General features: G+C 43.8%; 1 long non-coding RNA gene across 1 annotated transcript; it reads left to right on the top strand.

Annotated features, from left to right (window-relative positions):
• Positions 1 to 32,875: 32,875 nt before the first annotated feature.
• Positions 32,876 to 35,792, top strand: LOC120917847. The gene is made up of 4 exons (XR_005744242.1): positions 32,876 to 33,126; positions 33,280 to 33,369; positions 35,015 to 35,101; positions 35,265 to 35,792. It is a non-coding gene; the product is annotated as an uncharacterized LOC120917847 (long non-coding RNA).
• Positions 35,793 to 72,089: the final 36,297 nt, after the last annotated feature.

Raw genomic sequence — 72,089 nt, 5'->3', positions numbered from 1 at the left:
CGGCGTAACTCCTCATTTGCATATTCGTCGCGTAATAATACGGAAGCGCCACCTAGCAGCCGGCCTGGAATTGCTGCCTAAGATCTGACGGTGTAAGACACTTACACCTGTCGGATCTTAGGGATATCTATGCGTAACCTGATTCTATGAATCAGGCGCATAGATACGACCGTCGGGGTGGCAAACAATTCTCCCGGCGTCAGGCGGTAGCTTCACCCTGCATCTTCTCGTCTTCGTGGTGGCTTCCCCTGCGTCTCCTCCCTCCTCCTCGGCGGCCAATAGGATCACTTCTCCTCTCGGCCAATCGGGTGACGGGCTTCAGGACACGCTTCCTGAATCAGGAATCAGTGAATATTAATTTATTAATGTCAGCCAACTGGGTGGACTCGGGGCGCAGTGCTCTGCGCCCCAAGCCCACCCTTTGTTTAAGCCAATTAGATCCTCTAGCTCTGATCATGTGCTTCTAAAAAAATAAAAACCCCATTGGAATCCATGCGTCCGGCGCCCTGCATGTAGATTAGGGGGTGGGTGGATTAGGGGGATAGCGCTCCTGCACCCTTATGGACATGCCGCCTCTGATAAAAATAATAATAATACAGAACTAATCTTTAAAACTCCTAATACACATTTTTTTGGGGTGTTTTAGGATGGCCATAGATGCCTTGTTTTTTTTTTTGATCCGTGATCGAAAGAGCTGAAATCCAAAGAAGGAAAAGGGGTGGTCCAAGAACAGCCAGCCTGAGCAGGAAAGGCCTAGATCATGGGTGCTCAATTTGTGGCCCTCCAGCTGTTGCGAAACTACAAATCCTATGAGGCATTGCAAGGCTGACAGTTACAAGCATGACTCCCATAGGCAGAGGCATGATGGGACTTGTAGTTCACAACAGCTGAAGGGCCACAGGTTGAGAACCCATGGCGATAATGCTGGGTGTACTCCAGCCAGGAAATGAGGTGGAGCTCTATCTGACTTGCTGCAGCTTCTAATGCACATTGTGAGAAGCTCACAGTGTGCGGTGAAATCAGAGGAAGCCGTTTCAGTCCGGGAGAGGAGCCGGTACAACTGTGGAAGACTGAAGGGAAGGCCAAAGGTCAGAATTAAATGAAGAAATAATGTTTTTTTTCCGTGCTGTTTTGCATAATCTTTGGAAATTGTTTTTAGGAGCGCACAGCAGAGACGATGGCGTGCATCACATTAGCGGCTCAGAGTGTAATTAGCGTTCATTAAGTCATTATCTCAGGCAATTACTGTATCGAAGGCAATTAATTCTAATGAATTCTAGATTTATAATTATATAAAGGAGAATCATGTTTGTGTATGAGAAGAACATAACAGTTCTTTATAATTACCTGGAAATGACTCTGCGTCCCCGATACCATATACAGTATGACGCGGGTCCTATATACGGGATAATCGGATTATCACTCCCTATGTGAAATGGTGAACGTGGGCTCCAATCACAAAGCAATATTTTCCTCTTTTAACCACTTGCCCTCTGGAAGATTTTCCCCTCTTCATGACCAGGCCATTTTTTGCGATTCTGCATTGCCTTACTTTAACCACTTGCAGACCGGCCGCCGCAGTTTTACATGTCTCGGCTGGGCGAAACAACGTTATGTTACGTCGCTTCACCCTGTGGCCACTAGGGGCGCGCCCCTGGAGCCGATGCGAGTGCCCGGCGGCCGCAATGACCGCCCGGCACCAGCGATCACTTGTGACACAGCGAGAACCGGGAACTGTGGGGCAGATCCACAGAGATCTGCACCCGCGCAGCGTATCAGAGATACGCTACGCCGCCGTACCTTACCTGGCTTTAGTTCGAATCCTTAAAGATTTTGCGCCATAAGTTACGGTGGCGTAGTCTATCTCTGGCGGCGTAACGGCGCGTAATTCAAATCGGCGATTAGGGGACGTGTTTCATTTAAATGAAGCGCGTCCCCGCGCCGAATGAACTGCGCATGCGCCGTCCCTAAATTTCCCGCCGTCTCGCAAGGACGTAATTTTTTTTAACATAGACGTGAATTACGTCCATCCCGATTCACGGACGACTTACGCAAAAAAAAAAAAAATTTCAAATGAAACGCGGGAACGACGGCCATACTTAACATGGCAAGTCTAACTATACGCCGCAAAACAGCAGCTTTAACTATACGCCGCAAAAAGCCGTCTAGAGACGACGTAAGAGAATGCGACGGCCGTGCGTACGTTCGTGGATCGTCGGAAATACCTAATTTGCATACTCGACGCGGAAAACGACGAGAACTCCACGCAGCGGAGGCCGAAGTATTGCATCTAAGATCCGAAGGCGTACGAAGCCATACGCCTGTCGGATCTAACCCAGAAGCCGTCGTATCTTGATTTGAGGATTCAAACCAAAGATACGACGCGGGAAATTTGAAAGTACGCCGACGTATCAGTAGATACACCGGCGTACTCTCTTTGTGGATCTGCCCCTGTGTGTGTAAACACACAGCTCCCGGTTCTCTTAGGGGAGAAATTACTGATCGTTGTTAATACAAAGCATGATCTGTCATTTCCCCTAGTAAGTCCCATCCCCCCTTCAGTTAGAATATGCAGAGGGAAGGCAGTTAACCCCTTGATCGCCCCAGTGTTAACCCCTTCCCTGCCAGTGACATTTTTACAGTAATCAGTGCATTTTTATAGCACTAATTGCTGTAAAATTGCCAACGGTCCCAAAAATGTGCCAAAAGCGTCTGATGTTTCCGTCATAATGTCGCAGTCCCGATAAAAATCGCAGATCACCGCCATTACTGGTAAAAAAAATAATAATAATATTAAAAATGCCATAAATCTGCAACTGAGCAAATTTCAGTGTTTTTGATTTGATTACATTATTGAATAATTTTTATTATAATTACATTATTATTTGTTATAATTATTTATAGTTATTTATTATATTATAATTTATGATTTTGTGTTTCACACTTTATCATACCCGGGACGTCTACTAGACTCTTGTTTGGACAGATTTAAGTGAGTTATTCCTAAGAATTGCAGGCCTACAGTATAAAACGCCAAATTTCCATGCAAAATATTTGTACCGCTTTTGGTAAAAAAATTCCAGACATAATCATACCGCCAGGGAGGTTAAAAAGATATTAAAACGTAAAGGCTCCCAGCACTGAACCTTGGGGAACACCACTGATAACCATAGACGTGCGCAAGGGGTGTGCCAGGTGTGCCTGGGCACACCCTAATCCTGGGATTGGCAACCTGTCAATGGTGGGCAGGTGACAGGTAAACCGCAATCCTTCCTTGCCAACCCTCAGAACCTGGACAGGGGAGGTGGCGGGGGATAGAATTTCGTGGAACCGATTTGTATTTTCTGCCTGCAGCAGCTGAAAGTAGGCTTCTCCTCCTCCTCCCTTTTTGTCAACATTCAGCTGCTACAGGAGGAAAATATAGGGGATCGGTACCAATATATGTCACCCCTCCTTTCCCTGTTACTCCTCCGTCTGTTGCCCGGGTCCCCATGTGCTCCCTTGCTCCCCCCTTCATCCCATTGTTTCAGGATGGAGAGTGGGAAAGAGGCCGGTAAATATTTCAAATGCATATGTGTTGGAGCTTTGGGGTGCACACCCTAATGCAATAGGCTGCGCACACCTATGCTGAAAACCTTAGACCATTCAGAGTAAGTAGGTTAGTGGAGGAGGGAAGGGAGATCTTCTTCCAATGCATGGTCATTGACTGTCTACTGTAAAATCCAACAAGCCCGACAAGTCCAACAAGCCTAAAAAGCCCAAAAAGCCCAACAAGTCCAACAAGCCCAACAAGCCCGACAAGCATACTCTTGGCATTGGAGTATGTTGGGTGACCATATTTCGAGAAGCCAGAACTCGGAGATAAAGGGACATATCCAAAAGATGTGGAAAGACAAGCGTCATTTTTACCAATTTGCCGCCCCCGATATCTGGTCCCGTCTGGATTCTCGTCTTCTGGGAAGTTCCTCTTCTTCCTGTGTTGCGGATTTGAAGGGAATTTCCCTCTCCCGAGGTGACACGCCGTCTCCTGTACCAGTGAAGTCTCATCTCTGACGCCTGATGTCTGTTCTCATGTAAGGGACGCCGGCAGCGTTTTGGAGACAGGAATAAAGTTAATATCACAGAATAGCGATGTACCGACCTGTTCTCCCGGAAATCAGAAATCAGTCAACCGGTAAAAAGACTTAACTGAATAACTTCCTTCCAGAAAAAAATAAAAGTTTAACATTGTCCAAGATTAATGATATATGTCAGTTTAACCCTTCCAGGTATTTATTGACTCTCACAGAGATTACAGTAGTCCTCTGGCAATGCTTTCATCTTCTTTTCTGTCCAGAAGGATGGCGCCATCTTTGTTCAGCTTGAATTGAAAGGAAAGTTGGGACTTTGTATGAAACATACACCTAAATGAGTGATACCGGACAATGGGTGTCTGACCAGTAGAATGCATATTAAAGCTGTACTAGCTGAATCTCTATACTCAGCATACAGGGATGGAGACACGGGACCTACAAGTCCTAAGCCTTATTTAAAGTCCCCAAATTCCTTATCCCCCCTCCTGTCATATCTTTGTTCAGGTATAATCCAGGGTCACCATCTACGTCTGAGACCGGTGAGGAAACCTTTCTGAGCCTGAGTGCCCAAACTGCAACACAAAACCAACTTATTTATTTCAAAGTGCCAACACTGCAATTATTGAGAGAGGGGGGCTTAGAGAGGGGACTGAGAGAGAGAGAGAGAGAGAGAGAGAGAGAGGGGGGGGCTCAGAGAGAGAGAGAGGGGACTGAGAGAGAGAGAGAGGGGGGCTTAGAGAGAGAGAGAGGGGGCTGAGAGGGAGGGGGGTTGAGAGAGAAAGAGAGGGGAGGTGAGAGAGAGAGAAGAGTAAGAGAGCGAGGGTGTGTGTGTGTGTGTGTAAAAGAGAAGGGGGAGTGAGAGAGAAAGAGGGGACTGAGAGAGAGAGAGGGGGGGACTGGTAGAGAGAGAGGGGACTAAGAGAGAGGGGGACTGAGAGAGAGAGAGAGGGGAGGGGATGCTAAGTGAGAGAGGGGGGCTGAGAGAGAGGGGAACTGAGAGAGAGAGAGGGGGACTGAGACATAGGTGACTGAAAAAGAGAGGGGGACTGAGAGCGAGAGAGGGGGGGGGGACTGAGAAAGACAGAGAGGGGGACTGAGAGAGAAAGATAGAGAGGGGGAACTGAGAGAGAAAGGGGGTGAGAGAGAGGGGGGACTGAGAGAGAGAGCTGAGAGAGGGGGGCAGAGAGAGAGAGGGGGAACTGAGAGAAAGAGAGGATGGACTGAGAGAGAGAGAGAGAGAGAGAGAGAGAGAGAGAGAGAAAGGGGACTAAGAGAGAGAGGGGGGAAGAGAGAGAGAAAACTGAGAGAGAGAGTGGGGACTGAGAGAGAGAGAAAGGGGACTAAGAGAGAGAGGGGGAAGAGAGAGAGAGGAAACTGAGAGAGAGAGAGAGAGGGGGGATGAGAGAGAGGGGTATTAAGAGAGAGGGGACTGTGAGAGAACGATTGGGCTGAGAGAGAGAGGGGTGCTGAGAAAAAAAGAGGACAGAGAGAGGGGGGCAGAGAGAGAGAGGGAACTGAGAGAGGGGGACTGAGAGAGAGAGGGACTGAGAAAGAGAGAGGGAACTAAACGAGAGAGAGAGAGGGGGCACTGAGAGAGAGAGAGAGAGAGAGGGGCCTGAGAGAGGGGGGACTGAAAGAGAGGGGGAGACTGAGAGAGATAGGGAACTGATAGAATCAGAGAGGGAGACTGAGAGAGACATAGATAGGGGGCTGACAGAGAGAGAGGGAGAGGGGGGACTGAGTGAAAGAGGGGGGACTGAGAGAGACAGAGAGAGAAAGAACGGAGAGAGGGGGGCTGAAAGAGAGAGAGAGGGGGGGACTGAGAAAGAGGGGAGAGAGAGGGAGAAAAGATAGAGGGAACTGAGAGAGAGAGAGAGAGGGGGACAGAGAGAGAGAAAACACTGAGAGAGAGGACTTAGAGAAAGGGAGAAAAGCGACTGAGAAAGAGCGAGGGAACTGAGAGAGAGAGAACTGAGAGGAAGAAAGAGGGGGCTGATAGAGAGATAGAGAATGGGGAGACAAAGCGAGAGGGGACTGAGAGAGAGGTGGGACTGAGAGAGAGAGAGAGAGTGGGGAGACTAAGAGAGAGAGAAGGGGACTGAGAGAGAGGGGGGACAGAGAGAGAGAGAGAGAGAGAGAGAGAGAGATGGGGACAGAGAGAGATAGATGGGGACTGAGAGAAAGAGGGGGGCTGAGAGAGAGATAGAGGGGGACTGAAACAGAGAGCGAGGGAGGGGTGAGAGAGTGGGGGAGGGCTGAGAGAGAGAGGGGTGTGACAGAGAAACAGGGGTGAGAGAGAGAGAGGCTGACTGGTCAAGACATTAGATAGAGCCAACCTCATTTGCAGGCTGAAGGATGTCCAACATCATCCAGCCCTCCCCAGACCCCGCCCACCTCCCTCCCATCCCCACCAAAGCCCCACTGTCCCTGGCCCGCCCCTTTCATTCATTGGATTTCACTTTTTCCAATCATGGAGCCTCAGCATCACATGTGGGCAGTCAGCCTGCCTAGGAACTCCTCCAGACTGACATCCAACCCGTCAAGACAGCGGGTTGATTTACTAAAACTGGAGAGTGCAAAATCTGATGCAGCTGTGCATGGTAGCCAATCAGCTTCCAGATTTTATTGTCAAAGCTTAACTGAACAAGCTGAAGTTAGAAACTGATTGGCTCCCATGCACCAGATTGTGCACTCTCCTGTTTTAGTAAATTAACCCCATTGTTTTTTTGTGCATCCTCCCAAGAGCCAACCTACTGAGGCCGGGGGCCGGGGACTAAAGCCGGGGGCTGTGATGTTTTCCGAAAGCTATGTACAGCACCCTGTTGGCCCCTCCCACCAGCCATGATCTGCTTACATTGCATAGAGAATCAAACAGACCCAGTGATGACCTCACTGAGTCTAAATGAAGGTGTTTGATGAAAATAGAAAGGTTTTATTTAAAAATGTCATTAGCATGTTGATGGGGGGGGGGGGGGCAGGGAAGACAAAATATAAGCAGATTAAACTTCAGCTGTAAGCACGCAGGCCTCTTTTTCAGGGAGGTCTGGTAGGACTGCCGATGTGTGTTGTTCTTTGGTGACCTGCAGGATTCCTGAGCAGAGGAGAATGCAGTTGGGCACAGATCCACAAGCAGATGCATTAGGGCCCCGGGTCCCCGAGCGACCCGCAGCCAGGAAGACGGAGCAGGAAAGGTTCCGGGTCTTTCTGTAGACAATGGCCCCCTTTCTCAGATCCCCTCCGCATCTCTGGCCACCTGCACCTCCGCGGGCAGTGCCGCGGGGCCCCAGAGAGAGACACGCTGCGCTAATCTCGTTACAGCCGTGTTGTTCCAATCAAACTCGCACTGGTCGGAGTTCAATTTTTGGGAAGGTGGAAATTTTTTTTTTTTATTTAAGGCAGACGGGCTAAAAAAATAAAAAAAATCACAGAAAGAGAGAAATCGTCCTTTATATATATATATAAAAAAAGATGAAGGCCGCCAGTCGCTTTTAGGCCCAGATTCAGAGAGCAAATGCGTCTGCGTAACCATAGTTACGCAGCGCAATTGCTTACTTGCCCCGGCGTAACGAGTTCTGATTCAGAGAGCTTGTTATGCCGACTACAGCCTAAGATATGCGTGGCATAAGGCTCTTATGCCCGCATATCTTGGGCTGCATTCTTACGTTGGCCGCTAGGTGGCGTTCCCGTTGTAGTCAGCGTATAGTATGCAAATTGCATACTAACGCCGATTCACAACGTTACGCGAGCCCTGCGTACGCAGTTTACGTCGTTTGCGTACGTCGGGTTTCGCGTAAGGCTGCACATACTAAAAGCAGGGGCAGCCAATGCTAAGGATACCCGTCGTTCCCGCGTCGCGAGGTTTGAAATTTACGTAGTTTGCGTAAGTGAATCGTGAATGGCGCTGGACGCCATTCACTTTGAAGCAAATGACGTCCTTGCGACGTCATTTACCGCAATGCACGTCGGGAAAGTTTCCCGACGGAGCATGCGCTCTACGCTCGGTGCGGGAACGCGCCTAATTTAAATGATTCCCGCCCCCTACGGGATCATTTACATTAGGCGCCCTTACGCAGGGCATTTTTGAAGAGCGCCCACGCAAATTACGTGGCTATTGCTTCATGAATGAGGCTTAGCGCAAATAATTTGCGTAGGCGCAGGGTAAAAAGGGTACACTGCGCCTCCGTAAGGAGCGCGCAGCTGTACCTGAATCTACCCCTTAGTCTTTACATTTAAGGCTCCAATCACACTTCACCATTTGGAATCACAGGCAGAATCGTCTGGACAGGGTGTGACAGGGTGACAATGCAGGAGCACAATTGGGAGACAGATACAAGAGATACAAGAGATACATTAGATACAAGAGATACAAGAGATACACGAGAAGATACAAGAGATACATTAGATACAGGAGATACAAGAGATAGGGATTTACTAAAACTGGAGAGTGTGAAATCTGGAGCGGCTCTGCATAGAAACCAATCAGCTTCCAGGTTTTATTGTCAAAGCTACACCACTTAAGACCCGGACCTTTAGGCAGCTAAAGGACCCGGCCAGTTTTTGCGATTCGGCACTGCGTCGCTTTAACTGACAATTGCGCGGTCGTGCGACGTGGCTCCCAAACACAATTGGCGTCCTTTTTTCCCCACAAATAGAGCTTTCTTTTGGTGGTATTTGATCATCTCTGCGGTTTTTAGTTTTTGCACTATAAACAAAAATAGAGCGACAATTTTGAAAAAAATTCAGTATTTTTTACTTTTTGCTATAATAAATAATAAATATCCCCCAAAAAGATATAAACATTTTTTTTCCCTCAGTTTAGGCCGATACATATTCTTCTACCTATTTTTGGTAGAAAAAATCGCAATAAGCGTTTATCGGTTGTTTTGAGCAAGCAGTGATTTTTTTCATGACTGCGACATTATGGCGGACACTTCGGACAATTTTGACACATTTTTGGGACCATTGTCATTTTTACAGCAAAAAATGCATTTAAAATGCATTGTTTACTGTGAAAACGACAATTGCAGTTTGGGAGTTAACCACAACGGGGCGCTGAAGGGGTTATGTGTGACCTCATTTGTGTTTCTAACTGTAGGGGGGTGTGGCTTTAGGTGTGACATCATCGATTGTGGTTCCCTATAAAAGGGATCACACAATCGATGACGGCGCCACAGTGAAGAACGGGGAAGCTGTGTTTACACACAGCTCTCCCCGTTCTTCAGCTCCGGGGACCGATCGCGGGACTGCAGCGGCGATCTGGTCCGCGGGTCCCGCGGTCACGGTCACGGAGCTTCGGACCAGGTCTGGTCGGACCACGGCTGGGCACTTAAAGAGGACGTACATGTACGTGCTTGTGCCCAGCCGTGCCATTCTGCCGACATAAATGTGCAGGAGGCGGTCCTTAAGTGGTTAATGGAACAAGCTAGAGTTAGAAGCTGATTGGCTCCCGTGGGGAAAAAAATAATAATACATTTTGTTTGGGTACAGCGTCGCACGACCGCACAATTGTCATTCAAAATGAGCAGTTAAAGATATTAGATATATAATATATAAGATATTTAATAATCTGTTTGTACCTCCAGCATTATACAATGTATAGGACTACAATGTGATGATAATGTCACCTCTACCCTAAGATAGGGTGACCAGACATCCCCGGTTTCAGGGGACAGTCCCCTGATTGAGGACACTGTCCCCGGACAAAGTCTGTCCCCGGTTTTGTCCCCAGATTGGATTTGAACAGGGGCTGGGGCAATTTCAAAGACAGTCAGTGCAAAATTTTAAAAAAAATTACACACCCCCGCTCCGCCACTAGCTTAGGGGGTGTATTTTTTTCATTATCTGTGCCCCTTTCTGATGATCATGTGCTGGTCGGAGCGGAGGGAATATTTCTTCAGTTTCGGGTGCATGCCCATCCAGCTCCGCTCACATGTTCTTCTGCCTTGGCTCAAGTCCAAACGCCTGCCTGCTTATCTCCTTGGTTTTCCTTTGTGATCTTCTTCCGCTCCCCATCCAGTAGTACCCGGGGGCCCGGAGAGTAAGACTTGACAGGCTGTAAGGTGGTGCAGCAGTGGCGACGGGGATTGAGTCGCTTATTGCCGCCATTACTAGTTTTCATAGGTGTGCGCACAGGGTGTGCCAGGTGTGCCTGGGCACACCCTAATCATCCTGTGTGGTGCAGATTGCACCAAAATATACGGCGTTAAATGTGCACTAATGCACAGAAAAATACAGCATTAAATAGCACATAACACACTAAAATATACAACGTTAAACATGCAGTAACGCACAGAAATATACTGCATTAAACGTGCAGCACAGAAATAGACCCCTGATATTTCACCAAAGTCCCTAATGTGGCTCCTAAAATAATAAAATATAATAAAAATAAAAACTTCTGACACTGTCCACTGCTCTGCTGACACCATCAGTATACTGTATATGCACATGCAGACACATGCAAATATGTTTGAGCTTTGGGGTGCACACCCTAATGCAATAGGCTGCGCACGCCTATGCTAGTTTTCATTTTAAAAATCTGGTCACCTTACCCTAAGAAGATTGCTGGAGTGTCAGATCATGCGTGCCCAGACCGACCCCACAGCTTTAGAGAGGAACTGAAGCCAGTGACCCACAGAGCTTGCAATCTATAACAAACAGTGCGGAGAGCGCCTTTGCTCCTGGAGGGTGGTGAGTGACACACAGCTGTGTGGGACTATCGGCCGTCCTGGACCCATAAAGAGGGGATTACAGGCGGGGGATTAAATGCACTGACAGCTCAAGTGTTACACTGATCACAGATTAGCCCAGGAATGTTAAATACACAAACATTGGCTGTTAACAAGGAAATATTGTCAGTGACAGACCCCCCAGAAACGGAGCCCCCCTGCCGCTATGAGACGGAGCACCCCCACACGTCCCCGATGAAGCGTCCCATTATCAATAAGTGCAAAAATGGGACTAAATACAAAGCGATCAAGTAAAGCATTCCCAGAGCTGTCACACACAATGCAATTCTATCTAGCAAGTACCCCCCCCCCCCCTCACCTTCAATTAGAGACTCATTTCACAATCAAAAAATAAAGAGAAAAACATACCCTGATTCTACTGATATTACTCCTACTTTTACTATTACTACTACTACTACAACTACTACTAATAATTGGATATTAATACTAATAAAAATTAAAACAATAACCTAATTTTACTACTACTACTATTACTACTACTACAAATACTGCTAATAACCGGATACCAATACTACTAAAAATAATAACCTAATTTTACTAATACTACTATTACAACTACTACTTATAACTGGATACTAATACTAATATATATATGTTTTATATAATAACCAGGGGTGTTGCTAGGTCTACAAAAGATCTGATTATTTTTTATTATTAATATGTATTTCCAGTTATTAGTAGTAGTTGTAGAAGTAGTAATAGTAGTAGTAAAATGTAGTTGTTATTTTTATTTTTTATTACTATTGGTATCCAGTTATTAGTACTAGTAGTAATAGTAGTAGTATTTGTAAAGTTAGGGTGGGGGGGGGGGCTCTCTGGGGACCCTGATGTAAAAGATCTGGGGCTAAAGCCCATAGCCGCAAAATAAAGTCATACAAATGGCCACCTTCACAAGGGGATTAGCAGCAAAATCCAGCAGGAGCTCCAGAGTATAAAAGAGAAGAGAGGCGCCTCTAAGTGTAGCAATATGGTTACATTTAATTAACTGCTTGCCGACCATCGCATGACGATATACGTCGGTAGAATGGCACAGGCAGGCAGATGGACGTATATATACGTCCCCTTTAAGAAGTGGCATTGTGGGCGCACGTGCGCTGGCCGCGAGCTCCGTGACTCTGACTGTGGGTCCCGCGGATTCGATGTCCGTGGGCATACCTGCGATCGTCTCACGGTGAGGAAGAACAGGAAAATGCTGATGTAAACAAGCATTTCCCTAGTCTACCTAGGGACAGGACACTGATCACAGCTTCTTGTAATCGTAAGCGGTGATCAGTGTTGTGTCACACACAGCCCACCCCCCCTATAGTTAGAATCACTCCCTAGGACACACGTAACCCCTTCAGCTCCACCTAGTGGTTAACCCCTTCCCTGCCAGTGTAATTTTCACAGTAATCAGTGCATTTTTATAGCACTGATCGCTGTAAAAATTACAATGGTCCCAAAAAAGTGTCCGATGTGTCCGCCATAATGTCACAGTCACGATGAAAAATTGCAGATCGCCGCCATTACTAGTAAAAAAATAATAATAATGAAAATGCGATAAAACTATCCCCTATTTTGTAGACGCTATAACTTTTGCGCAAACCAATCAATATACACTTATTGCGTTTTTTTTTACCAAAAATATGTAGAAGAATACATATCGGCCTAAACTGAGGAAAAATTTTGTATTTTTTTATAGATTTTTGGGTGATATTTATTGTAGCAAAAATGTAACTTTTTTTTTCGAAATTGTCGCTCTATTTTTGTTTATAGCGCAAAATCTCTCAAACCCAGTTACTCTCTAACCAAGGTTTTACTGTATTAACATTTCTAGGTAATATCACAAGAGATTGTTGATCCAGGGAATAGCCAATTGCCTTCTGGGAAGGTACTTATTCTTCCTCCATTGGAGCACATTAGGCCATGCTTCATTTTTTTTTCTTTCTTTTTTTTTTTTGTCTTCCTCTGGGTATTGAATTGATAATATTGAGGTTTTATGTTTTTTTTTTTTTATATTGGTTGAACTAGATTGACTTGTGTTTTATTTTTAACTTAAAACAAGTAATCTTAACAAAATGTAAAATACATTTTTTATCAAACAATTTCTTTTTACTTTTTTCTTTATTTTTTAACTTTATTGCTATCACAAGAAAACTTATAAGCCCCAGATGTGATAGCTTTGTGCAGGTGACAGGTTATTTTTAAGGAGACATCAGGGGTCTATTCAGGGGTGGACTGACAACCCATGGGGCCCCTGGGCGATAGAAGATTATGGGGCCCCCGGGTTTACAGATGGCCACCACGCCAGGAGGCATTGCATAGGCAGAGGCAGCTAAAATCTCAGGATTTTCACATCAAAAGCATGTCGGTTTTGGACATATCGGGGACAGATGTAAAAAAACCACAGATTTTTACATACTGTCCCTGGTTTTACTGAGCCTGGCAACCCTGATGGGACCCCCTAGTGGCACGGGGCCCTCGGGCAGTGCCCAAGAGTGCCAATGGTCAGTCCGCCCCTGGGTCTATTAGACGCACAAATCGTAATTTGCCTGCAGAGCCCATTGTTTCAAAGTGTGATGTCTGATATTATTCATGTTGATTTCTTATTTCAGTAATTGCAAAGACGTTCTTCGGGTGGGATTAGGATTATCTCTGCTGTGCGCCGGCCTGCAGTGTAATCCAATTATCCGGAAATGCGCAGGCCATTTTCAGCCCATCTCAGTGACATCTGTTTCCGCGGTTCAGCGACACTGGACAGTTTCAGAATTGTCTAGGATGGACCCGATGGGAACATTCTGAACTCCCGGCTATTCGGCCTTTTCACAAGTCTGACTATAAAAGAAGCCAGCCGGGTTTATGGGCCGCGTTCATATGGAGCGCAGTAAAATCCCGCGCTCGGCGGTGGGGAGCTCCGAGAGGGACAATTTGTCAGAAATAATAAGAGAGCGCAAAAACAGGATGTGCGGCCGTGTGTGGGGCCTAATCCAAACCACATGGAGATCCGAGATCCCCGGATCATGGAACAAAATATCTCTTCCAATCATCTGACCGGAATCAGCATCAAATTTTATCTATCTATCTATCTATCTATCTATCTATCTATCTATCTATCTATCTATCTATCTATTATCTATCTGTCTGTCTATCTATCTATCTATCTATCTATCTATCTATCTATCTATCTATCTATCTTATATCTATCTATCATCTATCTATCTACCTATCTATCTATCTATCTATCTATCTATCTATCTATCTATCTATCTATCTATCTATCTATCTATCTATCTATCATCTATCTATCTATCTATCTATCTATCTATCTATCTTATATCTATCTATCATCTATCTATCTACCTATCTATCTATCTATCTATCTATATATCTATCTATCTATCTATCTATCTATCTATTATCTATCTATCTATCTATCTATCTATCTATCTATCTATCTATCTATCTATCTTATATCTATCTATCATCTATCTATCTACCTATCTATCTATCTATCTATCTATAATCTATCTATCTATCTATCTATCTATCTATCTATCTATCTATCTATCTATCTATCTATCTATCTTATATCTATCTATCATCTATCTATCTACCTATCTATCTATCTATCTACCTATCTATCTATCTATCTATCTATAATCTATCTATCTATCTATCTATCTATCTATCTATCTATCTATCTATCTATCTATCTATCATCTATCTATCTATCTATCTATCTATCTATCTGTCTGTCTGTCTGTCTGTCTGTCTGTCTGTCTATCTATCTATCTATCTATCTATCTATCTATTCTTTATCTTAGGTGTTTTTTTGGATTTGCCATTTAATGACAGTGGCTCATCCTCAGCCATTGTCCCTGGAAATGACTGTGGCCGGTTTATGTGAATAGGGATCTCATTGTGCGGTGTGTTGGCCCGTCTCATGCTGGGTGGCTTGTGCTGACTCGGCCTCGGCGGACATCAGGCAGACATAACACCGGGGCCTCCTTGGGAAGACGGGCTGAAGAGCTGACATTTGCTCTCCTCTTCTCCCTGGTGGGGGTCTGAGAATGTGTAGGGGGCAGGGGGAGGGGCTAACCAAGGACTGGTTCCCCCCTGTTCACACAGCAGCAGACAGGGGGGGATCTCAGGGGACAGCTTGCAGCATCTTGCAGGAGGTCGGCTGGTGGGAATTGTAGGCCGCAGGCTGGACAGGCAGCCCGTAAAATGGCCTCACGCTGGGGGCGATATGGATCATTAATACAGAGCTATGTGCCAATTATTGCCACTATAGGGAGCTTATAAACTGAGCTTTATCACCAACTGCAATGTCACAGCACTGTGCAAAAATCACTGCAATGGCATAGCTCCCAACTGTCCCTGATTTGGAGCAATGTCCCTCTGTCCCTCATTCTCCTCATTTGTCCCTCATTTTGGTCTGATCTATATAGCTGTATATAAAATGCACTTTTTATCTTTCAAAAAGTGTTTTCCAGTACTAAATCTTTCATCTGATCTCTAAATTGCTGCATGTCTAAATTCCAAAAGCCAATATAAAGGAATAATAGTGGTAAAAAAGCACTTGTGGGTTTAATCAATCTTATTTTTTTGTATAATTCTCCTTTAAGGGGAGTGACAGGGGGTGTGTCCTATGCCTGCATAATTTTGCTGATAGGTGTCCCTCATTCCCATCTCAAAAAGTTGGGAGGTATGTAATGGATATTTTCTATCTATCTATCTATCTATCTATCTATCTATCTATCTATCTATCTATCTATCTATCTATCTATCTATCTATTGATCTCTATTAGGTAGATTCACAAAGAGTTAGGCCGGCTTATCTACAGATAAGCTGACCTAACTCTGAATCTACGCCGACCTATGTTTAAGTGTATTCTCAAACAGAGATACACTTAAACATATCTAAGATAGGACGGCTTGCGCCGTCCTATCTTAGATTGCAATGTTTTGGCTGACCGCTAGGTGGCGCTTCCATTGCGGCCGGCATAGATTATGTAAATGAGGGGAATACGCCGATTCACGAACGTACGCCAGGCCTACGCCGTCGAATTACGTCGTTTCCGTAAGGGATAGGCCGCCTAAAGTTAGAGCTATGCTCTAGTGGACTAGCCAATGTTAAGTATGGCCGCTGTTCGCGAATGCGCAGTAAAAAAAACGTCAAAAAACGTGAGGTCAAGCCTCATTAGCATTAAACACGCCCCCTCCCAACCCATTTGAATTAGGCGCCCTTACGCCCGCCGTGTTTACACTACGCCGCCCTAAGTAAGGAGGTAAGTGCTTTCTGAATCATGTACTTTCCTCTCTTACTTAAGGCGGCGTAGTGTAAACACGCTAGGCTACGCCGACCTTGACTTTAGGCGCCCCTACGTGAATCTACCTATATCTATCTATCTATCTATCTATCTATCTATCATATATCTATCTATCTATCTATCTATCTATCTATCTATCATATATCTATCTATCTATCTATCTATCTATCTATCTATTGTCGCATACACATGATTGGAAATTCCGACCAGAAAACCGTGGATTTTTTCTGATGGAATGTTGGCTCAAACCTGTGTTGCATACACACGGTCACACAAATCTTGTCGGAAATTCCGACCGTCAGGAACGCGGTGACGTACAACACGTACGACGAGCCAAAATCAATGAAGTTCAATAGGCAGTTCGGCTCTTCTGCTTGATTTTGAGCGTGCGTGTTTTTTTTGTACGTCGGAAAAATAGAGAACCAGCTCTCGATCTCTTGTTGGCGGAAATTCCAACAGCAAAAGTCCGATGGAGCCTACACATGGTTGGAATTTCCGTCCAAAAGCTCACATTGGACTTTTCTTGTCGGAATTTCCGATCGTGTGTACGCAGCATATTGATCCATATCTATCTATCTATCTATCTATCTATCTATCTATCTATCTATCTATCTATCTATCTATCTATCTATCTATCATCTATCTATCCATAATCAATCTATCTACAGTGGGTAAAATAAGTATTGAACACGTCATAATTTTCGGGCACTGCGTCGCTTTAACTGACAATTGCGCAGTCGTGCGACGTGGCTCCCAAACAAAATTTACGTCCCTTTTTTCCCACAAATAGAGCTTTCTTTTGGTGGTATTTGATCACCTCTGTGGTTTTTATTTTTTGCGCTATAAACAAAAATAGAGCGACAATTTTGAAAAAAAAGCAATATTTTTTACTTTTTGCTATAATAAATACCCCCCAAAAATATATAAAAATATTTTTTTTCCTTAGTTTAGGCCGATACGTATTCTTCTACTTATTTTTGGTAGAAAAAAATCACAATAAGCGTATATTGATTGGTTTGCGCAAAAGTTATAGCGCCTACAAAATAGGGGATAGTTTTATGGCCGCATACTAGCTCATTATGAAATACTTACCTTAAAACGAGGTGTAGAGAACTTACCTGGTCCACGCCGAGCGAGATGTCATCTTGCTCTGGCGTGTCTTCCGGGTATCGCCGCTCCAGTGCTGTGATTGGCTGGAGCGGCGGTGACGTCACTCCTGCGCATGCGCGCGGGACACTTCAAACCGGCAAGGTCCCAGGCAGCTGCCGGCCCTTTAGCCGAGGATCCCCGCTGCGCATGCGCCGCTGCAATCAGCGGCGCATTGCGGGGGGAATATTTTCTAAACCGTACAGGTTAAGGAGATATTCTTTACACCTACAGGTACAACTTATTATAGGCTTACCTGTAGGTAAAAGTAAAAAAGTGGGGTATACAACCACTTTAAGTAATGTATTTATAAAAATTATTATTTGTAAAATTACCACTGTGGTCAGAGCAACAACATGTATCAGTAAGCGCAGTTTATTATGCATTATATTGATCAGATCATTGATTATTGATCATATGCATAATTTTTTTTTGCAAAAATACTGTAAAGCCCGGGGGTGACACCGGGGGGAGGCATAAGACAAGAAAAGGAAAGGATGCGAGAAGAGATGAGGGGGGGGGGGGTGGCCCCGTGGCCCCATGTAATTACTGTCCCATTACCACTTTGCATGGTTTTCTGTTATCTGTCCGGCAATCAGCAGCCACACAGCCCAATCCTCCTGAATGGACAGGATTACAGGACAATACAGAGGTGGTGGTGGTGGTGGGGTGGGGGAGGGGTGGGGGGGTTATAGGTAATGAGGGCTTATCATCAGCAATAGCAGAGGTTAATGCCTGTGTTTATTTTCACTGATAACTCGACTAATTGTAGCAAGTGCCCCCCCAGGCTCCCGATTGGTTAATGGGCTGCGGGGGGGAGATAAGGCGAAGCATTTAAGAAGTGTTACAACTTGTAACTGTTTTGTTCCTAAGTGAGTCTTTTAGTGAATGCGGCCCCTGGCTACGAAGTGTGGACAGCTATCCGCGGCGTGTGAAAAAAAAAGTTTTCTTTGGCTTAGAAAGGTGACTTTGGTGCGAGGCGCGCTCTGGTAAAAGATGGAAATATTCGAGGACGCGCCGAGTGACCCAACTTTTTGGGGTGAAGACGATCGTTCGGGTAACTCAATCGCCGTGACTTTCGGGAAAGGGCATTCAGCTCAGGATCACACTGATGCGATGCGGGAAACGCAGCGAATCCTATTAGTCTCCCGCACCGCAATGCAATGGCATGGCGTCCACGCGATCTGCTGCGGGTGTCAATGTTAGATTAACGACACCCCAAAACAGCTCACAAAATGCAGCGCAACTGCCAGAATCTCAATGCGTGGGCGTGAACACCTGTGCGATGCGATTCAGGTGCGAAAAAAAAAAGGTTCCTGCACCATTTCGGTGTGGATGCAATTTGATCCATACAAAATGTATAACTCAAATCACACTGCACTGGCATCGCATGTGATGTGGTGCGATTGCTGTGCGAATCACATGCGGTGTCCCGTAACGCACAGGTGTGAACCCAGGCTCAGTGTCAGTGGCGGCTGGTGGTTTTTATTTTTTGGTGGGGGTGGCAAACATCCACCAGGCCCCCTCCTGGTCGGTCAGTTGGCAACCCCCCCTGGAGGGCATTCAGGACATCAAAGTCCCGCACTTACCCCATCTATGAAGTGTTCTTCCTCCTCCCGTGGTGTGGATCACGGAGGCTTCCGCCATGCATCCCCCTTCTCCTCCTCCTAGTCATCCAATAGGATCGCCTGACCTTTCAGCCTATTAAGGAAACAGATATCAGACCCGCGCTTCCTGATTGGCGGAAAGGCGATTCAGTATTAGAAAAGCGAATATTAATTTGCTTTTCTAACACACCTGGGCAGGCTCCGAGCGCAATGCTCTGTGCCATGAGTCCACCCTATTTTGAAGCCTATTAGAGTCTATGGCCCTAATCAGGTGCTTAAAAAAAAAAAACACCCCCGCCACTGTACTTCATGCGCCCAGTGTCCTGAAAGGGGACGGACACAAGAATAAGGGGGCGGCGACCGTGAATAGATTCATGCTATGCATGAATCTACCTATTAATCATAAAAAGGGTGGAGTAGACAGATGGGGTGGCGCCCGTGCGCCCTTAATAGAAGGGCCGCCCCTGCGCTGTGTGTTCCCACGTTCCAGCTCCGCCCGCCACTTGAATTCTCTCTCCTATGGAATCATGTAGCAAAAAGCTGCAATTCCAGTTGAAAGCCCTGCGAGAGCCCTGCTTAAAGGGGTTGTAAAGGAAATTGTTTTATTTCATAATAAGCATCCTTTACCTGCAGACATTCCGTACAGGCGCACTGAGAATAGCCGGTCTAAATTCGGCAATGCCGAATTTGATGGCTCCCACGCGCATTCGGTGAGTGACGTCATCGCCTCTCCGGCCAATCACAGAGCCGGAGCGGCGATACCCAGTAGTCACCTCCGGGTATCATGGATGCCATGGAGGGGCACATGAGGACGGCTTCTGGTGCTTCGTTCGAAGGTAAGTACATGCATAATGAGCTAGTATTCTAGTCATAATAGCTCATTATGGCTTTGTCTTGCAGGGTTTTTTTTTCCAGGGTTTACGTCCACTTTAAGGCTACTTTTAAACTGCATAATTGTAAGTGCAATACTCTATGTTTTTAATAAAAACAATTATATGTTAATGCACTGTATGGAGCGTTTATATCTTTTATGTATCGCGTGCATCTGCTAATGGTTCTTTGGTTGAGAGTACCCACTAATTATTCAATATACCGAATCTTGATAAGTATCTACTAGTTACTTTCCCATTAAAACAATATACCCTTCATCATGTATCTATTTATATTCCTATTATCTTCCATATCCATTCGTCCTCACATCCATTCATCCAAAAAAAAAAAAAAAAACACATCTCCTACTTGTTTCTCTCCCATTTTGCGCTTCCTTTAAGTTTCCCCTTCGTATTTCTCCTTATATCCCATTTATATATATTACTTCATTCCTTCCGAGAGCCAAAATTCGTCCCCTTTTTGCCATATTTCTGGCATTTGACTAGTTATATATCCTTCTTCTCTTATCTGTTTTTCCATATATTGTATTTTGTTCATTTCACATATCCAATCTGCTATGTTTGGGCTTTTATTTACTCTCCAATTAAGAGCAATTAGGCCTCATACACACGATAGGTTAACCAATGAAGTTGACTGATGGTCCGTCACACCTACACACCATCGGTTAAATAACCGATCGTGTCAGAACGCGGTGACGTAAAACACAACGACGTGCTAAAAAAAACGAAGTTCAATGCTTCCAAGCATGCGTCGACTTGATTTTGAGCATGCGTGGATTTTTAACCGATGGTCGTGCCTATTAACGATCGGTTTTGACCTATCGGTTACCAATCCATAGGTTAATTTTAAAGCAAGTTTGCTTTTTTTTAACCTATGGTTAAATAACCTATGGGGCCCACACACGATCGGTTTTGACCGATGAAAACGGTCCTTCAGACCGTTGTCCTCTGGTTAACCGATCGTGTGTACGAGGCCTTATTGTTCTAGCTACCGTTGTCATATGATGAAAAATATCATTCTAAATGCTCTTTATTGAGTCTGGAATCAAAGATAGCAATGAAATATCTATATTTAAATTCCTCTCTACTCCCGACACTTTCCAGTATATCTCGTGAACTTTTTCCCAGAAATTTCTCACCAAATGCCAACTATACCAAATGGGACGCATAGTCCCCCTTTCAAACTTGCATCTCCAACAAATATCTGTTTGTCTCTAATTTATTTTGTTTAACGCTACTTCAATTCAATATTGAATGGTCACAGGGTAAGCGCGATTTACTTTTTCTTCCACAGTTTTGCTCTTGTGTATATGTGTACATGATAATTGCAGCTCCCAAGAGAATAACTGTGAAACATTTTTTTCAGTTATTTGTTTAGTGTTTTTAGCGCAGTTTCTTCTCTCCATTTTCCATCCCAATACTTTTGACAATATAGTGATCTAGATTATTAATCCAAGGTGTGGTCAGAACTATCCCTTTGGCTGAACCAAAAGACCCGTAATAAGTCAAAATCCCCATTAAAGACCAACTTAAGCCAAGATAGAATAAATCAGTTATAGGTTTGAGGCACCGTCAGGTTCTTGTTGCTTTTGTGTGCCCGCATTCTCCATCACTTTCTTTTAGGACAGGAAGTGATGGGAAATCTTTCTAATGTGAATACAAACAAAAGCAAAAACATTTTTTCATAGATCTGGGAAGGGTTAGAATGTTAATGCTCAATTCTTTGCTTTCCTCCTTCTTCTGGAGGGGGGGGGGGTTCCCATCTTGTAGGGTTCTGCTGGACCAGAGCTAGTGAGCCCTAGTGATAATTCCATTGACCCATTGAATATCTGTATCAATTTTTTCCCCTTTTTATGTTTTAATGAAGGTTTTATAGTAGATAACCAGTGACTCTTTATATCATTTTTATTCCTACCTGGACGCCCTAAAATTATGATACCAAGATTGCCCTTCTGCCAGCGTTGTATGGGTTAAAGGCCAACAAGCCTGAAACCCCTCCGAAAACTCTCCAAATGTGTTTTTACTTTCTCGGCTATTGGATTACAGGACTGCCTCCCGTTTATTTCACTTTGCACATGATTCCGCCAGTTAAATTTTCCTACGCTTTTCCTTTTTTTTTTCCTAGGTTTTATTAGCTTAATAAAATTTGGGTTTTCGGAGCGCCAGGTATCTCAAGGGTGCAATTAGGCTTCACGTCAGACGAAGAGCCTCCGAGTGCCTCTTCAGGCTCGCCTTCTCCGAGGAGTTCCATAAATCTAAAAAATATTACCGCCGCTCCCGTTGTCACTGATCTGCCCAGATAACCCCCCTCCCCCCCACCTTATTAAATAAGACCCCGTAATCAACACAGCAAACTGAATATTAGCTGCACCTAATTACCACCCTATAAAAACGGATCTGCTACAGTTTGGTCCTTTTATGAGCCACATTAAAGTGTCACTGCAGTTACAGAGTCATTTTGTGCTAAGACGAGTTTTATGAGCGTTTCAAGTCGCCGAGGTTTCCATTTTTCCAGCCTTTCCACATGCGTTTTTTTTTCTTCTCTCTTTTGAAGGACATGCCCTGTTAGTTTGGCATTTCTCGGTAAACTGCCAGTCCCGGCGAAGGAAATGTTTTTGGCGGGGGCTGAGGAGGGCGAACAGGACGGTGATTGTGTTGGACGGGCGACTCCGCGAAGAGCGGGAACTGAGAAAAAAAAAAATTAATGAACTAATTGTAACTCGATCTAATTGATACTATTTACGACCCTGGCACAATAATCCTAAACCTAACAGGCCTTAAAATAGCTTGAATTTTTTTTTTTTTTGGAAAGCTTTCTCAGGAATAAAGGCAGATGTCATTTTCACCAAATTAAAGTAGAACTTTGGCCTCCCGGTGTAAAAATAATATATGTGCTGCACAGGGCTTAGGTGCAGGTACTCCCCCTCCTTCTGGGTCACCCCTTGTCTCCGCCCCCTGTTCACCTCCTAGCAACGTCTCTTGGTTCCACCTCTTACCCACCGCCCAGTACTGCCCCTTTTAAAGAATACAGAACCAAGTATTTTTTGGTACTAAGTAGTTTGGGGCAGATCCACAAAGAGAGTACGCCGGCGTATCTACTGATACACCGGCGTACTTTCAAATTTCCCGCGTCGTATCTTTGGTTTGAATCCTCAAACCAAGATACAACTGTAATCTGGGTTAGATCCGACAGGCGTACCCCCCAGCAACAATACTTTAGATCCACTCTTTACCGCAGTTATAGCAACGGGGTGTTTTTAATTAACCCTCTCATGGCCGAATAAAGGGTTAAAGGCACTCGCAATGTGCCGCTGCAGAATCGCTTGGGAGTATATTTAGCTTAGTAGGTTGATTTCCTATGATTGTCAACTTCACCTAGTGGCCATATTATGGTATTTTTCCTGATTAATGTATTGCTAGAAAAATACTGCAGTATGGCCATTAGATGGAGCTGTTGATCATAGGAAATCAAAGTATTAAGCAAAAAAAACTGTCAGAATTTGTAAGGGGTGGGCAAATGCTTGTGACAATCCTCCAACAATTTTTTGTTAAATAGATCCCTTAGGGACACCATTGGCATGTGATTCTTCCTTTTTTGTATTCGAAAAGTTGAAAATTCATGATCGCTGACACAGTTGTTAGCCTTATCTTGCAACAGAACAAGTACACTTTAAGAAGATAGTGATACATTTAGACTTTTTAATACTTGAAACCAAAGGCGTTGGGTGGAGTTGGCGAATGGTAACTTGTGAACTCTCCCACCGAGGACACCGCGGGGAGAAAATTTTTATCATGCCACGAAAACGATGAGACCCTCCAGAGGGTCGGGGCAGGGATGTGTTGTAAGTGGCACCGATTCCAGAGGAGGTCTGACCTCTCCAGCATACACATTGTCGAAATAACAAACTGCGTTTGTTATGCCGCGCATACATCAACACCGGGCCCCGGCCGTCCTGAGGAGCGCCGCTCGGCATGAGGTAGAACTATCACTGTTAATCTTCTATCGCCTATTTATTCAGTCAGCTCGTCGGCCCATGCACTAATCCAGCCGGTTCATCATTTCAGATCCTTTGTTTGAAAATAAATGCTGAATCGCATTGCGTAAACAGCTGATCGGGAACGCCCAGAGATTAGCCTATCGTGACAGGGAGGGTACCCTACGCCTAAATGCTTCTGAAACCGGTTCTTGGAGTAATTCGAAGGGTCTTTGATGGTTTGGAAATTGGAAATGCAAGAGTTCGTAGTCGTACTCATATCCCAAAAATTTTAGGAATACACGGAAGAGACAGGAGTTATTCAAGATCAACAAGCCCTTTGCACTTCTTTGTGGTGCGTTAATGCTCGCTACAGTAGGAGACCGCAAGATTGTGCAAAAATACGGCTCTGTATCAGCGATATTGACCCCCTGCAAGCTCCGTCGCACGAGTCAGTGCCGAGCTTTGTCGCTCATTCCCCCCCCCTCTGGATTCCGCGCCCGTTGGCTTTGTACAGGCTTGCAGTGCCGAGCACCAGCGCGATGGGATCGCACTGAAAATACAATCTCGCGGTCACCTACTGTATCTCACGCAATGACGTATGTTGCCTTAAGAAGGTTCATAGAAATGAACAGTTGGAGTAGAAGGTTGGAGCTCGACACCCAAATATTGAAATCCCCAAAAAAGCGTTTGTTCCAAACATGTAGTGAGCGTAGTCATGGGCATCCGCTGAAATTTCTTCCGAGGGGGGCCCTTCGGCACCGGCGATAAACTGTCGCATTTTACCCTTTCTTCCACCACTAGCGGGGGTTAAAAGCGCCCCCCCCACGTTAAAATGTAAAAACACCCCACTGTGCCCCCTGCATCTTTCAATATCTCTCTGTCACTACTGTGTACCCCCTCTCCACAACTGCACCTCTGGACCCCTTTACATTACACAGCACCTCACAGCTCTGGACCCCTTTACATTACACAGCACCCCACAGCTCTGGATCCCTTTACATTACACAGCACCTCACAGCGCTGGACCCCTTTACATTACACAGCAACCCACAGCTCTGGACCCCTTTACATTACACAGCACCCCACAGCTCTGGACCCCTTTACATTACACAGCACCTTGCATCACTGGTCCCCTTTACATTACACAGCACCTTGCATCACTGGCCCCCTTTACATTGTACAGCACCCTGCATCACTGGACCCCTTTACATTACACAGCACCCCTTTCCCTTGACTGAAACACTACACTATATTGACAGTATATTTATTTCAGGTCTAAAAGAGGAACCTTTTGGAATGAGTTACAACTGGATTTGATTCCAGAAGAGGGACAGGCTCTCTAAATAAGGGACAACTAGAGGAGAGGTGGAGCGCTGCAGTCACTGCTTAAATCGGCCCCAGGGCCAGTTCAGCCCTGCTCCTGGCTCTCCCTTGCAATTCCAGGGGGGGGGCAAACGACCCCCCTTGCCCTATGGAGCGAACGCTCATGAGCGTAGTATCCAACGTGTTTTGAGGGCCACACTAGCAAAAGAAGCTTGCTTGGAATTGCATACCAGCTGCTGAAAGGGGCCAAGCTTCTTTTGATATCTACCCAGATAAAGCGTGGCCCCCCGAAATGCGTTGGATTTAATGTTCCCTACATGTTTCAAATAAAAGCTTTTTTTTAGGATTTCAATATTGTGGTGTAGTGTCCCAATTTTACGGTCCAACTATGAGATCTACATCCCAAGGGTTCCATGAGAGTTCCTCAGTGTATGGAAGCAGCCCATAAAACACCCAGATGTCCTATTGGGACATTATCAGTATAGATTTGACAAAACCTACTGCATGTACCAAGTAACATCTACCCAGGGCCGTCTTAATATCATCATGGGCCCCCTGGGCAGAGTATTACACTGGGGTCCCTACCAGCCTGCCCGAATTTATACACCTGCTCTCAAGAATTAAAGTATAAATAATTGATAGATTTAAACATATATTTATTCGTACTTTCTCATTTTTAATAATAAGAAAACATGTCATAAATCAAGGATTAAGCATCACAAAGGGCACAATACAGGGGGAGGCAGAAAGACACAATACGGGGGGGGGGGGCATTTGGGCACAGTGCAGGTTTCGGGATGCTGCCCTGGACACTGCCATTCTGGGACAGCTTAGGAAAAGCATGACTATCCCAGCAAATCCAGGACAGTTGGCAAGTATGATGTAATGCAAGATTATCATGGGGCTCTTCATGCTCTGGGGGCCCCTGGGCAGTGCCCATGCATTAAGACATCCCTGTATCTACCTAAGGTTCCAGTGCCATCAATTCACTACCTCACTGAAGTGAATAGGCTGCCATTGACCTTTTTTTTTTTATATATATAATGCACTGTAAAGTTGCCATGCATTGTGGTGTGCTGCAACACAGGCACATTGTGCAGGGGTCTCCAAACTTTCTAAACAAAGAGGCCGATTTTATGTCCTTCAGACTTTAGGGGGTTGGAGTGGCCTCTGCAAGTAGAAAATGCCCCTAGCATAGTGCCTGTAGTCAATAGAAGGAGGAATAGTGCCCCATTATTGGTATTAATGAGTGGAATAGTGCCAAATTGTTTATATTAGGGGGAGGTATTATGCTACATTGCTGGTTTCAGTGGGAGGAATTATGCTACATTGCTGGTTTCAGTGGGGGGAATTATGCTACATTGCTGGTTTCAGTGGGAGGAATTATGCTACATTGCTGGTTTCAGTGGGAGGAATTATGCTACATTGCTGGTTTCAGTGGGAGGAATTATGCTACATTGCTGGTTTCAGTGGGAGGAATTATGCTACATTGCTGGTTTCAGTGGGAGGAATTATGCTGCATTGCTGGTTTCAGTGGGAGGAATTTTGCTACATTGCTGGTTTCAGTGGAAGAAAAATTCCCCTATCGTTGGTGTTAGTGGAAGGAAAAAATGCCCCATTACTGGTTCCCCACTGTTGGTGTCAGTGGAGGGAATGGGACCTTCTTGCTGGTGTCAGTGGGAGGAATAGTGCCCTGATGCTGGTGTCAGTGGGAGGAATAGTGCCCCATCATTGGTGTCAGTGAAAGGAAAAAAATACCCCATTATTGGTGTATTTTTCCCCAATGTTGGTGTCAGTGGAGGGAATGGTACCTTCTTGCTGGTGTCAGTGGGGAAAAAATGCCAGAGGGCCGGATAAAGGCAATTGAAAGGCCACAGTTTGGAGACCACTGGTCTTATGCAATGGTTCCCAATCTCAGTCCTCAAGTATCTCCAATGGGTAATGTTTTCAGGGTTTAAATAAAATCCAATGGCTTGGCTTTTATGGCAGCTATTGTATCTAAGAGAAATTCCCAAATCGTGGCCTGCTGGGGGGACTTGAGGACTGAGGCTGGAAACCACTACCTTAGTGAGCTTGGCTGCCATTCAAACTGCAACACAGTAACTCATGTTAGCAGTACCGGCCCAAGACATTGTGCTGCCTGGTACCAAGAATGAAATGCTGCCCCCCCCCAAAAAAAATTACGCCCACCAAAATGCCCCCACATCCATTATTTTATATCATGATAACTAAAGTGGACCTATCCTGGCTCTATACATGTATATAGGAGTATAAAAAGGACCTGTTATGGCTCTATTCATGCAATTAACCCCACAGTGGAGCGGAGAGCGGAACGGGAGGAGCGGTCGGGCGGCAATTAGCCCCGCAGTGGAGTGGAGAGTGGAGCTGGCGGAATGGGATGGTGTGCAGGCAGGAAATTCGCTGCCCCCCTGAAAGTGCTGCCTGGTACAATGGTACCATCGGGTCCCATGGTAGGGCCGGCCCTGCATGTTAGTATAAATGGGACCTCAAACATATGTTGGCTTCCTTGCATGAATGACCATCAAGGTAAAAACACAAGATAAGCCATATGTAGACTGTATTGGGTAGGTAGATACTGTATAGGCTAATTACTGCCCTTTCTGGAAAAAACAAACGGGGCATCTGCCCTTTCATCCAGTCTATTGGTCCTTTATTGTGATGAACTGACCAATAAGAAACCTTGTTCACTAGATAGGGAGTAGGAGTGGGTACAGGAAAATTTGGAATTCATATATAACTTCAGCTGGCTATATCTTCAGATCTGCTAATTATTTCATAAGCAGGTTTTGATCTTTGTTGCTCATGTTGCCTTTGCTCCAGGGGAGGAACACGCAGCTGGAAAAACGCTCCTAAAGCCACGTTTTGCATGTGTGTTGCATGTTCATGCGCTTTTGCCTTTAATGCATTCTTTTGCTAGAATATTCATTTATTCTGGCCATTAGACTACATTAACGTGCAAACACAAGAACGTGCCTAAACATGCTTTAATTAATGCGCACTAATGCACTTCTAGGCATTTTTTACATTCAAACAATCCTCTCTCCTAAATGTTCTAGTGGTGCGTTTCCTTTTCTGCCTCTAAACACTCCTACCTATAAATGCCTATATGTGCATGGAAACGTAGAATACCATAGAGAGGAGTTTAGGGACACATAAAAAAAGCAAATGCCTTTCAAAAGCGACATTTTTGATGCCTGAGGCCTAAAGGGAAACTTTACTGTGCAGGCTGCCATTACTGAACATGTCATTTTTCGAATGCTGGTTTGCCTGGCTGGCATGCTGATCCTTCAGATCCTCCAAAGCTTTGAAAGATGTACCAAAAACAAATACATTATATTACCAAAAGTATTGGGACACACATAAACTTTAATGGCATCCCAGTCTTAGTCCGTAGGGTTCAATATTGAGTTGGCCCACCCTTTGCAGCTATAACAGCTTCAACTCTTCTTAGAAGGCCGTCCACAAGGTTTAGGAGTGTGTCTATGGGAATGTTTAACCATTCTTCCAAAAGTGCATTTGAGAGGTCAGGCACTGATGTTTAATGAGAAGGCCTGGCTTGCAGTCTCCGCTCTAATTCATCCCAAAGGTGTTCTATTGGGTTGAGGTCAGGACTTTGTGCAGGCCAGTTAAGTTCCTAAACCCAAAACTTAATCATCCATGTCTTTATGGACCTTGCTTTGTGCACTGGTGCACAGTCATGTTGGAACAGAAGGGAGCCATCCCTGAACTGTTCCCACAAAGTTGGGAGCATGAAATTGTGCAAAACGTCTTGGCATGCTGACGCCTTAAGAGTTCCCTTCACTGGAACTAAGGGGCCAAGGCCAACCCCTGAAAAACAACCCCACACCATAATCCCCCCTCCACCAAATGATTTGGACCAGTGCACAAAGCAAGGTCCATAAAGACGAGGAAGAGTGAGTTTGTGGTGGTGGAACTTGACTTGAACTTCATCTCAAACCGATAGAACACCTTTGGGATGAGTTAGAGTGGCGAATGCGGGCAAGGCCATCAGGGTCTGACTTCACAAATTTTTCTGGAAGAATGGTCAAACCTTCCCATAGACACACTCCTAAACCATGTGGACAGCCTTCCCAGAAGAGTTGAAGCTGTTATAGCTGTAAAGGGTGGGCCAACTCAATATTGAACCCTACGGACTAAGACTGGGATTCCATTAAAGTTCACGTGCGTGTAAAGGCAGGCGGCCCAATACTTTTGGTAATATAATGTGTGTTAATAATGGTTTCTGCATTGTCCATCTTTTGGGTAGGTAACCCAGAAAGTAATAAACCTAAAGGCTCAATATCAAAGCCAGGCCAGTCTGAAGAATGACAAAGGTTTTCATAAAGCGTAGTCCAAAGTAGTGCCCTTCAGAAACCACCTTGAGGTGCAGGTTTAAGATCGATCGCATTGCAAAGAATGACTAGAAAGAGGCTGAGGTCGCACTCAGAGGCACTATGAAAAGCCTGCAAGGAATCCTGACAGAATCCTCTAAACCTTAGATTTAACACAAATTAGAATTTATGGTTATATTTCCTGACGTACATTAGGAATTTATTTATTGGTTTTACTTGCTACTGGGAATTATCTCATGGAAAAATGAAAAAAAAAAAAGCCTAATTTCCAACTTTCCTTTTTTAATTTAAATTCATACCGATTGGTTGGGAAATTCAATTATATACCAGTGAATCAAAAATGTTCCTTTATAATTGAGAGTTTTTCTGAACATTATGTGATTATGTGGTCGTTTTATGTTGCTCCCTTGAAAACCGCGACATTTAGCTGAAGAACAGCACAGGATGTGCAAAGATTTTTGGAGACGATAACTATCAGACCCAGCTTGTGATAGGTTTAGGGCTGATTTGGGGTGACAGTTTTTTTGCATGCTGTTTTATACGGTTGTCACAAATTTCTGGCATGTCAGAATGATATTGGAAGTATTTTTATACCTTTTTTTTTACAGTTTGTTAGATTGTGTTAACTTAAAGTAACAACACATAGGTGGGTATTAGGTTACAAACCAATGAAAAAATTACAAGACCAGATATTCACCTCCGCTGTGGCCAATTTGGACTTAATGTGGCCCTGTGTGGTCACGCACAAATATTCGGAGCGCTAAAAACAGCATTAGTGCCACCATGTTAAAGTAACACTTTTTGTGCGACGTCTGTTCAAGCAATTTGTTGTGTCTGGAGGGGAAAAACTTTTTGTTACATGTTTGATCACAGTAAACAGGAGATCTGGGAAGCATGATCTGTAGGGTAAAGGGTATGTCATTTTATTTGTTGCTATTTACTAACCTTATTACAAAAACAATACTAAATATTATTTTTTACAGAATAATTATTCTGGCCTATTGATTTTTTACAATCATGTCCACTTATTAGATATTAAATATTATTTTTACAGAATAATTGTTCTGCTGTGTTGATTTGATACAATCATGTCCACTTATTAAATATTAAATATTCGTTTTACAGAGTCATTGTTCTGGCCTATTGATTTTATAAAATCATATTCACTTACTAAATATTATTTTTACAGAGTAATTGTTCCTGCCTATTGATTTTATAAAATCATATTCACTTATTAAATATTAAATATTATTTTTACAGAATAATTGTTCTGGTGTGTTGATTTGATACAATCATGTCCACTTATTAAATATTAAATATTATTTTTTCAGAGTAATTGTTCCTGCCTATTAATTAAAAAAATCATATTCACTTATTAAATATTAAATATTATTTTACAGAAGAATTATTCTGGCTTATTGATTTTATAAAATCATGTTCACTTATTAGATATTAAATATTATCTTTACAAAATAATTGTTTTGGCCTATTGATTTTTATACAATCTTGTTCAAGTATGCAATTTCACAATGTCTATTTAAAAACTGAATAGCTTTTCTCCTACAAAAAAAAAAAAAAGATAAGTCTGCATAACAATAAGGTTTTTGTGGACCAGGTAGGTACAACAGTTTAATCTTTTTTTTTTTTACTTTTTTTTAACCCAGGTTGAAACTAAATAAAAAAAAGTTTATCCTGCTAAAAGCTATAACATGTCTTGAATGTTGGGTTTGGGGAAGAGTAAATGTTTTTTTAGGCCAATATTGATATGGCTGTTTTTTTTTTATTATTTATTATTTAAATCTCTGCTGCAATTTCAGAGTTGTAAAAAATTAGCAACTTTGATGACTTTTATTTCAATTTTGGATAAAGGGTTTGTTTGCCCCAAAAATGACCAGAGGGTGGAGTTGGCAGAGGACCCCATGTGAGAAAGGAGATGCTTAAGAACTTTATCTTCAGAAAGTGGATATTTAATGGTCATAGAAACATTTGATAGAAACCATCCAATTATTTGTGTTAATTATTTTCATTATTATTTCAATTTTTGTCTCTTTAAAAAAAAAAAAAGTTGCTTGGAGTCAGGAACTTAAGACACTCTTTTGTCTTTGGACACTGCAATGCATAAAATTATTCAACGATTCCTGAGAACTTCATCTTCAGACAGTGGATATTTATTAGTCAAGGAAACATTTAATAGACACCATTCAATTATTAATGATAAATAATTAGGAAATAAAGGGACACCAGGAATAGAGGGGTAGTGGCTGCTAGTATCACAGACTCATACAAACTATTACCTAGTAAGGATGTGTATCAATGGACTTTCTCGGTACTGATAACATGAGTCGGTATAGTAAAAAATTACATTTATTATACATAAAAACATACAATGTTCCATATATAAAACAAGGCTAGGACTAACAACCCCACATAGAGATACAAAGATGTTATTTCAAACGGAAGAAGCCGTGAGGTTGTGTGGGGGAGTCCTAGAAGAACCTCTACCGGTTTCGCGGCAAACCGCTTCTTCAGGAGGTATAGTCTGTGCAATAAACAATACATTTTTCAAAACTAGCAACACATAAAACATCGAAACAACAGTTAAAACATTAGGGAAATCAAAAAGTGACACATTAAACCATAGGGCCGTAATGATAAATAATATTATTATTTCAATTTTTGTCTCTTAAAAAAAAAAGCTGCTTGGAGTCAGAAACTGTAGACACTCTTCAATCTTTGGACACTGCAATGCGTAAAATTATTCAACGATTTCTGAGAACTTCATCTTCAGATGTTGGGTGTTTATTGGCCATGGAAACATTTAATGGACACCCTTCCAATTGTTATTAATAGTTATTATTATTCACATTTTTGTCCCTATAAAAAAAGCCGCTTGAAGTTGGAAACTGTAGACACTTTTCAATCTTTGAACACTGCAGTGCTATAAATTATTCAACGTGGCTGCACCCATAAAATATTTTGGGTGACATCATGTTGCAACATTATTCCAAATATTAATATATTCAAAGGAAACCTGTAAGATTTCCTAATTAGTGACCTGCAATCTCAAGTTTTTTTTTTTTTTTTGGTGAAAGTATCCAAATAAACTGATTCATAGAAAGGTTTTAAGCTTCCCTGGGTCATTGAAATTTTTTATTTTTTTTATTTAGAGATAAAACATTTCCGTTTGTGCATAGATTACGATGTGAGTGTGGCCTTGTGTATTAGGGGGTTAATGTATTTTCCTAGTAAACTGGAAAAGTTTTTCTTTTTTTTTTTTTTTTTACTGCTTTCACAACCCAACTGTTTACATTGTAAATAATAAAACTGCAAAAATAACACCATCTGAGAAATAAAAATACACAACTTCCATATTTAGGCAAAGTGTGTTTTTGTTACCCAATTATTTAATTTCATCAACAAGGCTCTCCTATAAAAAGGCAGATTTATAGAGGCTGTGTTTTCATAGAAGGGATTTGTTAAGTACTAGAAACGCAGCCTGCCTGCTGCAGGGTGAAAAAAAAAATAGGCGATTGAAATGTGTCTATTTGTGTTTGCGTTGTGTTAGTCTAAGAGAGCGGTTTTGACAAATTCCAAACTTTAATTTCTGATTCTGAAAACACATTTCCTTGAGTGTGTGGAGGCTGACAGACAAGGGAGAGCAATGGGAACGTTCATTGTAAGTACAGTTTTAAATATTTCTTAAACTTCACTTTTTGTTTTATTACTTTTTTTAAAAAAACAGTTAGGTTGCCTTAATGTCTTATGATTGGCAAATATTTTTTTTAATTTTACTGTGGGTTTTAACCTTTTTTTTTTTTTAATCCCCTAGTAAATGATTATCACCAGTCTTACAAATATGATAAATATACTTGGGTGACAGTGTATCAGAAGACATTAAACATAGAAGAGTATCCAAGAAGTGAGTCTACAATCGTTAACTGATTTTGTAATAAAAGAAATGCAATACTGATAAAAATGGTTGTTATAGGTTGTTTTTTTGTTTTTTTTACATTTGCATTTAAATGCAGTTTTTCTCTTTATTCAGTTTTACAGTAAATGAAATATTTCTGAGGTTAGAACTAATAAAACAGATTCCCATAATGATGCAAACACATGTTTAAAAGTTGACTTTTTATGCAGACCATTTATTCTTTTGATTAAAAAAATATATATATTAAAAAAAAAAATACGTGTAACCTGTTACTTCAGGAAACTTATATATGACAAAATAATTATTTTTACAGTTGGTGATGTTCTAAAACATAAAAAATATAATATACTTTAAAATGTATCTTATAATATTATCTAAGTGAAAATGTTTTAAGTACTTTAATGAATGACAACTTTGTACCCTCAAATGTAGTGCAGAAGATATATTGCATTTATTATCACAGATAATAATGATATTATAAATAGTATTTTAACAGTATATACATCTATTTATTGTATCCTACATTTATACATTTAGATCTAACGTATTTTTCAATGCTATCTATTTATTCATTTTTAAAGAACCCAATGATCAATGCTTTTGCATTACAAAATATTATTATTAATTTATTTTATTTTATTTTATTTATTTCAGGTACTTATATAGCGCCATCAATTTACACAGTGCTTTACATATACATTGTACATTCACATCAGTCCCTACCCTGAAGGAGCTTACACTCTAAAGTCCCCAACTCACATTCATACTTACTAGGGATAGTTTAGCCAATTAACCTCCTGTCATGTCTTTGGAGTATGTATTGTATATATGGTAAAAGAGGTAAAACAAATCAAAGCATTTTATTACTATATATGATAAATAAGGTAAAACAATACAAGCATTTTATTACTATATATGATAAATAAGGTAAAACAATACAAGCATTTTATTACTATATATGATAAAAGAGGGAAAACAATACAAGCATTTTATGACTTATTTTAAATAGCAATACAAACACATTGGTGATATTAAAGTCACATTATAAACCAAAATCTTTTGTATTTATTATTATTATTTATTATATTTTATTACAATATTGACATTATTGACATTACAGAACATTTAAAAGAAATGAAAAGCTGTAAGAAAAAAGCAAACAGCAATAGACACACAACAAAGCTTTTTCATTTTAACAATTTCATATATATCACTTTTTAATGCATCAAAATGTTGGTTTTTATCATCACCCTTAAATGAAAATGATACTTTTTATGGTTTGAAATTGAAATAAAATTCTATGAATATTCAGAATTGTAAGGAAATTTATTTTTTTTCTGAAATCTTTTACATTCTTTGTTTTACTTTATTAGTTAGCCATCAGATGATCTAATTAAAAACTGCATTGTTTATCCCGTCATATTGTACAACTTCTAAAATATATAAAGTATATTTCTTGTGATATTTTAATCCTCAAATATAGAATTGTGAAAAATGACACTCAATATATTTAAAAAAAAAAATGAACTTGCAATGTTAAGTAAAAATTGTTTATACATGGCTTGGTGGCTTTCATCTTTAATGTGTTTAATATGAATAACAAAATCTTTTGAAATATTTTGCCTCTACTTAGAGCTATCACGGCTGACCTCCTTCATACTGTAATATTGGCTCGTCATCAGAAAACATTTAATGAGTTGGACTGATTACAGAACATAAGGTACCAAAAAGGGCAAGTTATTGCATACAGGAAGACAAAATATTGCAGTTTTCTCTACCAAAACTGCTTTCATGTAACTGTCAGGATATGACACATGTTTACTAATCTGGGTGGCTCTGACATTCTTGACTTGAGGTTTTTAAAGAAGATTTTTTTTTTGCAGCACAGATATGTCAGAACTGAACAGAAGATGGCGCTCTAGCTTCTACGATGGGAGTAAATACACATATTGCTTCATACATAAATCTTCCTCTATGATTACAAGACTGTATACCACATATAAAACCTTAATTGGTAAAATAAAATAAAAAAAGAAATGTAAACTATAGATTTCATTTAAAACAATACTGGTATTTAAACAATACTGGTTACTGTCTATATTTTATAAGAATACAAAATGTTTATATGTGTTAAAAATGTAGATCTATTTTAAAAATATTTGTTTCAATTTTTTTTTTGAATTTATTTTATTTAAGATTTTATTATCAGGAGTTACTTGGGTTTCAGGGCATGTTAGGATGTTAGAACAATGCTAAAAGCCAGCTATTAGTCTAAAGTTTAGGACTGCCTTCCAGAAATGTAGTCTGATGATGATTGGCAATAATAGTAGTAATAATAATAAGAAAAAGAAAAAGAAGAATTAAAACTGTGAATCAATTTGTTTTAATCTGATATTTTATTATAAGGATGTTATTATTTAAAATAATAATAAACGTTAAATAATTAATACCAACCATTACATTTTATCAACCAAGTAAAAAAAAAAATAATGAAATTCAGATATTAAGACTTTTTTGGTTTATGTTTATAAATAAATCACATGATCCCTATTAAAAATGAGACACACTCAGAAGACATTAAACATGGAAGAGTATCCAAGAAGCGAGTCTATGATCGTCAACTGATTTTGTAATAAAAGAAATGCAATAGTGATAAAAATGGTTGTTTCAACTTGATTTCTTTTTTTGTTTTTTATATTTGCATTTAAATGCAGTTTTTTTCTTTATTAAGTTCTATAGTAAATTCAATCCGTGGGATACATGAAGAAAAAAAATGGCTGCACATCCAAAGACTCCAAATGCTTTTATTGAGATAACCGTGATGACACCAAGGACACCAGAAAACAGTCACGTAGACGCGTTTCACCCATACATCATTAACCTGATGTGCAGCCATTTTTTCTTTTAGTTAATTAATTAAAGTGATAACATTTATTGGCTAACTAAATAGACTAAAAAATATAAGGCAAATTTGTCTTCAGAAAGATAAAATACTAAATCAGAACATTATATGATATTATTACAAACATTATTATTATTATTATTATTATTATTATTATTATTATTATTATTATTAATAATATTAACTATTACTTCTACCACTACTACTACTAATAACTGAATGCAAATACTAACACAAAATATATAATTTCATATTAATACTACTTTTACTACTACAACAACTACTACTACTTCTACTACTAATACTACTACTAATAATAATAATAATATTATTAATAATAATGTTGTTATTATTATTTCTATTATGTATTATATTTTTATTCTTTCCATTATTTATGGTATTATTATTATTATTATTATTATTATTATTATTCACCAACATAACAAATCAGAATACATTCGTTTTAACTATATTGTAAAAAGGGGCAGCTTATTTTTTTTAGAACATTTTAATTTCCTGAAACTGTTACCATTAACTAAAATTCACTTCATGCCTTTCAGCACTCCCATTCCTTTTGTCATCCTTTTCATATAGTCCCAAGTGATCAAATTCCATCATGTTTGTAAATAAAAAATAAATAAATTAAATATTGATTTGACTGGCTGCTATGACATCACTATTTTCTGTTATCAAGTATTTGCACTTAATAAATACGCATCATTATTGTTTACAGGGTGTGATCAAGCAATACATACTCAATTAAACAATGTAATAGTGTATTTATTTGTTATATCCTAATCAGGGCAAAAAAGAGGGACAGCTGTAAAGGGAAGAAGGATGTTGGGATTTGTTTTCAATAGAGGTTAGACGTGTGTGTATACATAATTCAATGTTTGCTTAACATTGTATTGCATTGTGTATCTGTGTGTTTTAGTGTTTTAACATGTTGCAGTGTTTGTGGATGCCTCTGCATACATTGGTGTGTTTTGTTACATTTGTGTGTTTTGTTACATTGCTGTGTTTTGTTACATAGTGTGTTGGTCCCTTTAAAAGGGTATAGAGTGTGTGTGTTTGTTTGTACATATAGCAGTGTGTGTATGTTTGTACAATGTACATATAGCAGCGTGTGTGTGTTTGTTTGTACATATAGCAGTGTGTGTGTGTTTGTTTGTACACATAGCCGTGTGTGTGTGTGTTGGCACAAGGTTGGCTGTCTCTGCCTTGGATCAAGTTTCTGTTCATTGTACATATTGCTGTGTGTTCCTGGAGAGGGACTCATAGACAAGGCAGAGGACCTTCCTTAGCAAATCCACAACCAAAATACCTCCCCATAGTCACACACACACACACACACACACACACACACACACACACACACACACACACACACATATTTCACTAGTCTGTCTGTGTATATAAGCCCCCCATGAATCCCCAGTGGCAGAGTTAATGCTACTCAGAATTAATGAACAATAGGCTTTCTGCCAAAAAAAATTCCCATTTGGCTGCAACCAAGTATGGCAATACGATTTAACCTTCCACTAATGGCAGAGAGACCTTCTCATCCAGGTGATTACCTTTACACAGCCAGTTTGGCAAGTCTAATATTAAAAGATCAAATGCAGTGTGTTATGTGTTTAGTGTGTTGTTATACCATATTGTACGGGCACAGGGTCCCCCATACTGGCATTAACACTCACAGTGGCCTTAATCTGCAAGAACATGGCACCATACTTCTAGAGCCTGACCACAAAAGTGTGATGACCAATCACTGGCAGGAGAAGCTCGATTTTTAAAAAATTCCCCTCCACATGATTGTTTATGTTCACTTCACTCCATTTCACTGCTTCTCACCTCACTTCACATGACAGAATATCAGACCAACGGAGAGAGAGGCGAGAAAGAGGGACACAATTGTGATATTCAGGAGAGAGAGAGAAGAGAGAGAAAAAGAAGAAAGAAAAAAAGAGAGAGAAAGAAGGAGAGAGAGAGAAGAGAGAGAAAAAAAGAAGAGGGAGAACAAAAGAAAGAAAGATGTATCAAGAGAAGAGAGAGAGAAAGACATAGAGAGAGAGAGAGAGAGAGGAGAAAAAGAAAGAAGAGCGAGGAGAAAGAGAGAAGGGGGGAGAGAAAGAAATGAAAAAAGAGGGATAGAGAGAGAGAGGAGAGGGAAAAAAGGAGAACACAAGAAAGAAAGAAAGAAAGATGGATCAAGAGAAGAGGGAGAGATAAAGAAAGTGAGACAGAGAAAAGAGAGAGAGAGAGAAATAAAAAAAGGGGGGGGGGAATAGGAGAGGGAGAACGAGAGCGAAAGAAAGAAGAGGATAGAGAGAAAAAAGAGAAGAGAGCAACAAGAGGATAGAGAGAACAAGAAAGAAAGAAAAGAGAGAAAGGAGGAGAGAGAGGGAGAACAGGAGAGAAAGAAAGAAAGAGCGAAATAAAGCAAGAGAGAGAGAAGGATAGGGAGAACAAAAGAAAGAAAGAAAGATGGATCGAGAGAGAGAGAGAGAGTAAGAGAGGGAGAGGAGAAAGAGAAAAAAGAGGGAGAATAGAGAGAGAAGGGGAGAGAGAAATACATGAAAAAAGGGGGATAGAGAGAAGAGGGAGAGAGAAAGAAAGTGAAAGAGAGAGAAATAAAAAGAGAGGGGGGAGGGGAATTTTTTTTAGAAAATAGGAGAGGGAGAACGTGAGCGAAAGAAAGAAGAGGATAGAGAGAAAAAACAGAAGAGAGTTACAAGAGGATGGAGAGAACAAGAAAGAAAGAAGAGAGAGAGAAAGGGAGAGGGAGAACAGGAGAGAAAGAAAGAAAGAAAGAAAGAAAGAAAGAAAGAAAGAAAGAAAGAAAGAAAGAAAGAAAGACAGAGAGAGAAGGAGATGGAGAACAAAAGAAAGAAAGAAAGATGGATCGAGAGAGTAAGAGAGGGAGAGGAGAAAGAGAAAAAAGAGCGAGAAAAGAGAGAGAAGGGGAGAAAGAAAGAAATTTAAAAAAGGGGGATAGAGAGAAGAGGGAGACAGAAAGAAACGGAGAGAGAGAGAGAAATAAAAAGAGAGGGGGAGGGGAAAAAATTGAGAAAATAGGAGAGGGAGAATGCGAGGGAAGAAAAAATAGAATAAAGAAAGAAGAGGATAGAAAGAAAAAAGAGAAGAGAGCAACAGGAGGATAGAGAGAACAAGAAAAAAAGAAGAGAGAGAGAGAAAGGGAGAGAGAGAACAGGAGAGAGAGAAAGAAAGAAAGGAAGAGAGAAAGAAAGCCAATGAGAGAGAGAGAGAAAAAGGAGAGGGAGAACGAAAGAAAAAAAGAAAGATGGATCAAGAGAGAGAGAAAAAAAGTAGGAGAGGGAGAGGGGAAAAAGAAAAAAGAGCGAGAAGAGAGAGAGAGAAGGGGATAGAGAAAGAAACTAAAAAGAGGGAGATAGAGAGAAGAGGGGGAGAGAAAGAAAGTGAGAGAGGGAGAAATAAAAAGAGGGGGGGAGAGGAGAGGGAGAACGAGAGCGTGGAAAAGAAAGAAAGGAAGAGAGAAGAAAGAAAGAAGAGGATAGAGAGAGAGGAGGAGAGAGAGAAAACAGAGAAGAGAGCGAGAAGAGAACAGAGGATAGAGAGAACAATAAAGAAAGAGGAGAGAGAGAAAGGGTGAGGAAGAACAGTTGAGAAAGGAAGAGAGAAAGAAAGCCAGAGAGAGAGAAGAGGAGACAGAGAGAAAAAATAAAGGAGAGAGAAAGAAAGAAAGAAAAAGAAAGAAAGAAAGAAAGAAAGAAAGAAAGAAAGAAAGAAAGGAAAAAAAGAAAGAGGAATATATGTTTAGATCTGACAAGAATAGAGGGGTATGCAGAGAGAGAAGGGAGGGAGAGAGAAAAAGAAAGAACAAGAAAGAAAAGGGGGTAGAGTGAGAGAAGAGAGGGAGGAGAGGAAAGGAGAGAGTGGAGAGGGGAGGGAGGGATGGATCAGAGGTCAATGATCTGTCTTATGTGTTTCAATGAGGCATTGAATTCAGCACTGGGCCATGATTCATACATAGCATCCCTCCTAATTATTCCCAGGTGGAGCCGGCTTCTTGGCACTGTATGAGGGTCATATTCCCACAGGACGTGAATCACACGGAGGAGCTGAGCTGTGTCCAGCCCTGACTGTCCACTCCAATCCTCCGCTGGAGACACACAGCATGGACAAGGCCAGACTTCCATGAGTCTCCAGTGGAGGGATTGCACAACCAGGAATTGTGAATAGGAGGCTCAACATGTGTATAAAACAACACATAGAACACATGCAGGTGTATATTCTGCCATAATAACTGGAGTGTGAGCTTATCTGACTGATGTGATTGGCTCAGTGTTCTATATACAGCACTACGGAGTATATCAGAGCTATATAATGTTTAATAATAGTGTGTGACTGTGGGGAGGACATTAGAGTGTAAGCTCCTCTGGTGCAGATACTGATGTGACTGGCTCAGTGTTCTCTGTACAGCACTGTGGTATATGTCAGAGCTACAGTGCCTTGAAAAAGTATTCATACCCCTTGAAATTTTCCACCTTTTTTTCATGTTACAACTAAAAACGTAAATTTATTTTATTGTGATTTTATGTGATAGACCAACACAAAGTGGCTCATAATTGTGAAGTGGAAGGAAAATTATAAATAGTTTTCAAAGATTTTTAGAAATAAATATGTGAAGAGTGTGGCGTGTATTTGTATTCAGCCCCCCTGAGTCAATACTTTGTAGAACCGCCTTTTACTGCAATTACAGCTGCAAGTCTTTTTGGGGATGTCTCTACCAGCTTTGTGTCAGTTGTGCCATACTCTTTCCATTTTCGGATGATAGATTGAAGAGATGTTCAAAGCTTGAACACAACCAAACCCTGCTTTAAACTTCTCCACAACTTATCCTTGGCCTTCATGATGCTGTTTGTTCACTAAGGTTCTCTAGTCTAAAGGACCTCTGAGGGCTTCACAGAGCAGCTATATTCCTACTAAGATTAAATTGCACACAGGTGGACTCTATTTACTAATTAGGTGACTTCTAAAGGCAATTGGTTCCACTAGATCTTAGTTATGGGGTATCAGAGTAAAGGGGGCTGAATACAAATACACGCCACACTTTCACATATTTATGTGTAAAACATTTTGAAAACCATTTATCATTTTCCTTCCACTTCACAATTATGTGGCACTTTGTGTTGTTCTATCACATAAAGTCCCAATAAAATACATTTATGTTTATATATATATACCGTATTTATCGGCGTATACCGTGCACTTTTTTCCCCTTAAAATCAGGGGAAATCGTGGGTGCGCGATATACGCCGATACCCGCTTCCCGCGCTGTGTTTGAACGCCGCCGCCGACATATACCGAGCGCAGTACACTCGGGTACACTCGGCCAGGCTCGGCTCCGCTCGCGGTCACGCCCTGTGCCGCCTCCTAGCCTTTATGCGAGAGGAGCCGAGCGTGGCCGAGCATGCCCGAGTGTACTGCGCTCGGTATATGTCGGCGGCGGCGTTCAAACAGCGCGGGAAGCGGGGATCAGCTCAGAAACAGCGCGGGAGAAGCGGGGAGGACACCACCAAGGCCGCAGACGGACGACAAGGCACCGACGAGGGGCATTCAAACTGTAAGTATTTTATTTTTTTCCTGAAATTTCCCTTTTAGGTTGGGGGTGCTCGCTATACGGCGGTGCGCGCTTTACCCCGATAAATACGGTATATATATATTAGAGGGTGCCCACCCCTTGTTTATTGGTCACTGAGATTCCTCATTGAGGACCAATGAAGGGAGAAGGGTGTAGTCTTTGACTTCACTTTCATAAGTCAGTATTTGCAGGGCAGGACTTAGGGTGGTGAGGGCCCCTGGGCTTGAGTCACTTTCTGGCCCTACCTTCTATACATTACTTTAAATAGAACAAAATGATACATACACAAGCTATGTATTAGAGCTACACAATTCTGGATAAACTTAGAATAAAAATAGAGATCACGATTCAGAAGTAAACCCCGGCCGATTTTTGCAGTTTTTCAATTATTAAGTTATAACAGCTCATCGCAATGCAATACATACAAATATATATCCCCCTAAAACGAGGCCTGCAAATACCTTTTTTAGGATGGTTTTGTTCTCTGTATTTCCGGGTATCTCAATCGCCATTCGTACTGCAGTTATGTGATTCCAATTATGACGTTGCTTCCGCCCTTACTGTGTCCCTGTCGGTAATCTCGCGCATGCGCCGTTGCGCCGTAGCCATTCATTGCTGTGTCTGTGGCTGCTTTTTTATTTCACTCCCCTTCTGTGACGTCTTCTTTAGTCACATGGGGGAGTATCAGGAAGAGTGGAGGGAGCTAAACACCACAAGACTTCTCCTCTGTGCCGGACAGAGGAGAAGTTCTCACAGACTGCATTCTGGCAAGCTTTAAATGCCAGTTTAGAGGGGCTGATGTGCGCAAGCGCGGTGACGTCATGCAAATGATCAGCTGCCTGTGTAATGGGCTATTTTTTAAGACAATGTTGTTCCGAAGGTTTACATTACAACCACTTTAAATGACTGGCATATTATTGAAAAAACTTAAACGTAAGGGGCCCCCAATTGGGCAGGGCCCATGGGCTTGAGCCCAGTCAAGCCCAATGGTAAGTCCGGCCCTGAGTATTTGCATATCTCAGTGTCCTGGTGGTATTTGGGGTTCCCAAGGTGCTCTGGATAATGGTGTGAGATGCATACATTAATATTTACAAGGTATGGAAAGGGTTACTTTAAGTGACATCACCACTACACATAATCAGTGATCCCGGGGACACCACCAAGCCAAAATATTATACATCAGCTAAAAAATTCATAAAAATCTTGTTGATCGATGGATTAATAATTGCAGAAACTCAGAGTTCTGGCAGACAGACAGCCCTGAAGGATCCATAACATTGGACTAAATGATGTCTGGAGCTTTTCATGTCCATTTGTCTTCTCTCCGTCATTCCCTTAATAATAATGTTTCCCTATAATACAGACTGCGCTCTGGTTTTCTCATAAACAATATTTTTCAGACATGAGAATTAAACCGATTTTTTAAATGTTGCAAGTCTGTAAAGTATCCAGAAAATGTAACTAAAACTGTAAGTTGTTATTTATTTAATAATATTGTGTACAGTGAACTCATTACAAAGTTTATAATGGATTTAGTTACACCAGATCAGGGAGCGCCAAACTACGGCCCGTGGGCCACATCCGGCCCGCTACAAGGTTTATTTTTTTTTTCGGCCTGCAGTTGGGGTTAGTGGTGTATTCCTCAATGTGCACTGACTGAGGATCAAGGTCAGCAGAGGCTGCCTATGCTCTCCGCTTCTGATGTAAGGAAGGGCTCTGATGGGGGACCCTAATGGAACGGGTGACTTTGATGGGGGACCCTGATGGAAGGGGGACAGGGGACTCCTAAGACAGACTTTGATGTAAAAGAGAACTTTGATAGGGACTCTAATGTAAGGGGGATTCTGATGGGGACCCTGATGTAAGGGGGTTTTTAATGGGGACCCTGATGTAAGGGGGTACATGAATTCAAAATATTTTGATCAATTTGATTTTGAGCCTGCACGGGGAAAACAGTGATGGGTTCAATAACTTACAATTGTACCTTCCAACTACAGATTGAAATGCACTTCCCAGTGTGTATCATATTGATTAAATGGGTTGTAAACTATAAATCGATTGTTTATCTTAAGAGTGATTGGTCAGAAAATAAATCCACCATTTACAGAAGCATATATGGCCACAGTAACATAGATAAACACCCCCCCCCCTTTAGTCTTCCCCATTTCTCCCTCTTCTCTCTCCATTCCCTTCTTCTGCCCTTATTACCACTCTCCTCTTCTCCATTCACTTCACTCCTCCTCTCCTCTCATCCCCTCTGCCCTTCTCCATTCTCCTCTTCTTTCTTCCCTTTTCTTCTCCACTCCTCTTAATTCTCTTCTCCTCTTCTCTCCTCTTCTCCCCTTGTCTCCATTCTCCTCTCCTCCATTCTCCTCTCCCAACTTCTTCCTTCTCCTCTTCTCCATTCTCCTCTCCTCTTTTTTCTTCCCTTTTCTTATCCACTTCTCTTATGTCTCCTCTCTCCTCTTCTGCATTCCCCTCTCCTCCATTCTCCTCTTCTCACTTCCCTTTTCTTCTCCACTCCTCTTATCTCTCCTATCCACCCCTCCACTCCCCTTTTCTCCATTCTCCTCTCCTCTTCCCTTTTCCTCTGCAATCCCCTTATCAATTCTCTCTCCACTCCTCCCCTCTTCTCTTCTCAATTCTTCTCTCCTCCATTTTTTCTTCCCTTCTTTCTTCCCTTTTCTCCACTCCTCTTATCTCTCCTCTCTCCTCTCCTCTCCCATCTTCTCCATTCTCCTTTCCACCATTCTCCGCTCCTCTTCTCTCATCCCGTTTCCTCTCCTCTCCACTCCTATCTCTCCCCTCTTCCTCTCTCCACTTCTCCATTCCCCTCTCCTCTTTTTTCTTCCCTTTTCTTATCCACTCCTCTTATCTCTACTCTTCTCCATTCTCCTTTCCTCTATTCTCCTCTTCTCTCTTCCATTTTCCTCTCCTCTTCACTCCTATCTCTCCCCTCTTCCCCTCTCCACTTCTTTCCTCTCCTCTTCTCCATCCCCCTCTCCTCTTTTTCCTTCCCTTTTCTTATCCACTTCTCTTATCTCTACTTTTCTCCATTCTCCTTTCCTCCATTCTCCTTTTCTCTCTTCCCTTTTCCTCTCCACTCTTCCTATCTATCCTCTCCTCATCTCTCCACTCCTCTCCTCTCCTCTTCTCATCCATTTATTTTCTGTCCTCTCTTTTGATTTCCTCACCCTGCTTCTCTCCACTTCCACTCCTTCCTTCTCTGTTGCTCCCCCTCTTTTCTCCTTTTCCTGTCTTCTCTTTTCCCTCTTTGCTTTTTTTCTCTCCGTTGCTCCTCCCTCCATCCTCTCTCTGTTATTAATTGTTATTAAGTACAATTAATAAATCTACCAGTCAATAATCAATTGCTAAGGGATAACCTCAAATGTGATGCATACTGTACACAGAGAAGATAAATATGCTTTTAAAATATATTTTCTTTTCTCTTCTTTTCGCCTTGTGATGTGTATCTCTAAAATTGCTCCATCTGTTTTCCTGGACATTGTAACATCATTGACAGACGCAAGCCATTTGACTTAATTTATGCCACTGGGCAGGTAATATTTCACGTGAAGAGGTCACCCTGCACCGCACACAGCTTCCCATCAGGACAGTGACCCAGACTGGGCCAGTTCAGCTGCAGACAAGATACAGGTGGAATGAGACAGGCCTTGTCCCACCCACAGACCAGTGAAATGGCTTCTGTGAATGGGGGGGGGGGGGGGGGGAGAGAAGCATCTGGTGACCATTTGGTACCTTGAATTGTAATTGCACCATTTGGCTGAGGAATTACTGAAGCTTGCTGGCGTGAACCGTGACACAGAAATACCTCTGAGAAGGATTGCAACTCTTCAGAAATAAATGGGTGTCAACTGCCAGGGGGCAAAAGCCTCGCTGGAAGCCTGTCCACAATGTAACACTCTTGGGGACGTTTATTAAACAGATGCGGTGAAAAATGTTCCTCTGGGGACTTGTGGAGATAAAAATAGCACGGCGTAAATACCTTTACAGGAAACTTTTGTGTCTCTAGTGGGGTTTTGTTTTAACATTATTCTTCTATTGCTGTACCATATTTTCAGGATATTTCATACACAGAGCTGTAGATGTTCTTCCTAATAAACATTAGACAGAGCAGTCTCTATCCTGCTGATTATAGGACAAGCTACCTAGAAAGTGATTCATTTTCCATGGAAATCTATTTATCTGCTTTTTCTGGAACTTTTTGTTTTCAAGTTTAAATCAGTATTGTTTGCTAGAAAATTACTTAGAACCCCCCAATTTTTTTTTTTGACGAAACGCATAGGGTGGAGCCTGACATGTGACGTCATTATCATTTAATCTTGCTATAAAACATATTGAGCCATGAGGAAGTTTTATTTGTTTTGTTGAGAGACACACACTGCGGACCTAGATGTGCTTGTGGGAAAGTCAACACTAGGATTTGGAAGGAACCGTTTATGACCGGGGTATCAGAGGAAGGGGACCGTTTTTGGAGCTGCCTGAGGATCACATATGTGTGCGTTTGACCCTCTGTAATAGGGTGGTCAACTAAATTTGCTAATGCCGCGTATACACGATCGAAGTTTCCTACAACAAATGTTTCGATGTGAGCTTTTGGTCAGATATTCCAACCTTGTGTAGGCTCCATCGGACATTTGCTGTCGGAATTTTCGACAACAAATGAGCTGGTTCTCAATTTTTACGATGCAAAAGATCTTGTCAGGAATTCCGACTGTGTGTAGCCATTTCCGACGCACAAAAGTGCTGCGCATGCTCAGAACCAATTTGACGCATGCTCGGAATCATTGCACTGGATTGGACAAATCTACATGCAGAGAATCAGAAGGATTAAAAAGCGATGAATTAAAAACTCTCCTGTTTGAAAATTCCCTACTCATAATCCCTATTAGCTGGACATTTAGACCAAGAGCTCTATTGTGAATCACTGCAATCCCCTGACTACCCCCAAAGCAGTCAGTATGAAAGCACCTCATTGTTCACTGAGGTGTTCTTAATAAATGGAAAATTGGAATGTTGACCATGACAAATAGAATGTAACACTGGGGCCATTGAGACCAGGATGTCCCATTGAAGAAGAGGAAAATACACATGGTGGACACCCTTGGTGAATGTTGGGTTTGATGCATGAATGAATAAGGATGGTAAATGGTTAAAATGTAGGTAATCTCTTCAGTTAGTTGCCTTTTTTTCATATAATAAACATATTATTGAAAGTATTTTGTTGTATCTGTTCAATAGGTGCAAACAAATACCCTGTTCATCTTGCCATTGCTACCAGTTACTTTGTTCCTGTGATGCTCTTATATCAGTTACATTGTTCTCATTTCTCTCCATTGACTATAAAATACATTCCCCAATGTTATGACCATTAGGAGGCAGGTATTTTATCAGCCCAAAAAACACTTCCTTTCCTCAGGTAACAATGCTGCTCCTAAATACACTACAGTCCCACTACTTGGCCCTCTGTCCTGCCAAGGTTGTGTCCTAGACCATGTCCTGGGATCACAGTATCAACCTTATTTGAGTTACTGTACATACATAGTAACTCGAAAAGGCAATACTTGAGGGGGTTGGAGAAGTGAAGCCTGGGTGGGACCTATTCTTAAAGTCGTTGTGGTGGGTAGTCCCCACTTATTTAGAGGTGGAGTCTGGGAGGGACCAACCCATAAATAGGGTATGATTAGGGTACCCCCACCCAAAATGTGGGAAGGGTTATGTGTGGAGATTGGGGAAGTGGAGCCTGGGTGGGACCAATTCTTAAAGTGGTTGTGGTGGGCAGTCCCCACTTATTTAGAGTTGGGGTCCGGGAGGGACCAACCCATAAATAAGGTATGATTAAGGTACCCTCACCCAAAAGGTGGATTTTTTTTGTGGAGATTGAGGAAGTAAAGTCTGGGTGGGACCAACCCTTAAAGTGGTTGAGGTGGGCAGTCCCCACTTTTTAGAGTTTGGGTCTGGGAGGGATTAATCCATAAATGGGGTATGATTAGGGCACCCTCACCTGAAAGGTGGGAAGGGTATTGTTGGGATTTCGGAAGGGGAGCCTGGGTGGGACCAACCCTTAAAGTGGCTGTGGTGGGTAGTCACCACTTATTTAGAGATGGAGTTCGGGAGAGACCAACCCATAAATAGGGTATGATTAAGGCACCCCCACCCAAAAGTTGGGGATCGGGGAAGTGGAGCCTGGGTGGGACCAATTCTTAAAGTGGTTGTTGTGGGCAGTCGCCACTTATTTAGAATTGGGGTCTGGGATGGACCAACCCATAAATAAGGTATGATTAAGTTACTCCCACCCAAAAGGTGGAAAGTTTTTTTGTGGAGATTGGGGAAGTGAAGCCTGGGTGGGACCGACCCTTAAAGTGGTTGAGGTGGGTAGTCCCCACTTTTTAGAGGTTGGGTCTGGGAGGGACCAACCCATAAATAGGGTATGATTAGGGCACCCTCATCTGAAAGGTGGGAAGGGTATTGTGGGGATTTGGGAAGGGGAGCCTGGGTGAGAACAACGCTTAAAGTGGCTGTGGTGGGTAGTCACCACTTATAATCCGTTCCAGGAGTATGCTCGTAATCCAAAGTACTCACATCCCTGATGTAAAGCGCTGCGCAAACTGTTGGCGCTATATAAATCCTGTATAATAATATCAAAGTGAGTTTCCCCACTGAAGTCAATGGAAACTAAAATAATTTGTTCCGCATTGACTTTAATGGCAAGCAATACCGCATGTGGCAAGATGTGGGGGGCGCCGGAGAGCCTCGGAAACGTCTGAAAAGGCCAGATGACACCTCGGCTGACCTTGACAAACCTCTGAAAGACTCCGCTCTCGAGATTTGCTGAGGTCAGCCGTGCTGTCCTAAGGCCTTTCCGTGCATTTCCGAAAGGGCGCCGATCGGCGACGTTCGGCTCTGGTCAGCTCCGGTGCCCCCCCACCTCAGGCCAAATGCGGTACTGCACACCGCTTTTGCCTGAATCGTGCTCATTTTGCGAGACAACACTCGCAAACCGAGTTACGATTTTTAAAAATACAGTGCTTGTTTTGCGAAACGCTCGTTAACCGCGTTACTCACAATCCGAGATTCCACTGTATCTGCTTCTGTTGCTTCCTGAGCACCCTTAGCTTGCCATGTCCCCCCTTCTATCTTAGTGTCCCTGGTTGAATTCTTAAGGAAAGGGGCTCAGGACGATTTTGACCCCGTCATCTCACCAGGCTTCCTGGAGCCCCCAACCCATTCTGTACAGTTTTGTTGTATTTGAAGCTCTGTAACACTTTTTGGATTTGGATTTCAATTTGGGTTTGGAAATTCAGAATTTTGGAGTTTGCAGAATTAAACACAAAAAATTCAGCCATTGCCATAACTAATGGAACTTCTCCGAAATTGGTTCATCTCTATTAGGGACATTTAAATTGCAGCCATTCCTGGGCGGGGGTAAACAGTTCACTGCTGGGCTCACTAAGTAGAACTCATCTATCTGTCCACCCTGATGGCTGAACAAGTCATTAACCCAGAAATGTGATCTGCCTCTGTCACTAGCTCATGATAAAGGTCCTCACTCGTAAATTTGCTGGAATACCCTCAAAGCTTCCCAGATGAACGCAATCCGCATCGGCCAGAACTCCCAGAGTGGAGATCCTTCTAGGAAAGGATTAAAGATTTTCAAAAAATTGTCCAAAAATACTATACTCTACTCTACTCTCTTTTATGACTGTAGTGCCTGGCTACTTTCAGAGCCGGTGATCTGACGATATGGTTCCGGCTATCGAGATGGTTCCTGTAAGGACTGCGCAGGCACAATCCTTGCAGACGGAAATCTCCGAACCTCGGCCGGCATCCAGGGCGACGTGGAATTTGAGGAAAGTGGCCAGTCGGCCTCACGTCCTCGCTTCACTCGGACGGCTCGCTCCGCTCGCTCGGCCTCCTGGCTCTTATTTTAGCATCCTCCAATCCACAGGGATGTTAAGGAATGAGCCTGGATGCCGGCCGAGTTTCGGAGATTTCCATCGGCAAGGATTGCGCCTGCGCAGTCCTTACAGGAACCATCTCGATAGAGGAACCATACCGACAAGTCACCGGTGCTATTTAAAATTTAGGGGAAAGTTCAGAGAAATAGTTGTCTTTGAACTAGTTTAAGTCCCCATTCACACCTAGGCGTTTTGTCGCCTGTAGTGTGACGCCGCTGCCGCCAGAGGGCTGGAAACACATTGCCCTCTATGGAGATGGTTCACATCTCCACGCCGAACGCCGGACGCCTGTCGCCTGCCGCCTGAAAAAAGGTCCTGGACCTTTTTTTCAGACGGCTTTCGGCGTTCGGGGACCATCTCCATAGAGGGGTACATCCTAGGGGCACATCTAGGCGGACAATCGCGGCGTTTTGTCGCCGCAAAACGTGGTACAAAACGCCGCTATTTGCCGCCGCAATTCGCGGGACAAAACACCGCGATTTCGTCCGCCTAGATGTGAATGGAGCCTAATTGTTTAAATTTGGGGTCTCTGCCCTAGCTTGGCTGTGCTGTGTGCTATCCTTTTGTTCGGGGACTCCCGTCACCCCCGGATGGCAGGTGGCAGCAGTGGGGTCAAGTGTGTCTGAGTTTCGATTCCCGAATGATTTGAAGCAAGCAAACATTCATTGATGGGCGCTGGTGAGGCTGCATTTGATGGGCACTGGTGAAGCTACATTTGATGGGCACTGGTGAGGCTGCATTTGATGGGCGCTAGTAGGCTGCATTTGATGGGCGCTGGTGAGGCTACATTTGATGGGCACTGGTGAGGCTACATTTGATGGGCACTGGTGAGGCTGCATTTGATGGGCGCTGGTGAGACTACATTTGATGGGCACTGGTGAGGCTACATTTGATGGGTGCTATTGTGGTTGCATTTGATGGGCGCTAATGAGGCTGTATTTGATGGGCGCTGGTGTAGTTGCATTGGTTAAACCCACAAGTGCTTGTTTTACCACTACAATTCCTTTATACAGTGGAACCTCGGATCTCGAGTTACGCGGTTAACGAGCGTATCGCAATACGAGCGCTGTATTTTTTAAAAATCGTGACTTGGTTTGCGAGTGTTGTCTCGCAAAACGAGCACCATTCAGGCCAAAGCGATGTGCAGTACCGCCTTTGGCCTGAGGTGAGGGGGGGCACCGGAGCCGAGCAGAGACTAACGTCGCCGATTGGCGCCGTTCGGAAATGCACAGAAAGGCCAGAGGACAGCACGGTTGACCTCAGCATATCTTGGGTAGGAAGTCTTTCCGAGGTTTGCCGAGTTCAGCCGTCCTCGGGCCTTTTCCTAGGCTCTCCGGCGCCCCCCCCCCGCCTCTGGCCGCATGCTGTATTGCATCCCATTGAACAGATTATTTTCGTTTCCATTGACTTCAATGGGGAAACTCACTTTGATATGTGAGTACTTTGGATTACGACGAGCATTCTCCTGGAAAGGATTATGCTCGTAAATCGAGGTTCCACTGTATTGGCTTTTGGAATATACAAATGCAGCAATTTAGAAATCAGATGAAAGGTTTAGTGCTGGAAAACACTTTTTGATAGATAAAAAGTGCATTTTTATACATCTATATAGATCAGACCAAAATGAGGGACAAATGAGGGGGGGGTGAGGGGCAGAGGGACATTGCTTCAAATCAGGGACAGTCCCTCGAAATCAGGGACAGTTGGGAGGTATGTTCTCTGTACAACACTGCAGTATATGTCAGAGCTATATAAATGTATAATAATAATAACAGTATGTGACTGTGGGGAGGACATTAGAGTGTAAGCTCTTCTGGTGCAGAGACTAATGTGACTGGCTCAGTGTTCTCTGTACAGCACAGCGGTATATGTCAGAGCTTTATACATGTATAATAATAATTGTGTGTGTCTGTGGGGGGGACATTAGAGTGTAAGCTCCTCTGGTGAAGAGACTGATGTGACCGGTTCTCTGTACAGTGCTACAGAATATGTCAGTGCCATATACAATAAGGGCCAGATTCTCGTCCAGCGGCGTAATTTTGTGCGTGCGTAACGTATCCGCTTTACGTTACGACCTCCGCAACTTAGACGGGCAAGTGCTGTATTCTCAAAGCACTTGCTCCGTAAGTTGCGGCGGCGTAGCGTAAACCGGCCGGCGTAAGCCCGCCTAATTCAAATTTGAATCAGGGGGGTGTGTTTTATGTAAATCTACTGTGACCCGACGTGATTGCCGTTTTTCCTGAACGGCGCATGCGCCGTCCGTGGAATTTCCCAGTGTGCATTGCCCCAAAGTACGCCGCAAGGACGTCATTGGTTTCGACGTGAACGTAAATGACGTCCAGCCCCATTCACGGACGACTTACGCAAACGGCGTAACTTTTTTAAATTTCGACGCAGGAACGACGGCCATACTTAACATTGCTACACCGCACTTATGCCTCATATAGCAGGGGCAACATTACGCCGGGAAAAGCCTAACGTAAACGGCGTATCTTTACTGCGTCAGCCGCGCGTACGTTCGGGAATTCGCGTATCTAGCTAATTTGCATACTCGACGCGGAACTCGACGGACCTAGCAGTCAGCAAAAATATGCAGTTAAGATCCAACGGCGTAAGAGACTTACGCCTGTCGGATCTAATGGATATCTATGCGTAACTGATTCTAAGAATCAGGCGCATAGATACGACGGCTCGGATTAGGACTTACGATGGCGTACATGGCGCTGCGCCGTCGTAAGTCCTTTCAGAATCTGGCCCTAAATGTATAATAATTGTGTGTGTCTGTGGGGGGGGACATTAGAGTGTAAGCTCCCCTGGTGCAAAGACTGGTGTGAATGGCTCAATGTCCCCAATCTGTCACCAGTAATACTGGGTATTGTCGGTGTATGACCAGATTCAGTATTGTGTCTCAGACCCCGGGACCTGTTTACAGACAATAACCGCCATCGCCCCATATAAATAGAAGGCGTCATGAACCTGTCATCGCCTCTATACATTTATTGTCGCGTTGAAGCTATGATGTTGACAGGTCACCAACCCAATGATGATGAGTGTGCATTTTTTACAAACATTTCACCTATATGTCTGTTATCTCCCAGCCATGCGGTCCAAGTTCATACGCGGCGATGAGATTTCCGGGTCAGAACCTTCCATGGCAATAGTGCCGTATTTTTTTTTATGACTCTGTCGTCACCTGGCAGCTCGCGGCAGGGTTTGGGACAGGAACACTTTGGGAAAGACGTGAACATGGAACGCCCCGGCCATCGGTCAGTCTGCAGGCTTCCCCTAAATCACCCCGTGCGCTCCTGCCATTGGCTCTTTAAATTCCATTCGCTGCAGAGTGACGGCTGTGAGTGTGGGAATTTTGCGCAAGCCAGAAGTGTAAATAAATAAGCGATAAGGATTTTGGGGGATTTGGACGTTTGGATGTCACAGAGTTGGAGGTCTGCCCGAAATATTTCTCCCCCCCTTTAAAATTAACTAAGTGTAAAAAATGTTTTAAAAAAATGTTTAACCACTTAAGACCCGGACCATTATGCAGGTTAAGGACCTTGTCCCTTTTTGCGATTCGGCACTGCGTTCCTTTAACTGACAATTGCGCGGTCGTGCGACGTGGCTTCCAAACAAAATTGGCGTCCTTTTTTTCCCACAAATAGAGCTTTCTTTTGGTGGTATTTGATGTGATTTTTATTTTTTGCGCTATAAACAAAAATAGAGCGACAATTTTGAAAAAAAATGTAATATTTTCTACATTTTGCTATAATAAATATCCCCAAAAAAGATATAAAAAAAAATGTTTTAGGCCGATACGTATTATTCTACCTATTTTTGCAAAAAAAAATTGCATAAAGCGTTTATCGATTGTTTTGCGCAAAATTCATAGCGTTTACAAAATAGGGGATAGTTTTATGGCATTTTTATTAATATTTTTTTTTACTACTAATGGCAGCGATTAGCGATTTTTTTCGTGACTGCGACATTATGGCGAACACATCGGACAATTTTGACACATTTTTTGGGACCATTGTCATTTTCACAGCAAAAAATGCTATAGAAATGCACTGATTACTGTGAAAATGACAATTGCAGTTTAGGAGTTAACTAGGGGGCGCTGTAGGGGTTAATCTTCACCACAACAACCCATGCAATCCTCACATACAAAGACACCAAAATAAATAAGTTCTGTGTAATAAAATGGAATGACAAAGGGAAAAAGTATTGATTGTAAATATTTTCTTCTATCTTTTCATGTGACAACACTGAAGAAATGACACTTTGCTACAATGTTGTGTAGTGAGTGTACAGCTTGTATAACAGTGTAAATGTGCTGTCCCCTCAAAATAACTCAACACACAGCCATTAATGTCTAAACCACTATCAACAAAAGTGAGGACACCCCTAAGTGAAAATTTCCAAATTGGGCCCAAAGTGTCAATATTTTGTGTGGCCACCATTATTTTCCAGCACTGCCTCTTGGGCATGGAGGTCACCAGAGCTTCACAGGTTGCCACTGGAGTCCTCTTCCCCTCCTCCATCATGACATCACAGAGCTGGTGGGTGTTGGAGACCTTGCGCTCCTCCACCTTCTGTTTGAGGATGTCCCACAGATGATCAATAGGGTTTAGGTCTTCAGACATGCTTGGCCAGTCCATCACCTTTACCCTCAGCTTCTTTAGCAAGGCAGTGGTCGTCTTGGAGGTGTGTTTGGGGTTGTTATCATGTTGGAATACTGCCCTGCGGCCCAGTCTCTGAAGGGAGGGGATCATGCTCTGCTTCAGTATGTCACAGTACATGTTGGCACTCATGGTTCCCTCTGTATGATCTGTAGCTCCCCAGTGCCGGCAGCACTCATGCAGCCCCAGACCATGACACTCCCACCACCATGCTTAACTGCAGACAAGACACACTTGTCTTTGTTCTGCTCACCTGGTTGCCGTCACACACGCCTGACACCATCTGACACCAAATAAGTTTATCTTGGTCTCATCAGACCACAGGACATGGTTCCAGTAATCCATGTCCTTAGTCTGCTTGTCTTCCGCAAACTGATTGCAGGCTTTCTTGTGCATCATCTTAAGAAGAGGCTTCCTTCTGGGACGACAGCCATACAGACCAATTTGATGCAGTGTGCGGCGTATGGTCTGAGCACTGACAGGCTGACCCCCCATGCCCACACGTTTTGAAGCCAATAAGAGCCTTAAGTAGTGTATTTAGGTTTTGTGCTGCCCTAGGCCTGACTAAACTCGTGCACCCCCTAATTTAAATATGACCCACCCCTTGCTGTTTAAGACCCGCCCTGAAAATTTCAAGTGGGGACACTAGTTCTGAGGGCCTGGGGGGGGGGGCAATGGAGTCCCTTAAAACATACAGCACAGTGAGGAAGGTTTGTGATCCGGGATGATAGGGCAGTCAAAATTAGAAGCACCCCCCCAGTTGCGGAATGCCGGTTGCCCACATACCGGAAGTAGTAAGGCCACTTTATGGGGGCGCTAGACTAATTTGCCTCTCTGCCCAGTCCACCCCATGAGACTGGCGCTACAATAACAGTGTAGCACAAGCCAGCGAGGACTCTTTTCTGCAAAGTGCTGCTGTAGGCCTGGGCCTTGTTGGACTAGGCCAGGATACAGCATTGCCTCTGGCTCTAATCGTGTGCTCCTGAAAGAAAAAAAAACATTGGAATCCATGTGTCCGTATGGACGGGCCACCACTGGTTGCCACCCTATAACCGGAAGTGTCTGAACCAGAACCTCCATGGCAGGATCACCCAGGGATTATTTTAATGAAAATTGCAGAATTAAAAACGATGGCCCAGATTCAAAAAGCACTTACGCCGACGTATAACAAGTTACGCTGACGTAAGTGCAAATGTGCGCCGGCGTATCTGTGCGCCAGACCCACAAACCAATATGCGCCTAAAAACAGGCTACACCTCGCCGACGTATCTTGCTTACGCCGGCGTAGAGTGGGCGCACATTTAGGCTGGGAGCATGGTGCCGCTCCCACTGATTAGCCATTCAAACATGCAAATGAGGGAAATACAGCGATTCACGAACGTAAGTTGTACATCTGGCGTAAAGTTATTCCCCAGCAACAGACATGCACAGGTCTGCACCAGGGAACACAAGCCGGCGTATTGTGTGTTGGACGTGTGTCTGGATGGGCGTACGTTACGTTCACAGCGTACGCAGTGATCCGGCGTAGCTTAGGCAGTTGTGTCGGCGTGGTGGTGAGCAGGCGCGGGGAGGTGTGCGCATGCAAAGTTCGTGATACGTACCTGCCTGGCGCTCGGCCCATCATTTGCATGGGGTCACGCCTCATTTGCATGGGTCACGCCCACTTTCACCTACCCCGGCGTACGCCTTCGAAACCCACCCCACGCTGGCGCAGTGTTGGGAGCACTGGCTTGCTGGATTCGATGCTTGCCTCGCTGCGCTGCGTTGGCGTAGCGTGCGGCGGTTACTCTACGGCGGCGTAATGTGCGCCTTGCTCTCTGTGAATCTGGGCCATTGAAAATGACTTTGGAAATGACATTAACATGTTAAAGCTTCTTTGAGGTATTAGTGATTGGGGTCGGATCGACTTTGGGGTCTATTGATCAAAGGTGAAAGTTGTGAGAATCCTGGGTAAAAACACGGACAAACTGACCCTTCTGAGTTGATTAGGAATTAAATTGCGCTTTGCTCGTTCTTCCAGCGAGCGCCTGCAGCCTGCTTCCTCTGAAACGGGCCACAGCCTTGAAATATTTGGATTAAAACGCACCTATTTATTAAGGGGTCGCACTTTCTTAAATTACAGCCATCGGGTGGCCAATAGCTGCAGGAATGCAGATGCCGGGTGGGGAGAGATCGCAGCGCAGACAAGCCCGGGGTGTTGGAGGAGAGAAGACCGACGGGTTCTGTAATGTGGAAAGAAAAGTTGATACGGGAAGAATGCTGTTTTGCGCACAGCGAAAGCCTTAAAGGGGGACTACGGCATCATTTCACTTTGTGAGTTTCTTTGTAAAGCACAAGTGGCACTACCCTTTGGGGCTACAAAACACACAACTCCATTCGCTTTAACCAATCAAAAAAAAAAAAATTTAATAAAAAATCTGCATATATAGAACCTCAAAAAATAACCTTTCTATAGCATGGTCCAATGTTCTCCAGCAGGGAAGAAAAAATCCTTCCTGATCCCCTCAGATGTTCCCTGGGTCCCGGTGTTAGCAGTGGCGGCTGGTGCTCAAAATTTTTGGGGGGGCGCAAACGGAAAAAAAAATTGCAGCCACTGTGCCATCAATTGTCACCACTGTGCCATGCCATCAAACGCAGCCACTGTGCCATCAATTCGCACCACTATGCCATGCCATCAAATGCAGTCACTATGCCATGCCATCAAACGCAGCCACTGTGCCATGAATTGTCACCACTGTTCCATGCCATCAAACGCAGCCACTGTGCCATCAATTCGCACCACTGTGCCATGCCATTAAACGCAGCCACTGTGCCATGCCATCAAACGCAGCCACTGTGCCATCAATTGTCACCACTGTGCCATGCCATCAAATGCAGCCACTGTGCCATGCCATCAAACACAGCCACTGTGCCATCAATTGTCGCCACTGTGCCCTTTAATTGTCGCCACTGTGCCCATTGATGTCACTGTGCCCTTTAATTGTCGCCACTGTGACCAATTATGCCGCTGTGCCAATTGTCCCCACTGTGCCCATTGTCCCCACTGTGCCTATTGTCGCCACCGTGCCCATTGACGTCACTGTGCCCTTTAATTGTCGCAGCTGTGCCCATTCATGCCGCTGTGCCAATTGTCCCCATTGTGCCTATTGTCACCACTGTGCCCATTGATGTCACTGTGCCCTTCGTTCCTGCTGTGCCCTGTAAAATGCCCCTTTCCCCCCCTCTGCCCGGCACTTACCTTTCCTGGAGTCAGCCATCCACATCCTCGACCCTCGATGTCTTCTCCCGCCCTCGATGATGCTTCAGACAATCAGGTTACTGGAAGCCAGAACTGGCCAACCTGATTGGCTGAGACGCCTGTCAGTCTTATCCAAGGAATGCACCCCCCGTGCGTTCCGAGGATAAGCTTTCGGGAACCCGAGAGCTGTACTCGGAAAGCCTATCAAAGCCGCTGGCGCAGTTTGGAGCTTTTCGGGAATGGCATGGCATAGTGACTGCATTTGATGGCATGGAACAGTGGTGACAATTCATGGCACAGTGGCTGCGTTTGATGGCATGGCATAGTGACTGCATTTGGTGGCATGGCACAGTGGTGACAATTGATGGCACAGTGGCTGCGTTTGATGGCATGGCACAGTGGCTGCGTTTAATGGCATGGCACAGTGGTGCAAATTGATGGCACAGTGGCTGCGTTTGATGGCATGGCATAGTGACTGCATTTGATGGCATGGAACAGTGGTGACAATTCATGGCACAGTGACTGCATTTGATGGCATGGAACAGTGGTGACAATTCATGGCACAGTGGCTGCGTTTGATGGCATGGCATAGTGACTGCACTGTGTGCGGGAACCGCCCTGTCCACCGACAGCTCAGCGGGGATTAACGGAGGAATCCCCGCTGAGCCAAACGGGCTAACGGAGCGGATCAATTACGGATCCGCTCCGTGTGAAAGAGCCCTTATGCATATGTGTCCCAGGCCAGAGTTGTTTTTTTTGTGGCGTCACCCTTTGAATTCCATTCGAATTTATGGGACTCGATCATCCTTTGTCATCCGATGATAAAGCTGTCTGTGAATTTTTAATGCACGCTGAATACAGAACTACAAATCCAGACGTTCTCTCTTTAAGGCGCCCAGGCTGAACCCCGACAAACGCCATTTGTGCCTCTCGCAGATTGCAGGGAATTTCGGTCTTGGCTCGGAGAATAGTTCATAACTTTGCGGTTGACTTAAATTCTTTTGTACAGAAAGAAATAAGTAAAAACATGATTTAATAAGAGGCCAGATGGATGTGTGTTATATTACCCAGGAATGCGGTCTGAATACGTTCTCCGACTCCGCATTACAAGGCTACCAAACTGCGCCTGGCTTGATTGGAAGAGAGATTGTTGCGGCGTGCAGTATATTAAAACATAAGTCAACTGGTTAAGTGGGGGCGTTCTGTGCTGTTTATGAGTTAGCTTGTGTAAGCATACATGTAGCCAAGCTTTCCTTACTCTAAGTTTTGGATAGAGCAGAGAAGGGTTAGAACCCCACTCAGGTTTTTTTTCTTTTCTTTGCTGAGCAGATTCACACAGTTGGCACCAGATCAGGAATAGAGGTGGAATCTTCCATTGAGGACACCTGTTCTACTGATAACTGATCTGGAGAGGATTTTCTATACTATGGAGAAATTTCTTTCCATTTACTGTTGTGTGTCGGGACAAGAAATGAAGGCAAAGAGGTCCGGGGAAAAAATAAAAAATAAAAGCCAGCAGCTACACATACTGCAGCTGCTGGCTTTTAAAAAATGGACACTTACCTGTCTTTCTGTCCTTCGATGTCGCCACCTGCAGCTGATGTTTCCATCAGTTGTCGGGTGCTGCCGCTGCCATGGGGAACCCGGCAGTGTAGCCTTAGGGCTCTTTCACACGGGCGGCCCGTTCAGGTCCGCCTGCCAGTTTTTTAGGCGGACCTGAACGGGCGCTCCGTGCTCCTCTATGGAGCCGCGGGTGTCAGTGGTGACATGCCCACTGACATCCTACCCGCTCCGATCCGCCAAAGTGTGACGGAGGAAAAACCTACTTTTCCCTCCGTCTGGTGGATCGGATCGGGTGAACCGATCCGTGTTCATCCGATCCCCCCATAGGGGAGAGCGGAGAAAAGACAGGGCGGTCCCTGCACAGTGTGCGGGGACCGCCCTGTCATCCGCCGGCTCAGCGGGGATCAACGGAGCGATCCCCGCTGAGCAAGTGGAGATTCACTACTGATCATTACTGATCCGCCCCGTGTGAAAGGGGCCTTTCGGCTTCACGCCGGGAACCCTACTGCGCATTCGCGAGGTCCCGCTCCTCTCTCCTATTAGCCCGGCGGCCAGGGGAGGAGGGGAGGAGAAGGAGGGAGCCCTGCGGCGACGTCACTGCCGCGTCACGGCCGCGGCCGGACTCCCGGAATTGGGAAAGGATACCTGTCAAAGACACTCTAATGCCCCCCCCCCGAAAGGTGCCACTAATGCACGGGCCTCCACTATCATGCACTACTATCGCTGCAGATTGCAAGTGGAATGTGCTTTGAATGCAGTGTGGCAAAGGAGCATGGAATGAGGGTTTCCTGCCCCTGGTTCTGGTGTGAACGGGCCCTTAGAACTGGTTCACACCAGATGCAGTCCATTGTGTTTTTAATCAGCATAAAAAAACAGATCACAGTGTTTTCCATGTGTTCCAATGGCCTTAGATCACAGCAGTGCAGTCAACAAAAGTAGAACATGTTGCATATTTTCTGTATGGAATGCATCTGGGATGTGGAAAAACATAAAAAAAAAAGGGACCAATGTAAATGCCCCAGAAACACACTGGAATGCAAAAAAGAAAGAAAGAAAAAAAAGATGGGAAAAATGCATCAAAAACACATATAAACACCCATACAAAAACGCATCGGGAACGCAGAAATTGTGGTGTGGACCGGCCCTTATTTTTATTTTTTTATTTTACTTTAATGAAACAGAAACAACTCATCTAAACTGTATCCCGTATCATGGCGAGGTTCCTTTCCATCGAAGCGCATGTTTCGTTTTCATCTGGAACGGTTAAAGAATACCAGCCGCCTACTGCGATTCGCCCTTCCAATCTTTAATTTAAGAAATAATCTTTCAAACGTGGCATTTTTGGCAAGCCAAAGTTTCTTGACAATCCTTTTCATCTCACCTCTGCCTCCCTCCAGAACGCGGCACGCAGACCCTTTCCAGAGATCGCTCAGAACCAACATTTTAATTTGGGTCAGGTTTTTTTTTCTTTCGGTGAGCCGGCCTTGGCAGGTGCTGGCAATTTGCAGCTGAGCGCTCTCGAACACGCCGGTGATATTTAATCCATTTTGTTGTAGCCGAACAAAAACCCCACTCAGTAATTCTGATTGATGACATTGTGCAGGCTTCCTGTTACCTTACACTGCCCACCCTTTCCATTCAGTCAGCAGAGGAACCACCAAGAAAGCTGCAGCCTTTCCTATAGGCAGGCAACGGGGGCGGCGACCCGCTTAAGTTAATATGGAACTCTCAGCAAAATAACACAATTGCATATATGATGCACTCTGTCAGAAGCATTAGCACGGTCATTTTTGTACCCCCTTCCCCTTAAAGCGGAGGTCGGCATAAAAAAAAAAAAAAAATGTTTTTAAAGTTAGCAGCTACAAAAACTGTGGCCCGGATTCAGAAAGATGAGCGGATCTTTCTGCGGGCGTAACGTATCTCAGATCCGTTACGCCGCCGTAAACTTGGGCGCAAGTTCCGTATTCAGAAAGAACTTGCGCCCTAAGTTACGGCGGCGTAACGTATGTGGGCCGGCGTAAGCCGAAATTTTTTGTGAACGCCGCATGCTCCGTTCGTGAAAGAATCCCAGTGCGCATGCTCGAAATTACGCCGCAAGTCGTCATTGCTTTAGACGTGAGCGTAACTTACGTACAGCCCTATTCGCGAACGACGTACGCAAACGACGTAAAGTTTTCAAAACTCGGCGCGGGAACGACATACATACTTAACATTAGCTACGCCTCATATAGCAGGGGTAAATTTACGCCGGAAAAAGCCTAACGTAAACGACGTAAAAAAATGCGCCGGCCGGACGTACGTTTCTGAATCGGCGTAAATACCTAATTAGCATATTCCTTGCATAACTATACGGAAGCACCACCTAGCGGCCAGCGTAAATATGCAGCCTAAGATACGACGGTGTAAGACACTTACACCGGTCGGATCTTAGGGAAATCTATGCGTAACTGATTCTATGAATCAGGCGCATAGATACGACGGCCCACACTCAGAGATACGACGGCGTATCTGGAGATACGCCGTCGTATCTCGTTTCTGAATCCGGGCCTGTAGCTGCTGACTTTTAATGAGGACACTTACCTGTTCAGGGTGCCCACGATGTTGGCAGCCTCGGTGAGGGAATCAGGAAGTGAAGCGTTGCGGCTTCACGTCCCGGTTCCCTACTGCGCATGCGCGAGTCGCATGATGCTATGTGAATGGGCAGATGTCTCCTGGGACACACACAAGGTCCCAGAAGACACCGCTCCCCATTTCCCAGGAGGCATCGGGAGGAGGAGAAGAAAGAAGACCACCGCGGACCAGGAAGTCACAGATTAGGACGATCTGCCTAGTAACAGCCATTTCTTTCTTTTTGGCTGTTTTTAGGTTGGTTATTTTTTAGGGTGGACCTCCGCTTTAACAGTTTTATTACCTATCGCTCCTTCCTGTAATAGAATGACAACGCTGCTGCGCGATTTCACTGCAGAACAAGCAGTGTTGGACTTGTTCTGTTTTAAATGCCACTTTATGCATTGACATACAAGGGTGGCTGGTGCTCAATATTTTGGGGGGTGGCAAGCACACCTGCCCCCCAAAATATTGAGCACCAGCCACCCTTGTACCCAGACAACCGCAATCAGTGCCCCCCCTGCAGTGGTGACGGATGGCAGCGATCAATGGCATTATCTTATGAGGCCGATGCTGCTCCTTGCTCCAGCTTGCCGAGAAAAGGGCCGTTGACTCTCCTCCCGGCCGAAAAGGAAGTGGGCCCTGAGACTCTAAGGCTCCCTGGCCAATCGGGTCTCAGGACCCCCTTCCTGATAGGCCGGGAGGAAAAGCAGGAAGACATTAGCGAATATTAATTTGCTAATGTCACACTAGTGGGTGGGCTCGGGTCGCAGTGCTGTGTGCCCTGAGCCCACTCTTTTTTAAGCCAATTAGGCTCTAATCATGTGCTTAAAAAAGAAAAAAAAGAAAACCCTATTAAAATCCATAAGTCCGGTGCCCTGCATGGAGATTAGGAGCCGGACGCATTGATTAGGGGGGCAGCGCCACTGCACCCCTAATGGACCGCACTGTAATCTCCTTAGACCCAGTGGGGGTGATTTACTAAAACTGGTGCAGCTGTGCATGGTAGCCAATCAGCTTCTAACTTTGGTTTGTTAAATTAAGCTTTAAAAAAAAATGGAAGCTGATTGGTTTCTATACACTTACCCTAATGCTAGCCATTACCCTTTTACCAACTCTAACACTAACCCTAATACCAACCCTAACATTAAAACTAATGCCAACCCTAGCACTAACCCTAACACAAACCCTGTTACCAACCCTAACACTAACCCTCATACCAACCCTAGCACTAACCCTAATACCAACCCTAACACAAACCCTAATACCAATCCTAACACAAACCCTATTACCAACCCTAGCACTAACCCTATTACCAACCCTATTACCAACCCTAGCACTAACCCTAATACCAACCCTAACACAAACCCTAACACAAACCCTAATTCCAACCCTAACACTAACCCTATTACCAACCCCAACACAAACCCTATTACCAACCCTAATACCAACCCTAACACTAACCCTATTACCAACCCTATTACCAACCCTAATACCAACCCTAACACTAACCCTATTACCAACCCTAGCACTAACCCTAATTACAACCCTAACACTAACCCTATTACCAACCCTAGCCGTAACACTGATACCAACCCTAACACTAACCCTATTACCAACCCCAACACAAACCCAAATACCAACCCTCACCCTATTTCCAACCCTAACAGTAACCCTAATACCAACCCTAACACTAACCCCAATCACAACCCTAACATTAACCCTAATACCAACCCTAACACTAACCCTAATAGCAACCTTCACCCTATTACCAACCCTAACACTAACCCTAATAGCAACCCTCACCTTATTACCAACTCTTACACTAACCCTAATAGCAACCCTAACACTAACCCTAATAACAACCCTAACACTAACCCTAATACCAACCCTAACACCAACCCTAATACCAACCCTAAAACCAACCCTAATAGCAACCCTAACACTAACCCTAATGGCAACCCTAATACTAATCCTAATAGCAACCCTCACCCTATTACCAACCCTAACACTAACCCTAATACCAACCATCACCTTATTACCAACTCTTACACTAACCCTAATAGCAACCCTAACACTAACCCTAATACCAACCCTAACACTAACCCTAATACCAACCCTAACACTAACCCTAATGGCAACCCTAATACTAATATTAATAGCAACCCTCACCCTATTACTAACCCTAATACCAACCCTAAAACCAACCCTAATAGCAACCCTAACACTAACTCTAACACCAACCCTAATACTAATCCTAATAGCAACACTCACCCTATTACCATCCCTAATACCAACCCTAACACTAACCCTAATATTAACCCTAATGTTAACCTTAAAGCTGATCCTAATACCAATCCTAACACTAACCCTCATTTTAAATACTAATCCTTGTCCTTTAGGTGACAGGGTAATATGCACTCCCGGCTTTGAGGAATTTTTCTTTCTTTTCTTCCCCTTGTAAAAAGTTAAATGAAAATCAGATCTTCCTTTTAGATAGCTAACAACGAGTTAAGGGATGAAATAATCACAAAATATAAAAGCATCACATTATTTAGTAATATTGCCTCACCAGACCGCACTTAACCTTTCGGCGCAGTTAAGGCCGTCGCGTCTGATTTAAGAGCACCTGCCGTCCATCAGCCTGTCAAAACTGCTGATATTACGGAATCCTTTGTTAGTGCTGAAACGTCAGCGACAGATAAAAGCGTTTCTCCTAAGTACCCCGTTTGGCACAAGATGTTTGGTTTTGTATATAAGAAGAGAAGTTTGGAGGTTTCGGACTCTTCCGCTTTATAAACCCCCTCAACGCGCTCGGCCCATCGCCCTGTAATCTGATCCTTTATTAGATGTACTTAGCAGTTGTGTTTACAGCCAAGTTGGCTCATTAAACATCATTGTGATATACACACTAAAATCTGCTCTGTACTGATAAATCACCGGCTGCATTGTCACTGCCCCATAAATCACGCCGAGTATAAATCCCTAAAAATCAGCAAAAAAAAAAAAATGGGCTAAGGAGGTGAACTAATTAAAATTCCGCAAATTGATCCAACCACTCAGGAAACTCAAAGAAAGTCATCAAAAGGTCGAGATTGTTACATTGTTTGTATAATATTGCAATTTGTAGCTCGTGAAATGGAGGCCACAGCTTCATAATGGGGCTTGTAGCCCACCATCTTCAGCACTTTGAGCCAATAGGAAGGCATAAAGGGTGAAAGGAGGCGGGCGGGGGTGCCAGCAAAAATAGTGTGGTCATTATTTGCACTTAGATCAGATCAAGTTATTGAAAGATTGACATTGTTAATGTGTCCGGATAATATTGGTACATTATAACATGGCAAATGGTGGCCACAGATTTATAATGGGACATGTAGCCAAAAAGAAGGAGCAGTGGTGGCTGGTGCTTAATATTTTGGGGGGCCGCAAACAAACCTGCCCCCCTCACTTGCACCACCGACACCACCCCTCTGCGAGAGACAGACGGGAAGGCAGGGGTTTAGAGGCCTTACCGTGAGGAGGAAGATGACACGGATCCGGGGTGGGTCTGCTGCCCCTCGATCCAGGAGGATCTGGGAAGAGTTGGGGCTTCCTGGCCAAACAGGAAGTGGGTCCTGAGACCCATTTGGCTGGGAGACTTAAAGAGGAGTTCCACCCAAATTTGAACTTCCTCTTATCCCACTCCTCACCCCTTACATGCCACATTTGGCATGTAATTTTTTTGGGGGGGGAGTGGGGGCTTCAGCAAGAGTGGGACTTCCTGTCCCACTTCCTCCTTCCTGTAGGTGACTAAGCTTAATCGCCTACAGGAAGGGGCTGCTGTAGGCGATCGCCTAGGACACGTCACAGGTCCTAGGCGATCTCCTGGCCAATTACACGGCGCAGCGCCGGGCCGCGCCGCTCGCGCATGCGCAGTGCCGCTCGCGCATGCGCAGTGGGTGCCCGGCCGTGAAGCCGAAAGCTGTCACGGCCGGGTGCCCACACTGAGAATGAAGACGCCGGCCGGCGAGGGGGGGAGAGGAGCGGAGCCCCGGCCAGCGCGTCGCTGGAGCGCTGGAGCAGGTAAGTGCCTGTTTATTAAAAGCCAGCAGCTACACTTTTTGTTGCTGCTGACTTTTAATAAATATACAAATTGGCTGGAACACCCCTTTAAGACTCCCTGGTCAATCAGGTCTCAGGACCCGCTTCCTGATTGGCCAGTAGGTGAATCAGGAAGATAATAGCAAATAATTATTCGATATAGTAACACAACTGGGTGGGCTCAGGGCGCTTTGCAGGCGCTTCAGCAGCGCTACCCATTCATTTCAATGGGCAGGGCATTTTGGGAGGGTTGTGTGCACTGCTCCCACACCACCCCAAAGATGCTGCTTGCAGGACTTTTTTTACCGTCCTGCAAGCGCACTGCCCCAGTGTGAAAGCACTCAGGCTTTCACACTGGGGAGGCTTGAGAGGTGCTTTTTTGGCACTTTACAGGTACTATTTTTAGCGATAAAACGCATGAAAAGCGTCTCAGTGTGAAAGTAGCATAAAACTGATTGTGCTGGCATAGTGTAGGGGGACATATTTTATGCTGTGGGGGGGAAATAAAGAAAATAATAAAGACATGAAGTATTTTAATTAAAGTGGAAGCTGAGAGCCGTGTCATATTATCTTAGTACACCTTGTAGGCAGGGCTGACAGCGGACCGTGATGAAAGGAGTAGGAGTCCTGTTATGACTGCCAGCAATTGGAAGGTCAATGTGATAAGGACAGTCCACGTCTGATTGATACAAATTATCTATGAGAATGATTTAATGTAGATGTTATCTGGATGATTATTGTGAGAATGTTATCAATTCCATTCTCAACTCAGAAAGAAAAATAATCATATGACTAAATAAATCAGGGATCTGCAAACTTTTCAGTACAGGACCACACTGTATATTTTACAAATGGTCACAGACTGAAAAAAATCCCCATTAGATTCCTCCTTACACCAGGGTTCCCATCCGAGTCCTCCTATACATCAGGGTCCCCATCAAAGTCCCCCCTTACATCAGGCTTCCCTTTAGAGCCCCCCTTACATCAGGTTTCCCTTTAGAGCCCCCCTTATATCAGGTTTCCCTTTAGAGCCCCCCTTATATCAGGCTTCCCTTTAGAGCCCCCCCTTACATCAGGCTTCCCTTTATTATTATTTTTTTTTTTTTTTTTTTTAAGTGTATTTTTGTGCGTGTACTCGAGAGAGAGGAGCCGGACTGCAGGAGTTGGGAGTAGGCAGGCCTCCCACAGAGGCAATCTGCCACCTTTCTCCATGCCCCGGGTGGCAATGGCGGGTGTGTGAGGGGGTCCTCCCACACAGCCCGCCCTACCTGCTCCGCTTTGAAGCCCAACGGGGCAGAGGGACTCCCTACAAGGGAGTGAGAGGATTAGCCCGCTCAACCAGCCCCATTAGTCCTTCGCCTCTCTTTTTAGAGACCGCGTGGTCAAAGTGCGTGCATGTTAACCCAATTTCGAGTGCGTGTAAGTGTGGTGGTTTTTGTGGGAGGGGGGTGGGCGTACTAAGCGCAGGCTTACCTCGCATAGCACAGGCTTCCCTTTAGAGCCCACCTTACATCAGGCTTCACTTTAGAGCCCCCCCTTACATCAGGCTTCCCTTTAGAGCCCCCCTTACATCAGGCTTCTCTTTAGAGCCCCCCCTTACATCAGGCTTCCCTTTAGAGCCCCCCTTACATCAGGCTTCTCTTTAGAGCTTCCCTTTAGATTCCCCCTTACATCAGGCTTCTCTTTAGAGCCCCCTTACATCAGGCTTCCCTTTAGAGCCCCCTTACATCAGGCTTCCCTTTAGAGCCCCCTTACATCAGGCTTCCCTTTAGAGCCCCCCTTACATCAGGCTTCCCTTTAGAGCCCCCCCCCTTACATCAGGCTTCCCTTTAGAGCCCACCTTACATCAGGCTTCCCTTTAGAGCCCACCTTACATCAGGCTTCCCTTTAGAGCCTCCCTTACATCAGGCTTCCCTTTAGAGTCCACCTTACATCGGGCTTCCCTTTAGAGCCAACCTTACATCAGTCTTCCCTTTAGAGCCCCCCTTACATCAGGCTTCCCTTTAGAGCCTCCCTTACATCAGGCTTCCCTTTAGAGTCCACCTTACATCGGGCTTCCCTTTAGAGCCCCCCTTACATCAGGCTTCTCTTTAGAGCCCACCTTACACCAGGCTTCCCTTTAGAGCCCCCCTTACATCAGGCTTCCCTTTAGAGCCCCCCTTACATCAGGCTTCTCTTTAGAGCCCCCCTTACATCAGGCTTCCCTTTAGAGCCCCCCTTACATCGGGCTTCCCTTTAGAGCCCACCTTACATCAGGCTTCCCTTTAGAGCCCACCTTACATCAGGCTTCCCTTTAGAGCCCCCCCCTTACATCAGGCTTCCCTTTAGAGACCCCCTTACATCAGGCTTCCCTTTAGAGCCCCCCCTTACATCAGGCTTCCCTTTAGAGCCCACCTTACATCAGGCTTCCCTTTAGAGCCCCCCCCCTTACATCAGGGTCCCCATCAGAGTCCCCCCTTACATCAGGCATCCTTTTAGAGCCCCCTTACATCAGGGTCCCCATCAGAGTCCCCCCTTACATCGGGCTTCCCTTTAGAGCCCCCTTACATCAGGCTTCCCTTTAGTGCCCCCCTTACATTAGGCTTCCCCTTAGAGCCCCCCTTACATCAGGCTTCCCTTTAGAGCCCCCCTTACATCAGGGTCCCTATCAGAATAGAGAAAAAGAATATCACATGTAGGTCAGACAAAGGTAAAACCTCTCCTCCAGTTTGGAAGCCACAGGTGCTGGCAATGCATATAGCAATACAATGGAAGGAAATTCTGGACAGCTGCACTCCGAAAAAGTTTTTGCCTTTTATTCAAAAAATGGAATCAAAAATACATGTCACAGCAGAACGGACAGAAGAACTGACGCGTTTCACACTAACAGTGCTTAGTCATAGCTGAGAGTTCATCCTTACATCAGGGTTTCCATCCGAGTCCTTTTTTACATTAGGGTCCCCATTAGTGTTGCTCACGAATATTCGCATTGCGAATATTCGACTCGAATATAGCATATTCGAGAAATCGCGCTATATTTCGAATTTCGCGGTGAATATTCGCAATTCCGAATATTCGCATTTTTTCAATTTGATTTTTAAAACAGATCACATCCTATCGACGTCTAAAAGCATTGCTGGTATGATTAGAGACCCTGGGCCGAGTAGCTAAGCTGAGGCGATCCTTTTATGTTGCCAAATTGAAAAAAAAAAAATTGCGATTTTTCGCTATTGCGAATGCGAAAATGATTGCGAATTTTCGATAACTGTGGTAGGAGAACTCTGATTGTCTCTGATGCAAAAGGGGGGGGCTTTGTGTATGTGTATGTTATGAATATTTGTATGTTTGATATTATTATTTTTTGTAAGAAGGAAAAAATTGCGCATACCTTAAAAAAGGGGAGAATACAGCAGCAACTCAAAAATGTTATACAACATAAATTAATACAAGACAGAAAATGGAGTCGCTCTACAAGAATAAAAAATATGTCTAGTGACAAGACATGTGGGCAAATTATAAAATAAGCAAGCGCAAATAACTTGTGAAATACACAGTGAAACAAATATATAAAAAAATATAGTCCCAATAATAGAAAAATAATCTTTCATAAAAATGTCTTTGATATGTGAAGTGAAAAAATGTCCAAAGCATGCAGCATGAACGTGTTCAATCTTCAAGGTGTTTGATTGACAAATGGCTGTGACAGATGGATAGAGTAAAGAATCACCACCAATGCAAAACACTTTTTATTTTGTATTGTAAAATATCACGAATATTCTGAGCCAATCAGAGTGCTCCTTCCGCATTTGCCGAATATTCGCAATTATTTTGTATTGTAAAATATCAAGAATATTCTGAGCCAATCAGAGTGCTCCTTCTGCATTTGCCGAATATTCGCAATTATTTTGTATTGTAAAATATCACGAATATTCTGAGCCAATCAGAGTGCTCCTACAGCATTTGTCGAAATTGCGCAATAAATATCGCATTCGCATGTTGCGATATTTCGATAAAATATCACGAATATTCTGAGCCAATCAGAGCGCTCCTCCAGCATTTCTCGAAATTGCGCAATAAATATCGCATTCGCATGTTGCGATATTTCGATAAAATATCACGAATATTCTGAGCCAATCAGAGTGCTCCTAACGCAGTTATCAAAAAATCGCAATTATTTTCGCATTCGCAATAGCGAAAAATCGCAATCATTTAATTTCGATAAAATATCACGAATATTCGAATTTAGCGAATATATCTCGAATATTCGAATATATATTCGAGATATATCGCGAAATCGAATATGGCATATTCTGCTCAACACTAGTCCCCATCAGAGTCTCCCCCTTTACATCAGGCTTCCCTTCAGATTCCATCCTTACATCAGGGTTCCCATTAAAGTCCTTTTTACATTAGAGTCCCCGTCAAAGTCCCCCTTTACATACATCAGGGTTCCCATTCGAGTCCTCTGCTCGTTTTTTTACGTCGTTTGCGTACGTCGTTTTCCCCGTAAGGCTGCTCCTGCTATTAGGAGGCGCAGCCAATGGTAAGTATGGACGTCATTCCCGCGTCGCGATATTCAAATTTTGCGTCGTTTGCGTAACTCGTTCGTGAATGGCGCTGGACGCCATTTACGTTCACGTCGAAGCCAATGACGTCCTTGCGACGTCATTTACCGCAATGCACGTCGGGAAATTTTCCCGACGGAGCATGCGCAGTACGTTCGGCGTGGGAACGCGCCTAATTTAAATGATCCACGCCCCCTACGGGATCATTTAAATTACGCGTGCTTACGCCGGCCCCAAATTACGGAGCAAATGCTCCGTGAATGAAGCGTAGCTCCAGTAATTTACGGAGGCGTAGCGTAAAAACTAAACACTGCGCCGCCGTATCAGTGCGCGCCCCTACCTGAATCTGGGCCATTGATTGTCATTGAGCAATGCAAGATCACATGTTATGATCAAATGTATGCTGACGCTGAATGTGTGTATCAACCTATTTGTTTGTAAAAATATGAAAAACTCAATTGAAAAAAAAAAATGGAAAAAAAAAAAAAAAATAGGCACTGACTGGAAAACAACTGGGAATTTTGCTGTACAGGACAAACCAGTTCTGGGACATTCATGACCCCCCCCCCCCCCCCAATCACCTCCCCCTTCTGAAAAATACTCACCATAATTACTAGCCAGGCCATCAGTTAAGAGGATTAATTGGGCCGCCTATTAAAACCAGATGTGAGCAGAAAACCACAGAGCAGCCATCTTGCTCTCCTTTCCATTGACGCCGCTCAGTTCTCATTGCCCACCCAGAAAAAGAAAAATGGGCGCAGAAAAAAGGGAAAATGTCTGCCGTAAATCATTCTCCCAGACAGAGAGCCGAATGAACGCCAATAAATGCCCCCCTCCCGCGCTAACCTCACAGTATATCACAGATATCACGGTCTGATTGGTGACCTGACGCTCCTATGAGGCCCCACTAGGCCTCACCGGCTGGAATGCGTCTCAGAATGTGAAATATCAGAGGGCGGCCATTCTAGACTTTTGTCGCGTACACACGATCGGAAAATCCGACAAGAAAACTGTGGATTTTTTTTTATTCGACGGAATGTTGTCTCAATCTTGTCGGTCACACAAAATTCCGACCGTCAAGAACGCGGTGACGTAGAACACTACAACGAGCCGAGAAAAATGAAGTTCAATGATTCTGAGCATGCGTCGAATTGATTCAGAGCATGCCTGCATCGGAATTGCATACAGATGATCGGAATTTCCGACAAGAACTTTTCTTGTCTGAAATTTGGAGAACCAGCTCTCAAATTTTTGTTGGCGGAAATTCCGACAGAAAAATTCCGATGGAGCCGACGCACGGTCCGAATTTCCGACCAAAAGCTCACATCGGTCTTTTCTTGTCGGAATTTCCGATCGTGTGTACGCAGCATTTTGTTTTACACGGAGAGCCCCCGAAGCAATACACTGGTTGAATTTCTTTGGGTAGCGAGTGTTGATGGAGGAAATCTTTAACCGCTTAATGACCACCGCATATATATGTACGTCCACAGAATGGC

This window comes from Rana temporaria, chromosome 11 (assembly GCF_905171775.1).
Source record: "Rana temporaria chromosome 11, aRanTem1.1, whole genome shotgun sequence".
NCBI classification, from domain to species: domain Eukaryota; kingdom Metazoa; phylum Chordata; class Amphibia; order Anura; family Ranidae; genus Rana; species Rana temporaria.
The sequence above is the reverse complement of the archived record's forward strand: the minus strand, read 5'-3'. Positions and strand labels throughout refer to the sequence as shown.